This window comes from Apteryx mantelli, chromosome 2 (genome assembly GCF_036417845.1).
Source record: "Apteryx mantelli isolate bAptMan1 chromosome 2, bAptMan1.hap1, whole genome shotgun sequence".
In the NCBI taxonomy this organism is placed as follows: Eukaryota; Metazoa; Chordata; class Aves; order Apterygiformes; family Apterygidae; genus Apteryx; species Apteryx mantelli.
In genome coordinates this window covers 53,388,783-53,460,871 of record NC_089979.1, presented here as the reverse complement: position 1 = coordinate 53,460,871, position 72,089 = coordinate 53,388,783, and positions in this window count along the sequence as shown.

Sequence of the window (72,089 nt, the reverse complement as noted above, 5' to 3'; positions counted from 1 at the left end):
CTTTTATTCAGGAGGGGGAAAAATGCCTGTCCTACAAGCTTGTCCATGCCCTCTCCTAATGTTCTTTGACCTTTTTGATGTCTGTTTAGATTGTATGTATTTCCAACAAGGCAATGTTGCTGTTGGTAAGATGTTTGTATATTTTATGTAAAATATAATTCTATGCTTGAGATAAAATTCTGGCCTTATTTAAATCCATGGGAAGTTTTGACTTCTGTAAAGATTTTTACGGGAGCCTTTTCTTGTACTTAAAAAATTTTGAATTAGTGAAAGACTTTGAATGATGACATAAATGCTTATGTTGTGAAAAGAGTAAGTCAAGTCTTTAAATCTCACAGTCTTTCTGTTTCTCTACACACACACACATATAAACACAAGTATCATTTCAAACCTGCAAAAAGGAGGCTGATCCAACTACCAGAATACAGAATACCATCACAGAAGCATAACACATTTTTTCCCTTATACTAGTTTATTTCATGATCTGATGAATTCCTCATGACTGCAAATGTTAGACTGGGCTCATTTTGAGCGATTCTATTTCACAATATTTGAATCAGCACTGGGAGGAAGAAGATATGGCATTTATAACAAAGACCAGAGCTGAGAAAACTCTTTGAGAGTACAAACAAAGCTCTAAGGGATAATGATTGTTCCTCATAGAACTCTAAAAATGTCATCAGTTATAGCTCTTGTAAAATAAGGTACAGGCAAGGTAGGCTTGATCCTGTAATAAGGGTGAAAAGGAACTGATTGAAAGCAACATGACAGAAATTCCTTAATGGTTTGATTTTGGATGTAATGTTTTCCAAGAAATCTGTGATAAAGCCACTGAAAATCCATTAAGAGTAGCTTTTTATAAATTATTACATAAAAACAAGAAGGAGCATTGAGAGACCTAATTAGAGCATGAATAGTAATAGCAAAACAGTTTAGGTAACATCCTGTAATTGATGTTGACACTGAAATTAATGTTTCAGACATGATATGCTACTAGAGAATATTTCAGTCTTCCTAGAGATGTGCTGAAAGAAAATTAGGGAACACTGCCCACAGCTGATAGCAAAAACACTTAAAAACTCTGTAAAGCATTTGTTTGATTATGTTTTTTGTCTCCTAGACTTCTTTGCTCATGGAGCGTAGTTAAAGGCATTAAAGGCATAAAGGCAAAATGTTTAAGTATGTGATTAGTGATCTGACTGAATGAGCCTTCTTATATGTTTAAATTTATATCCATGCTTAAATTCTTTACTGGTTTCAAGCCATACAGCAAGTTAATGTAGCCAGGAAACCAATCCATTCAAACTATTGAATGTGTTGATTACTCTTTAATTTAGAATAAAGCTGACAGCTGATAGAATTCTTCTCAGTCTCTTCAGGCTGCAGATTGTTCAAGGAAACAATGCACAATTTCAGAATTTAGCTTGACATTGTAAAAGTTCACCTTGACAAACTGGGAGCCAATTAGACATGTGGGAATAGACAGTTGCATAAAGAGACGGGCCAAACTGGGTGGTTCTGAAAAGAGCAAACTCCATGAGTAGAATCTAAAAATGGTATGCTTCATGATGGTACAAAATCTAAGAAAAAATTTATTCACAGTGCACATCTTGGTGCAAAAGTAGATACATCCAAACTCAGAAGGGACTGTCTAATCTTGTCTAATTTTGGCCAAAAAATTGGTTAAAGAGTGACAAATTTTTGATAAAGCCAAATTGCAAGCTAAAACAGAATTACAGAATTACAAACTAAATGAAATGATCACTTGTATTAAAGCTGGCAGTATATCTGAGCAGAATACAAATCACACTACTAGTAAATCATATTCCTAATATTACAAAAATCAACAGATGAGTCTAATCATAAAATGATAGCACTGATGTATGAGGTCATTCTGCCTTCTGGAGCAAAACTTTGCACTTCTCCGTGTTCAAAGTCATGAGGTTCTGTTGGCTCTCAAGGTCCCTCTGTAGCTCTGCCATTTAGGATGTCAGCCACTCCTCCTAATTTAGTATTGCATTTTCTGGGCCCTCTGCTCTGTCTGGTCATCTGTGTCATCAATGAGTATATTGAATAACTCTCTGCCTTACATCACTGTCCCCTTGCCCTCAGAGCCAGCCACTTCATTATAGAAGGCAATCAGGCTGACCAAGCACGATTTGTCTTTGGTAAATCCAGGTTGTCTGTTCATGATTACCTTCTTGTCCTCTAAGCGTTTGGAAGTGGATCCCAAGAGGATGTGCCCCATGGCCTTTCCAGGGCTGGGGAAAGGCTGATCAGTCTACCGTTCTGTGCGTCCTCCTTGTTTTCTTATAGATGGGCACATTATCCTTTTCCTAATCATCAGAAACTTTACCCAATGACAATTTTTTTCAAAGATGATAGACAGCAGCCTCACAGTCACACCAGCCAGATCTTTCAGCACCCTTGATTTGATTTTGCTTGACTCCACAGATTTGAGTACATCCAACTTCCTAAAGCAGTCCCTAACCACATCACCCACCACTGTTGACTGTCCCTCTCCTTCCCAGAATGGACTAGTGCATGAGATGTTTGGGAGCAGGCTTGGCCTGTGAACGATGAAACAAAAAAGGCCTTAAATACTGTAGCCTTTTCTGTATCAGCCATCATGAACCTATTTTTACGTTCAGCTGGGCAATGGCTGTTCTGATGTTGTCCTTAAGTGTTGGAACAATGCTTTTATATCCTCCTTTGTTGCTTGTCCTTGTTTCTATTTCTTGTATGCTCTCTTTTTGGACCTTAATTCACTGAGAGGCTCTGTGCTCCGCCAAGTGGACCTTTCACTGAAATTCCCAGTCTGCCTGTGCAATGGGATAGTTTGATCCTGAGCTCTCCATAAGTTTTCTTTATAAAATCAACCCAACCCTCCAAGGCACCTATTCCCTTCATGGTCACTTTCCAGGGGATTCTGCTTAGTAATTTCTTAGCTAAGCCAGAGTTTGACCTCCAAAAGTCTAGAGTCCTAACTCTGCAGCTCATCTTCCCAGGCATCCTCTGGATGCTAAAGTTGATCATTTCATGGTCACTACAACCCAAACAATCATCTATACCCACATTTGCTACCAGTTCTTTGTCTGTGAGCAGCAGGTCAAGTACAGCATTAACAAATGCTGGTTCTGCCAGCATTTGCATTAAGAAATTGCTACCGATATAGTCTAGGAACTTCTTGGACAAAAAGTTTCAAATATTTTCTCCTTAAATTTAGCTGTGATTGGCCTTCCAAAGGTTATATCTTTCACTTTTTCTCATCATTCCTAAAATCTTCTTTTTTTTACATATAATGACACTTGTGATGTATTAGAGTGACAAACAACAAGTAGCAAACCCTGATTATAACTTTTTTCATTTTTTAGTTTGAAAAAGTCTTTCCAGTCTTGGAAGATCTGAGGACAACAGCAAAATTCTGGGAGTCAGTGAGCTTGCTGTTTTTTTTAAAAATTCCTGCTGTGTTTGTTTACAGACTTACTATTAAATATTATTTGTAAAGTTTAGATACTCAGGACAGCATTCAACACCAGTAATAAGTAAAGAAATTTCTTGCCATAGGGAGAATTAATCATAAAGAAACATACAGATAAAATAAGATGCCCTGGGAAAGCTTGAGGAAGGAGCTAATACAAAGGTTTATTTAGCTTTATTTTTCCTTTCCTGTTTTCCATTTTCTTAATCCCACTGTCAAAACTGAGATGGAAAGAAGCCATGTTGATTCTCAGGCTTGGTTTGTGATCATTGCAGTCACAGAAAACAGTGAGTTTTGGGATGTATCTGAAAAAAAGATGTACTGTACCTGTGAAAATGAAAGTAAGATAGGTAACAGACAAAAAACATGGGCAAGGAAATGGAAGAAGGAAATTAATGAGCTAGTAACAATAACATAGGTGAGATGGGGAAACTTTTTTTTAGTGTAATCATCAGATCATCTTTTGGGTACTGGCCTAAATAAATGCCAAGAAACAAAGCAGGCAGTGCAGGGCTAGACGGTGCAGTGGAATGACCTACTTACTGCAGATCCACGCTAGTGCTGGGTAAGCCAGTTCATCTATCTGACACAAGGCCTACAAGTCAATGTGCTAGGCTGGTGCTTTACCTAGGTGAATTATCCCATCTTTGAGCTAACCCACGCACTCAGAGTGCTATAAGCATATTTATTATGTGCTTCTGAAGCACTGAGTTGTGCCTACCCTCACATTTCTGAGGGTGCAGGTTGCTGCTGGAGAATGCTGTTTTGTGAAACAAATGTATTTGGCAAGAATGTACTGATTTTTGTCCATTAGTGTTGGGGAATTATTAAGTGATTTTGACATTTTGTTTCAACACACACAACAATGCTTTTATCACAACAATCAAATGTTGCTGTGCTTTCTTTGTGAAATTCAGGACAATAAGTAAAAGCATTGTCAATGCAATTTAGTTTGATGCCCCTACATTGAAATATTTTGGAAGTCAGGCTTCACAGTAATGTTTACATTTTCATTCTAATTTGACATGGAAAGGGATGTTTAAAATATCAGAATTTCATGAAATGTCAAATCTTTTTCTCCATTAGGTCTCATTCCAACCTTATCCAAGAAATTGAACCTGCACATTGAAGAGAAAGTGTGCAACAGCAGATTGAAAAGATGACCCGGCTATTTTCTATGGAGCTACTTTGGAATGAAGAAAACCATTCTGCCCTTTCTCCACTGAACATAGCCCTCTAGATGCTAGCATAAACAGATGGCACAGGTAGAGTAAATTCTACAGTGTTCTTGTGTAAATGGTGCACAGCTTGCAGTGCTTGGCAGATTTCTCTTTTTTTCACTTTTAAAGGTCGTCGTTACAAGTCAAAAAATTTATGATTCCATTGGAGAGGGTTCCTCTGGGTGTACCTGCTTAGAAAGAGAGGATGATTCAACTAGCAATTAATGCAAAAGAAACACTAAATTGCACTCCACCAGGGTTTAATGCAGAACCAGGACAGATGTGCCCCTCATTGTAAGCGTCTTCATTATTGAAATTGTCTTTATTGTCTCTTAGATTGGAAAGCTACTACAGTGTCCACTCAAAACAGATCAACAAGGACTTACAGTTGCTTCCACGCTACTTTCCTCTACTCTCTGTAGAAGAAGTTGCAGCCCTCTGAAATCATTAACCCATACCTTATAGGATAAAATAAGAGATGGCACCCACCTTCAGGCAGGAAAACCTGGCTCAACTGACCCAAAAAGCTTTCTATCAGTAGAAATGGTGGGATTTCAGCTGGCAAAAACTGGCTCTGTTACCTTGTTAAGACTCTGCTAGCTTTTATCAGCTGAAGATTTAGCTCTAACCAAGCACCTCAATGCTGTCAAGCATTTCTTAGCAGTCAGTTTCCATGCTAGCTATCCCTCCAAATACACGAAAATAGCTAAACAGAATTATTTTTATTTGTCAATAGAAGCATGAGAAAAAGAAATTCCCATGTATCTCAAGGTATGATATTTCCACTTTTCTTAGGAAGCTAAAATAGTTGTGTTTTTCTTGGCTTATTTTATTCCCAGTCTTGAAGAGTCTGGACATAATAATATCAAATCACAGAAGAAGGGCCAGAAGGTATTTATTTGTAGGGACATGCAACCTCTTTTTTCCTAAAAAAAAAAAACACCTCTGGGTTAAACCCAAGAAATGTAAGCACTCACCGCTATTTATCTGAATGGGGTTCACAGAGGGTTATTTCCAACCTGTCTCATATTTTCTACAATTTTTAGCTGTGTGAATAACTATACAACCCCCCCCCCGACCAAACAAAAAAGAGGAGTATTTCTCTTTTCCACTTGAAAAAAGAACAAAATTGTGTATATCCTTGGTATACATCCCCGGAGAGGCCATGTTCTGTAGCTGAAGCCAGGGAAGGATTATTCAAAATGAATATCACCAGTAACAACTTCCTCCACATCACAGCTAGCCATTTAACCAACAGCCATCCTAGGAGGTACCAAAACCACAGCCAGCTCATCACATAGCCAGCAATTATTTTCTTTCTTCTCCCCTTATTTACTCTTGCAGAGGACTCATTAAGCTGAGGAATGACAACATTTCTGTACTGAGCCTTTTTGATTACTTTCTTTCCCGACCTGAATTTATTTCTCATGACCTTTAGAACTATCAATTTAGATTTTTCCCTTTAGTCATTTGGGCTTATGCTTGATTGAAGCATCCTTGTAGCAATGTATATGCTAGTGCAGTGACCTGGTGTGGCCCCTACACTGGAAGAGTCCATTTCGAAAATCTGACACTGTAGAATTGTCTAATTCAAAATCCAGAACAGATATTTAGTTCTGGGGGATCTTTTTTTATATTTGCTTGCAAAGAGGGAAGTTTAATAAGGTGTTTTTGCCCTTCTTGTTATAACCTCTTGTTCCCCTACACGAACTATTTAAAGAAGGGGTAGACCCTTCAGCTGAGTGTAGCAGGGAGAAAGTGCAAAGGGGTTGTCAGACTTCAGTATGGAAACCTAAGCTTATTGATTTGAAGATAAAATGTCAGTGGCTTGTTAATTAAAACTCCCTGGAGAAGCCTACTTTTTTTTGTCTGTGTCTCTGGGTGATTGAGCTCATGAATACTTTCTTTGGATCTATTTTCTTTTTCCCACCCTAAAGAAAATTAACATATTTTATGGCACAAACCTGATCCAGATTTCAAAAAAATCTGTGGGTTTGACTCACTTCAGTCCTTTGTATTAATTTTGGCCTTCTTTTGGTTGGACTTGGTTATTTTTACCTGTATCTTCATATAACACTGTATTCCTCCGTATTTTTATTTAGTAAAGAATGTACCTGGGGCAAAACTGAAAAGTATGAAATGAATTAGTGATGCCATTACCAAATGATAATGCTAACATAACAGCCTATTATAATGTTGATCAATGACAACCTGTTAATAGTAAGGTATAAACACCATTTTTGTAAGAAAATGCGTTGTTGCAAAATGTGGATGCTTAAAATGTAGAGATCATTTTTATTTCACTGATAATTTTTCAGGATAATTTTCTGCCTAGCAAAGGTTACACTTATCATTTTTATATCTTATCAGCATGAAAAATATGTTCTTGCTTTTTTTCTTTAGAATTTATTATTATGTTGATGTGGCCTTATCTAAAGATTTGAGATCTTTGAGCTGGTAAGCATATTACAGTATTTTAAGAATGTTTTGGAAGTCTAAATTTGATAGTTTGCCTAATATTTAAAAATGACACATGGTCTAATCCTATTTGAGACCTGAACAGTAGACAGATCAATAAATACACAGTCACGTATCTTTGGTATTTCATTGTTCTTGGTACCACGATAAATTACACAACACCATAAAAACAACTTTAAATTTAATATAAAAATTCAATGAAAGGCAGGTTGAATGTAAGGAAAACAAGACAGTTTACATTTTTAGGCAAAAGGCTAATGTAATATTCAGAAAAAAATAGCTTTAGCTGCTATAGCCCACATGCGCCTATAAACAGGTACAAAGGCAAGAATGAAAGGCAATACTGCTTATTTACTACCTATGTGGCTTTTTTAGAATGTGGCTTTTAGATAGTAGTGCCCAGGAAATAGTTAGAGTGATAATTTTAGCTCCAAGGAATGTGTTTCCTGAATCCCTGAGCCACTGGACTGCTTGGGTGACGTGTGGCTCCTGACTGCTAAATTCCAGCTGTAGTGACATATTCCTCTACACAAATAACTGCCCCCTCATTTTTCTCTAAGCTGAAGTCACCAGTTTCATGCTGCATGTGGTTTCATGCTCCATTTTGTTCCATTTAAAGCAGCTGATTGAGTTCCACACTTCACAGTGCTCAGTGGGACATCTTAATTAAGGAAAGTCGTTCTCAAGGAGGACCAAAATCATTCAATGGAACAGCTTTTTTTCCCAGTATTCTGAAATCAGTCCTGAAATCTGGACTCATTGAAGTCAAAAGCTTTTTTTTTTTTTTTGCTGGCCTTCAGAGAATTGAGATTTTTAATCACAGTATTTAGAGCTGTCTGCTGTTATGTATTTCACACCTTATTACCCAACTGTAGTTTATTCTGAAAAGGGATCCTTTTACAGCACAAATCACACCTAAAATTGTATAGTATGATTAGCACCTCCTTCACTGGTCTGCTTTGCAAAGCTGACGAAGAAACATCCTAGCAGCTGGCTGGTAGATGAGAAACTTTGTTCCTCCTGCCCTGTGGATTCTCCTTTGCAGTAAATGCTACATCCTTGAAAAGAATGAATTCCGGGGCATACCTAAATCTAAATAGGCAATTTTAGAATATACTTGACAGATAAGCTTACTGGTTCACTGATAATTTTTTCCTACCACTATTTATGCATTTTATAACAGTAAGTCCTTGCATTAGATTGGAGAAACAGTCCTGGGAGCAAGCTCTGGATTCCCATGCTGAGCCAAGTCTCCAAACTGATAGCAGCCTCCTCAGCTGTTCTCTCCTCCCGGCCCTTGAATTTTGCAGAATGCGCTAGTTTTCAGTAGTAAGGCAGACTGCCTCCCCCCGAGCCAGCCTAGCTAAAGCTGGTCGGATATACAAGATAGGCTGACAGACAACTCATGCATGAAGGAGGTGATACAAGTGTGTCCAAACCAGTAGTGACTAGTTAAAGGATAGCAATTTGATGAAAGTCGATTAACGTGCTTTTGCTTTTCACGAGACTAGCTGTATTTAACAAATCTGTGACTGCAATTATTTTTAGATAAGATAACAAGTTCATTTATCAAAATAAATATGTTTTCATAATAGATACAAGACATGGAACGTGATCCAAAATTATTTTCAGAAGGCAAAGTAAGAAGGTATCATGTGAATAAGTAATGATAATAAGCATGGCAATATTGCTTATTTTACTCTATTTTGTTTCTCTTTTTACATAGTGCTAGCCAGATCTTCCCTCATTCAGAAATCTAATTATATGTTTGTTCATGCAACATTTTGCCCTTTAGAAGTTATTTTCTAGTCCAGTAGTAATAACTCATACTAGAGTGTTCTAATATTTAAGTGTGTGTATTTCTTATTGGACCACAGGGGCATCAGCAATTACAGCAATTTCAAGCATAGTCATTGTTCATTCCCTAAACACCTCACTAATCACATTTTTTACCTTTGGTTTCTAACCCTTTTTTTCCCCACAATATAAGTAATATTTCAGTGATGTTTCTCTGTACTTATCTATCTTATATGGCTTAGGTTGCTATAGTATCTGAGCTTTCCCTTTGGCAGTTCTGGTGTTCATGCTTCTTCTAAAGGATCAAAAATATCTATGGTTTCTTAATATAAGGTATTTGTCTAGTGTATAGTCCCTTTCCCAAATAAAATTCATTCAAGAAATATTGATGGGCTAACTTTTTATCGGTAAATTATCCTTGATTGTTTATCTGCATGGTACCATAACTTCCTGACAGTCAAATATCATCTGATTTTATGTAGCTTGCATAATACTACCATGCTGGAATAAAATCCTTTGTGTGTACTTTCACTGGTTTGACAGAAATGTGTTTGTCATGTGAGCTTTGGGTCACAGGGGTGCTTCTGGGTGCTCCTACAGTGCACTGACAGCATGCAGTAATAATGATGGGAATCATGGCTTGAATACCTCGCAGCTTTGGATGTGTTCATCACCCCACCTCTGTGAGTAGGGAGTTGCCATTGTTCATATTTGTTATGGAAAGGGAGAATAAATGACCTGTCCAAGGTCTCAGATGAAGCCTGTGGTAGAAATTAAGGAAATACATTCTAGTCCTTGCTTAGTGCTTTATCCACTGGAGCATCTTTCTCTTGTCAAGCGGACAAGTGTTCCAAATAAATGTGGTACCAATGCACTAAAGTTAAATGCAACTGTCTTGCACTACATGTATTATCTCTGTTTCTTGATGGGTAAGGGTTCTAGGCAAAATATCTTTCATGCAGCTCAGGCATGAAAACATTGCCAATCTACTATCGAGAAAGACTTTCCCCTATTACATTTAATGAAGGCTATCCGTGTCTTCCCACATTAAACTGAAGCCTTTCTTTTAGACACACGATGCTAGCTAGGAGTCCTATGAAGGTGCACTGAATATACTTGTAAGGGCTCTTTCACTTTGTTTTCTTTCCTTGCATCAGACAAAAGAATGAACAAGCTGGAGGTATTGGTCTGTTCTCTCTGGTTGCCTGCATTGAGTTTGGACAGCCCAGCTACTGAGAGCATGAAAAATGAAAGGTCTAAGGAAAACACAGGTTTATGTTCCTGCAACACCAAAAAATTTAAAATAAAGTCAGTAGCATTAGAAGTATCCTGTCTCAGCTTCACTAAGGAAATTGTGGATGGCATACAGGCAGTCTTATCTGAGCTGCAAACTTCTTCCTAGAAGTTCTGCTGGAGCTGAGAGTGAGGAGATAATCACTGCTTTCTATATGTGATACACTGCTGTGTATCACGTATTATGTTCTCTGAATCACATCTTGCCAAAGATTTCTGCTAAGCAAGTGACAATGTCACTGTCCATGTGAATGCTGGGTATCTTGGATAAATTGCACTAGGTGGTAGAAGATTTGAGAAACAGAGAGCACAGATTTACGGTCATTCAACCTCAGTGCATAGCAATGCGCTGTTGTTAGAGATTAGTATTACTAGAAGAGCATTTGAACATCATTCACAATCAAAGTGGTCTTGGCACATTTTAAGTTTTGTCTTCTGATTTTCCTTTTGTTTTTTTCCCAGTGATTTCCACATCTCTTCCTTTGAATTCCTGGCACACAGAGTGAAGTGGGAATGCAAGATGCCTAAAGGGCAAGATAGCGCTCTGCAACTACGCACCACTTTGAATGGTATGAAAGCAGGGTAATGAATGTTGCTGCAGGAGGAAACGGGGTGGTGTAAATGCTCTGATGATAGCATAATCAAGCCTGTGCATAGAGTATTTCATTAACAACAGCTGTCCCACTGTGGCAGAGTTCAAAGTTCATATTTGTTATTTTGATTTTGTGAAAGACACTGTGCTTTTGTCACCCATGGTTTACTGAAATGCTACTTGCAGGCATTCATGAAAGACAGAAATACACAGAAGCATGTGCTGGAAGAATCATGCATTTTTGTTACCTTTCCCATCTGTTACCTTAACAGAGGTGGACCATGTATTACAAACGTGCTTCAGAGCTAAACAACAACAAAATGCCAGTGGTATAGTTTCAATTTCAACATTTCCGTCAAATATTGGCCTGTCAGTTGAAAACTTAATATCTACTCAACAAGACCTAGCAGCTATCTGTAAATGTAGTCTGATATTAAAAAAGAGATTGAGAAGGCTGATAGCCCTCAGTTGCCTCTTTCTATTGTGCCCTGATGAAAGCCAGCACAGCAGGGAGAGGCAACTGTGTGATAGGCCGGGACTAGCTGTTCTGCTGGAAATGCCTTTGCTCAGCACTGATGATACAGCTGAAAGTCCCGTGCCCTCTTGGACACTGTCAGGTCTCATTATCACTCTACAGGGGACCCACTGAGCTTGCAGAGCTATATTTTGAGAAATTGAATTACCCACAATGCAGGTGTCCTGAAGCACTCTGCAAATTACTGCTCCGTGTTCAACAGGGGCCTCAGATAAGCCTCAGTTCAAACATGCCTTTCCACAGGGGCAGTCTGTGTTGGGGAACTACTGCCTGCATGTGTGCACACATACACACACACACACTCATACATGTTCACAGCTGTGGAGGGGGCAAGCTTTCTCCAGCCATAATAACTTTTGCAGGCAACTATAGAGAAGGATGACTTTATGAAGCTTTCCTGGCAGACACCTTCTAAAGTGTCGCTGGTAAAGAGGGATTGACATCCTTGCGAAAACGGTAACAGGTTGGTTTTTTGATCCCCAGAGATGCCTAAAACCTGCAAGATCTCAAGAGCTATCTGCTTACATCAACTGTCTACCTGTGCACTACCCTTAGGGTCTCAAGAAACAGAGCTGCTTCTTGAAATCTCCAGGAAATGGCATCCAGCAAACATTAGGATCACAAAAAACGAGTCTAGGGCAACCTTGCTATTCCCTTTTGCCTGGAAGTGCTACCAGGGAATGGAGTTCAGAAGCGCTGTGTCAGCCTTGTACTAGACCTGTGCACAGGGGCACATTGCTGTTATTATCCTGTTTACGAGCCTCATTTGTAGAGCAGTATGATGTTGAGCTATTCGCTATTATAAGATAGCGAAGAAAATTCCTGTCCAAAGAACTGAAGGTTGTTACAAGCACAGTGCAAAACTCAGGCAAAACCAGTGCATCTCTTGTCTTATGCTCTTTCAAAAGGTTTGCTGAAAACAAATTAACTTGCACTGGAAGAGACAGAGTCCTTTTTAGTAAATGCCTTTTCTGTGCCTGCTTTCAGCCAGCCTGCCTTTTGGCTGTAAAACTGATAAAAAATGATTTAAAAATATTGTTCTGGTGAGACAAAAACGTTGGCTGAGTTCCTGATTCTCACATTTTATTTCATATGACTTCACTTCCTGCTTTTTAATGGATTAACAGTCGTTATTAATCCATTAAAAAGCAGGAAAAGGGGGGACAGTGGGGGGCAGTTGTGAGGTGAATCCAAGCTGGAATTTCAGTGGATTATATGCATCAGTTCTAGGCAAACCTCTTGCTGCTCCTGCAGTAATCAATAAAAATGCTTATTGAAGACTGTGTTAACTTTAGTGCTATATCATAGTTTGGCTGGCTTGATGAAGAATGCAAAAGTAAAGCAGCTTTACCAAAATAGTTTCCATAGCAATCAATTTGAGTGTATCTTTCAAGTCCTTTAGTTCCTAAAAAATAATCCAAATACTTTTATTTACCGTACAGCATCAAGAGAAAATATTTGCTATCTTTTGTTGTTTGACTTTCTGCAGGAACCAAGTTTATATATCTGGAACCTTTGTTCCTAAATAATCGAGAGAAGGTATGTAAAGGCATAAGGATCTTGTACTATGCAATTGTTACAAATAACAAGAAGTCCAGGGCATTTTCTCTAGCTGCAGTTAAACCCCCAAAAGACAGAAATAGAATTATATTGCTTCACCACTAAATTATCATATAGCTTCTTTAATTATTACACTGATAACAGAGATGCACCATACAACCCAACAGTTCAACAGACCTTAAATTATTCACAGTTTGTCAGGTGCGGTTACTGCACAAAGAAAATGAGGAGAACAGAATATCGCAGAAAACAGATTCACTGCAGGGGCATAGACTGTAAAGGGAATGGCCTATGCTGCAAAACAAACCACAGTCCCATTGCAATATCATAACTTGCTCCTTGACTTTTTTTAATCAGTCCACTATATTCCTAGGCAACATGCTCTCTTGAGAGCTATAAATATGAAGGATAAAAAAAGGATATTTTACTGAGCTGTTTTGCCTTCAAGGTTTGCTTTTGATTAATGACATAGTTGCATTTCTTCAAAGGTTGCTATGTAAATAAGATTTGCCTTCTGACATGATGAAGTGGAGAAGGATTTAAATAATTTTAAAAATCTTTGTCATTGCTGACTTTTCACTGCTCTGCCTTTGTGGGAAATGTCCAACTGGAATCTTAGGAAGTACCTGGAGTGATCAATAGCAGCCAGGGACCTTGAAAAGTAATGAAGAAACCAGCAAAATATCTAGCTTTGAAATACTTAGAAAATTGATTGGACGCACTCATGGGACTGGAGTCATTAATAAGACAGGGAGACTTTTATCAGTCAGTCAGTCATTATGTTCTTGTAGAAGTTCAGTGTGTTATTTGCACTGGTATATATGTATTTGAAATATGTGAGGTTAGCTTTACTGACTTTATAAATAAAGCAACAGTTGTTAAACACACAATAAATGGTATTGAGTGAAAATTACCTGTAACACTACTGTTTTATTGGAAACTTGGGTATTCAGTTAAGAGGAATTTTTTTATTATATGAAGCAATCTTCTGATGCAAATTGTATGAGTATAATTTTCTCTCCCAGGGAACTGGGAGGGAAAAAAGTTTCATATATTTTCGCCTTAATTTTCCACACATTTAAATTTTTTTGAATAAATTTATTAAACTTGTTTATCTTTGAAAATTTTCATTGCACTCCAATCAGAAAAATTCCTTATTATCAGTTTCCTCATCCTTTATCCCATTCCACATCAATGGGTAAAAACATGTGAGAAGCCTCATTTCCCTCCTAATTTAAAAACTAAATCTTGTTTTATGAGGGAAAATATTTTTGCTCCATAATTTTGACCTGATCTAGTCTCTACTCTTTTTATACTTGTGTCAGTACAGCCAGGTTTTATTTGTTGTTCAAGGCTTGTTATCAGCAACTTTAAATCCTGTATTTCTATTCAATAAGTCCAGGTCATTTTTTATTCCAAAATGTACAGCTGTTGCACTGACAATTTACGATCATATGCAACAGAAAATTTCAAGACATGCTTAAAATCAAGAGAAATGTGTTATTTAATATATCTGGATTGTTACTGACTCAAGACTTCTCCTAAGCCTCCCCATTCCCTCATTGCTAGTGAACAATATTCTAAATGGTGCAGAAAGGCTGCTGTTGATCTAGATGTTTCACTATTTGGAGATATTGTTAATATTACAGAATTTCTTGCTGTTCGACCACTAAAGAATGAAATACACATAAAGTGGCCCAATTCTCCAAAATGCTATATGAAAATATAGAGTTCCACTCCATTCAATTTCTCTCTAAACCACAGATTTAGCTCGTTTCATATTAGCTCAGTGAGAGGTATGTTATAAATACATCGTCAGCTTTCTGGCGCTGTGCTTGTTATTAGAACAATGGAAAACATATGTTTTTCATCTGTAACACAGGTAATAGCCCATGTATTGTACCTCCAAAAGCTCCTACTGAAACTGTTCAGATTCTCAACACTGTTGAGCTGGTGTTAGATTAGCATGAAATACCACTTTTTGCTACAGTGTGAGCTAAACTGAGAGACTAAAAGTGAATGAGCCATATATTCTTCAGATTGGATTAAGCACCGTATTGATTGTTTTCTTCTTCTCTATGTCAGTGCTGTGCTTTCACACATATCTTTTAAATCCCAGATGTTCAGAAGCAAACACAAATAAGAAAAACTCTGAGTTAAACTCTGGGAGCCTTGCATCCCCCAGCATATATTGATGGAACAGGACTTTCCATTGCTGTATATCTCTGAGTGAACATTGTTTTTGATACCTTACCTCCTGGTGGGCTCCTGTAGGCCACTGAGCAGAAGCCTTTGCATTTACCAGCAGGACTCTGTCCCATAGTAACTGTGCTAATAAGAAATGACAGAAGAAGGAGCACAGCTTAGAGGAAGAGTCTCTTTCAGGGGCAAATATACTGGATTCTATTTTTAAGGATACATGTCATCCCCTCTTTTCCTGTTTTGTTGGCTTATCTGCTTTCCAGAGCTCAGGCCAAAGGCTGCAAGGCAGAAGGTTTGAGATGGCTTTAGTGCAGCTAATTAAGTTAGGTTTGCATTGGCCTCGGTATGGCTCCTTACTCTGTTTCAGGCTGGACTGATAAGCTTGGTGGGAGTCTGCATGGGAAATGGGGAAAGGTATCAAAAGCTGAGGTGGTGACATGGGCATTTGATTTCCTGACTGTCTGTGCTCAAATGAGCAAACTACATTAAAAAAAAGAAACACGTCTCCTGAGTTTGTGCCTCTTTCATAGCAGGTAGCTACAGGGTTGCACAGAGTTTTGGCTGCATACAGTAGTTAATCTCTCAATTATTTTTGAGAGAAAGTGTAGGTCTGTGATAGACATCTGTCAGCTTTATTCAAGATGGCTGCTACTGCAGATGACAGGTATTGTGAGATCTTACTGTTGTCATTACCCACACAAGATGACATGTCAGAGGCATCAGAGGGATGGCAGAGGAATGGCAGAGATAGGGAAGGGCTGGTGGGGGCAGGTAGATCACAGGGTTTGGAGGAATCCCTTTTATTTTTATGGAAAGAAGTTCCATGGATGTGGGCAATGAGCTGTGCCTATTCCCATGACCTCCACGGCAGCTGAGGAAAAGCCACGTGCCGGTTTTCAGAAGTGCCTGGGTCAGCTGGCTTGTGAGAGTGGAGTGAAACACCAGGGAGCCTTTACTTTTCTTTGATGGCAGAGGAACGTGCTAAAGACAGCTACCATTTTGAATTACAACTCTTTACGAGTAACAAATGAGAAACTAGCATGCTTGTAAGAACAAAAAGTTGACCACGGTATTTAATTTGATTCATTTAGTTTGGTAGAACTAAAATTAATAAGCTATAGATATAATCTATTAGACAGAAACAAGCAAATAATCTATAGTCTATATAGCAAGATAAACCAATTACAGTAGAAGCTAGTGTTGGACATTCAGTGGGATCATTGAAGGCAGTGCAAGAATATGAGCTGCAAATGTTAGAAAGAAATAAAAAGAAAAACTTCAATTTCCTCACTAGAAAAAGGAGAAGTTACAAAAGGTGCTTTTGCAAGCAATTAAAATCTTTCAGGTTCATCAGAGAGGGAAGGACAGGGGCACAGATCTGACAGTACTTGATGTTTCAGAGTGCTGAATGGAAAAATTTTTTTGTTTCTTGACTTTTGTTTCAAGATAGTCCAACAACATTGCCCGCACAGGCAACTTTCAATCCACTACAGGAAGTAATGGGTCAATAAAAACACTGATAAAGATACATCCAAGATGTCAGTGTTTTCTGCCTGGATCTGGGAAAGTGTGCTGACCCAGGACAATCCAGCAAGTGAATCTGCTGTCTGCCACATGTCACTGAATTACCAGAATCCTTCTAATTATGAAAGTCCTATCGGCATCTCTGACTATCAGAGCGGCTGAATCCCAGCTGGTCACCAAGTAGGAGTGTAGCTCCAGAAAAGGAACCAAGGTACCTTCAGGGACTGTAGGTTAGAATAAAATTAAATCTTTCCATTGCAAAGATTTCTGCATGTTATGAGTCCATTTGTGGTGTGATTGGTTGCATAACTAAATCACTTGATTTAATTAATAAAGAAACAGATGTTATAAGCAGTGCCAGCACAGACTTCTGCCTTAGTAGCAGTGGCTGAGGTTCAATCTACAAGTGCCACACCAGTGCCAGTGCTATACCGTGGTGACTGTAGTCACATTGGCCCAGTGCCAGTGAACCGAGAGCTGCCAGCAGCTAACCAAAAGGCACCAAAAGACTGAGTGATGACCACGCGAACTAGATTACCAGTGCCTCTTGGAAAGGTAGATATATGACATATGGATATCCTTTTTCACCAGCAGTAGATGAAAAGAAGAATTTATCTCATTATACTTTACAATTTTATTGTTTTCCTCAGCCAGCAATAGCACAAAATCTGTCCATTCTATCAGAACAGCAGTATGTTTATTTGGGGTTGGTGCATTATACTGCTCTGCATCTGAAGAATGTCACAAGGATTATTGTATTATTTTTAAATGGTTGGTCTTGGTTCTGTGTTGGAACTTATACCTATATACATATAAATAATGAATAAAATATAAGGCAGTTATATTCTCTAACAATGTGTTTTTCTGAAATGGTCCAGAACCAATATACTTTTTTTCAGGACAAACAACAACTGATGAATTTTAATTATATATCTTTTCTCAAGAATATTCACATGAGCAATATCAGGCTCTGGTCTTAGTTGTAGTTTTGGCAAGTATTATTTTATCGTGTTTCAGAAAAAATGTCTTTATCAATAAGTTTAAACATTATGAATAATTTCTAATTGCTGGGATTTTGTTTTTTTTTTCACTTGCTTTTTCTGTATTTTACTTTTGCTTTTTCTTTATATACTTCCTTTTCTCTCTATCTATATAGGCCTTTGTTCTTCTAGGGAAAATTCCCACCAGGGAACTTAGCTTTGGCATGTTTGCATTCCTTGAGTAGATACTCAGTTACTTTTAACAATGACAAACTGCATTGTTTGACCTTAAATTTGCTTGACCTCGGCATCTCTTCCACAGATATCCACAGTAGATATGTTTTTTCAGTGCCTAATCTAAAGTTTACCTCTCTACATTCCACCTTTTCTCTCTAAACTCTTTGCTGTAATTTTGAGTATCACAGTCATCTCGTACATGTTCAGCTGATGATTAGTAAGTGCTTCAGGGGTGTTCAGGCTATCGTTCCGGTTGCTGGACATAATTTGAAGAATTTTTTTCTGACAGGTGAGTTGCTCAAATTCTCTTCCTTGTTGCTGCAGTCTTATTTAGGGAAAGGTATATAAGCTTTGCTCCTTTACAGGTTTATCGTCTTTTCATCTTGTTTTTCTTCTCATAAAACTATTCCATTTCCTGAAAATGCAGCAGGAAGCAAAGGCTGGACACCGCTCAGGTCTCAGTTTATTTCCAGGCCATTTGTTATGAGAAAGCCATTCTGTTTGCATTTGATAGTCTTCTCTTTGGAAGTAACACTTTTGTTTTACTCTAGCCTTTGTTTCAGCACTTCTGTTTACTGCAGCATCAGATGCTGTGTCTGATTTGTCAGATGTCTTCCCATTGGAATTTAAAATTTGATCCAGTGACGTTTTCCAGCTTGACAAATGTCCATTGCTTTTTAACATTAAATTAAGGTTTTTCAAGAGTCTGTAGGAACTGCAAGGAAGCATGACATTGCTTTTCTGTTTTTATTTGACCTGCTCCCTCTTGGTTAGTGTCCCCCTGCTTGTGTAGTGTGAACATTAGGCTTCTGCGACTTCTGCTGAAGAGAGTGTTGATTTATGGCAGATGATTACTTTAGAGAATAATTTTTCAGAGAATTAGATTGGCACCACAAATGAATAATACTACAGAACCTGCAGGTATTAAAAAATTGCTTTAATTATTTGCAATAAACTTTCAGGATGCCCATTCACCACCTGCATTAATAGCATGAGATAGACTTCACTAGGCTGACAGACAGCAGGGAACTATTTCACAGGACTGTAAAACAGCCAATCCTTGGGCAAATTTGAGAAATTAATGTCTTTCTTCCAAATCTCTTGGGTATAATCAGATTGTCATAGCAAAAGATAAAATGAAATTTTCTCTGGTTGGCGAGAGCAATTCATATTTGATGTTCTTTGTCCCTTTTGAGCAACTACCCCAGACAGACAAAGTGGACATTTTGTATTCATTATTATTTCTAATCCCACTTGTCCTGGTTGCTCCTGGTTATTCCTGCTGCTTGCTGCTGCTCTTACCGAAGGACACAGGCTGTGCTGAATGCATGGGCCAGTGGTGCATGCTCTAACACCTAAGGAGCCAGGTAGGAAGGAGCATGGGGTGAACTGGGGGCTCACCCAGTGTACCCCCACTCCCTTTGGGGAGCTGCCAGGTGCTTCACTCTGGGAGTGGTTAAGAGTGATCAAGCGCTGGGGGAGGGGCCCAGAGAGACTGTGCGATCTCCATCATTGGACATATTCAAAATTCAGCAGGCCAAGGCCATGGGCAACCTCATCTAGATTTGAAGTTGGTCCTGCTTGGAGGAGGAGGAGGTTGGATTAGATGACCTCCAGAAGTCCTGTCCAGCCTATAACTCCCTCCCTCCCTGCCTTCTTCTCTCACTCTCTTTCTCTTTCTCTCTTTCTTTCTCTCTCTCTGTTTCTTTCTTCTCAATAGAAACAGAAACTGACACTTTCCCCCAGACATTGCAAAATTAATTAATGGGCAAAATCTACATTTATTGAAATGAGCAGTCAAAACTTTTGGCTAACTACAGCAGGACTGAACCATGTCTGCTCCTGAGTTTAAATGAAATGTTGATTCACTGGCAAAACAGAGCTGAAATTTGAGTTGCTTTTTGCATCAGAAGTCACACTTGTGACATTGTACCTTATGTTTATGAGAAAACAATGTTTTGGTACTGATGTGTAATTGGTAAAGGACAGCTGATGTAATTAAACCATGAAAAAGACATAAAAAATACAGCCAAAGGACATTATTTATAGGTCACCTCTCATTTGTAAAAAGGGTTCTTTTCAAGCAGATATGTAGAAGGAAAAAATCCAATCATCCTACCAATAAATCTTTGCCTTATTAGCTTTTCATCAGATATTTGTGAACCTGTATTTCACCTTTTAGTTTTGAAAAACACTATTTTTTCCTAGTCAGCCTGCTAGCCTAAGTTCCAAATAATTTCCATCATGAATTTTAATTTTTTTAGGAGGATGTTTTTGTGCTTGTCTTCAATATCCAGATTATTTTCTATGGAAAAGCACTGGAATTTTCTGGATTTCAGCAAACATATTCAGCACACATGTAACCAACACTTAGAATATTTTTCACCCAGGTTATATACAGTCTTGCCCTAGAGGAAATATAGCAGGTAACTTTATTACATCAATTTCTTGATTTAATAACATCTAGACTCATTTTTTTTAAATAAGGCTAATAATTCCTTGGGAAGTTGTATTGCCTCAGGTAAATTCATTAGATGGTCCTAGACAGGCTTTCATTTCTCAAAAGCCTCAAACTTCATTTACTTTATGCTCTAATAAAAGGAAAGATACATTCTAAAGCAGTTTTGTAATAGACTAACAATGGTTAAATATAATTTAACAGGAGGAATGCACTCTGATCACTCAGGTGATTTATTTTAAAGCTTTCTAAAAAATTTGATTTTAAGCAAATACAGAGGAAAGCCAATCAGCACTTGTAGGTGTAGAATGGTTGGAGAGGGCTAGTCTCTTTGACAAAGAGATTAATGGTGATCCAATTTCAGGGTCCCTCTCTCTCCATTTTAAAGATGGTGGTAGTACATTTTAGATACTAAGTAATACATGCATTTAATAGATAATTCATGATAATAAAGCCCTGCATCTGAGAAGAAATGCCAAGAGAAATGTCTGTGTTGCTGTTGCTGGCCATAGTAGTACAAATAGATTCACCTTTTATTGGAAAGCGGTTGGAATCAAATTAACCTCTGCTGTCTTAGAGAGCAAGCCTAAGTGCATCTGCTTGTCAGATGTTCAGAGGTGCCATTTCCTAGCAACTAGAAAATGCTAATTCATGACTTTGATTAAATTGTCTGGGCTAGACCAGACCTCAAAACTGCCTTTTTATGCTTTGGATTTATTTCTCTATTAAGAGGCAAAGGATGGGGGTTATTGCTGCAGTTCACATGGCAAACCAGTGTGGTGCTTCATGAAAGTGGAATTTAAGGAGGAAAAAGAGCATACAAATGCACTGACAACCAGGCAAAAAAGGAATGGTGAAAGGGATGTTAGTGATAGAATCAGTTTCTTGAAGAATTTGTGCTTTTATAATATAAGATAATGTGTAATGTATATCTTGAACTTATTTCTCTTAAAGTGTAAAACAAGAAGCACCTTTCTGTACATAGTAATACTTGCAAGTATAATAAATAATGTAAAATTAGTCAGCAGCAACCCCTAAATACATAAGTTGATCAAAATCACCAAGCAGCACTAAAAACACAAGTATATAAAATATCCAATTCACTAGCTTTGACCACAACATGTACTTCTTCAAAAGCCCTTCTAAAACAGTCTTACAGCACCACTGTTGTTCCATATAAGCTGGTTCTTCCAAAAGAAACAACCTATTTTAGACATTGGCGTGGCATGACGTGATGTAGTGCCATGTTCTGTTCTCAGGATGACAACCCAAGTCACTGTGACAGGACAGAGAGGAAGATCCTAGTGGGACTGCAGCAGTGGCGAAGGACCCAAAGGATCCAACATGGTGCTAGGGTTTGAAATGATAACACACACTGTTTTTCTATCATGAAAGTCTAAAGCACTGATGAAGCCTAAATGTCTAAAGACATTTAAAGGATCAAGGAGGTAAGCTTTTCAAAGGGGGTGTCAACATTATACTTATACAAGGAATTTGAGGAACACCAGTAGGAAAACACAGCTTGTTTCTAAGGGTGGCCTCCCTTATGCTGTTTCTTTTTTCTGTGAAGTAACTATTTGCTGTTAACATTAAAATAACTTCTATAGCTGCAAGTCACAGAGAAAGGATCATGAATATCAAGAAGAAGCGGGAGGAGCAGACAATCTCTTAAAAAACTAAGATCCTCTTTACATGCAAGTGTCTCTGATGATAACAGATTTTAAAAAGGGGGAAGGCTTTTCTTCCTCCCAGCAATTATGACCTTGGCAAAAGAGAAATATTTCCACTAGACTTTGGTGGGTTTTTCATGGTTGTATTCTCTGGTGTGTGCAGCTGCTTTCATTAACAATAAAGGAAATTACACAGTTGCAAGTGGGGGGAAGACGAGGAAATGTAGGATTTGTCCCCTTCAGCCATCTTTTGAAATGTTTCTAGCTTTGAAATTGTGTACATATCAGAGGCTGTTTGGCACATAAAAAAAAAGAAAATCACTATCTTCTTAAATTTCAGCTTGCGTCAGCAGCTTGGCAGAATTCAGGTATTGTTTTCTCTTGGTTTGAGTTATGGAATTGGAAAAGTCCTTTTTTAATTCTAAGCACTCAGAGATTTTAATTTTAAGGTGTTAATAAGCAATTTAAATAATGCATCATCTTTAGCAAAAATAATTATTCTGCTTTATCTTCATTTACATTCTAGTTGATCAGTCAATGACTTAGCACTACAGTAAATCTGTAGTAACATCCTCCTGAGACTACTTCCCTTCTTTGGCCAGTGTCAGTTTTCCTGGGAGATCCTGGGCAAAGCTGGGCAGTGCAAAGTGTAAAGCCTCATAGGGATCACTTACACTGCTATACCTTATATGAGGTTACTTGGAAGGATAGATGGCTCTGGCTATTTATCAGTGCACATCGAATCAATTGCCAAATGCACTCAGAATTTTTTATGGCTGATTTTAGTTTTGTGGAAGAGTAAAAGATAGAAATAAATGCAATGAATATGGCAAAGCTGCTAAGTGTTTAGGGAAGTTTTTGTATCTGAGAGGGATCTGTTAGGGAAGTTTTGTATCTTACTTTAAGACAACAGTACTCTTAGAAATTGAAAATCCCTACTCTACCAGAAGTGAATCCGTTAAACCAAGAAGTAGTCTGCCACAAACACAGAGCACTAAATCTGTAGTGAATTTACTACCCTGAGGCATCTCAACTGGCAGTAGATAGACATAATCTCTGCTGAGGGTTGCAGAAAACAAGACGAGTACATGAACATAAGTAAGATAGTAATATTCTAAATAAAATAAGTGTAACATTGTGCTCAAGCACCAAAGGAATGTCAAACAGGGAATATGTGAGCATGAGTATTCACCAGAAAAAGATTAGGCAGTTGCAAACCTTACAGCCTTAGACTTGTCTTCTTGTGCTTCAATCTTTTCTTCACCTTGAGTGTCATTCCCTTCTCCCTTGACTGTCATTGGTATTTTAATTTTGATCACTTGCTAGACCAAAATTGACTTTTGGCAGCTTTGCACCCATGTGTGCCAGTGTCCGTATTCCCACTAGTCTATAAATAAGCAAAATGTACAACTTCTGTAGCCTCTCTTAAACTGTGCCAGCATAGCTATACCTCTTGTCCGAATGTGAAGCAGAATATTGTCCCATAGCGGACTTTTCTCCTGTGCTTGTTTAGCCTTCTTAATTGTTCTCTCAGTTTTGGAGCTTGCTTAACTCTTGAAGTGCAATTTTTTTTCTCTCCACATAGCACAGAATCACAAAATCACAGAACATGAGGTTGGAAGGGAGCTCTGGAGATCATGTAGTCCAAATTCCATCTAGTCAAAACAGAGTTAACCAGAGCAGGTTGCCCAGGTCTGTGTCAGTTGGGTTTTGAATATCTCTAAGGATGGAGACTCCACAACTCCCTGGGCAACCTGTTCCAGTGTTTGACCACCCTTAAAATAAAAAAATTCCTGTATTTCTTTGTGCCCTTTGCCTCTTGTCCTGTTACTGGGCACCACTGAGGCGAGTCTGTCTTCATCTTCTTTACACCCTCCCAACAGGTATTTACATATCGATAAGATCCCCCTCCCCGCCGCCTCCCCCGAGCCTTCTCCAGGCTAAACAGGCCCAGATCTCTCAGATTCTCTTCATATGTCAGATACCCTTAGTTGTCTTCATGGCTCTTTGCTGGACTTGCTCCAGTATGTTCATGTCTCTCTTGTACTGGAGAGACCAGCACTGCACACACCAGTTCAGGTGTGGTCTCACCACTGCTGAACGGAGGGGAAGGGTCACCTCTCTTAACCTGCTGGCCTCCAGCTGGACTTTGTGCCACTGATCACAACCCTTTGGGTCCAGCAGCTCAGCCAGTTTTCAGTCCACCTCACTGTCCATTTATCTACCCTGTTCTTCATCAGTTTGTCTATGAGGATGTTATGGGAGACAGAGTCAAAAGCCTTACTAAAGCCAAGGTAAACAGCATCCACTGCTTTTCCTTCAACCACCAAGCCAGACATCTCATAGTAGAAGGCCATAAGGTCGGTCAGGCATGATCACATGATCTCCCCTTTGTAAATCCATGATAACTACTCCCAGTCACCTTCTTGCCCTTCATGTGTTTGGAAATGGTTTCCAGGATCATCTACTCTGTCACCTCTCCAGTGATCGAGATGAGGTGTACCAGCCTGTAGTTTTCTGGATCCTCCTTCTTGCCTTGATTGAAGGTAGGAGCGACATTTGCTTTCTTTCAGTCCTCAAGTACCTCCCCGGATTGCCATGAGCTTTCAAAGACAATTGCGTGTAGCCTAGCAATGACATTGACAGCTACCTCAGTGCTCGTGGGTGTAACCCATCAGATCTCATCCAGTCCCATGGACTTTTGTGTCTTCAGTTTGTTTAAATGTTCCCTAACATAATTGTTCTCCACTGAAGGTAAGCCTTCATTGCTCCAGACTGTCCCACTGGTCTCAGAGGCCTGGGATTCCTGAAGGCCAGTACTACCAATAAAGACCAAGGCAAAAAAGGCATTGAGTACCTTGGCTTTTTCCATGTCCTGTATCATCAGGCCCCTGCTCCATTCAGCATCAGGCCCACATTTTTCCTACTCTTCCTCCTGCTGCTGATATACCTGTAGAAGACTTTCTTGTTGTTCTTCACATCCCTTGCCAGATTCAGCTCGACATGGGCTTTGGCTTGCCTCATCAGACAAATCAGACTCAGTCTTTCTTCATTGTGGGCTCAGGCTTAGACTGAACCTTTGCTTTTACTTTAGCACTTTCATTGTTGTTATAATTAAAGATTTAACACCTTTAATTCTTTTCAGGCTGCTGCTTGGCTTAAAGAAATAAACTGCATACAGTATCTGAAGGTGCACTCTTGCTGAACTCCTCTGAATGCTGATTCTCTTCCAACTCATGACTATTTCATAACTGATAATGCTGGTATACGAGCCATGGGAAAACACCAGGGGCATAACTGTGCTTGTGAGCACTCTGAACTCTTATCTGTGTTCCTCATGGTCTGAGCAGTGTGCTTCTTTTGTCACTGTAAAATGTCACCAAGACAATCCTGGCCTTTCTTTTTGTTTTGCTACAACAAAATTTTATGCCATATTTCCATTTTTACTTTACATTACCCCTGGGCCCTCTATTCAAATGGATGTGTTAATTGTACAGGGAACTGATGCATGTGTACAGTGAAGCACATGATCCAGCCTGTTCCCAAGTAGAGGCCCTTGAAGATATTAGCATGGATTGCTGCTGAAAGAGGGAATAAATGCCTGTCTCATTTTTTTTTTCCTTAAAGTGTAGAGCTTATTAAATACGAACTCTTGCAAGTCAAAGAACCAGATGACATTGCAATGGAGGATGCAGAATCAAAGCTATGGAGAACTTGAATGATCTGCCCACCACCGTGTGAACCTGGGCAAAATGATAAACGCCAAGGAAAAAAATAAATATGCATTCAGGGCTCCTTGTGGAATATAATATATACAGTCTTGTTCATTTTAACTCTGGATGCAGCAGGTTTCACAACTCTTGCTTACACTGAGTAGCTTTTACAGGAGTAGGACCGTTTATTTAAAAGAGCTTCTCCATGTTTGTGCTCTTCTCGTCAGATGAAAACATATAGAATACTACTCTTTCTTTGTCTTGTTTATGTTGAGATGGGAGTTCCATGTTATAGTCATGGACAAGCCACATCATTAACTTCACCGAAAAGTCTAAAAGCTGTTACACTGCCAGCAGCTCCATGATGCTTTGGAATGTGAGCTGTGTGTACAGTACCCTTGCATGTTATCTGGAAATCCAGCCCTCCACCCTGCTCTCCACAAATGCGACTGCTTTTGTCTGAGCAGATCACGTGAGACTCTGGAGACTGTCAGATGGAGATGAGGAAGTCAGGTCTGCTGATGCAAAGTGAGATTTACTAGGTTACTAAGATTTTTAAGTTTTTAATCTTTGAGTGGACAGCAGGTATGAGCGTGCAGGGGTGGGTAAGTTGGCATATTTCCTCCTCTTTTTTTCTGCAGTAGTGCCAAGAGCTGTCTCATCCCAAGCTTAAGTGGAAAGCAGTGCGTGAGAGCCAAGATAGCTTTGCATGTGTCCAGTGGCACCCAATATGGCGACTTTTCATGGATGTATTGAGGAACAATTTCAAACCCCATCTGCATGGCAGGAGAATTTTTCTGGAAAACAGAGCTATGGAGTTCTGTTATGGAAAGGAAGGGACTAGATCTCCGGAGAAAGGCTCAGGATATTGCATGGTATGAGCATCACCTTGAAAGCACACACAGGTAGATGCAACACAGCTTAGAAGGTATAAAACAGCAAGGCGGAAAGAGTACTCTCAGCCTTGTGTCTTCTGTGAAGGAAGTTGACTGTTGCTCTTTGGATGTAGAGAGAAGCAGCTGAACTTTTCTTCACCCTCTTTCTCTTGCAGATACCAGACTATTTCCCCAAATGGAGTTCTAGGTGAGGATTGGCCCTAAAGCATTAGAAATTGTCAACATATTCACACAAGCTTAATATCTCTTTATATTCTGTGTTCAACAATGTATTCTGATTACAGGTGAACTCTAAAAATTTCTATTTAATTCACACTTTGCTGGTGAATTTCTGAATACCTTCTGGATTCTAATCCTTACTATTTCCAAAGTACTATGTCAATTCCTGCTAAGTTCTATGATACTGGTTAAAAGTGTAATTCAACAAAAGTGAAAAGCATTAGAAATAGTTGAAGACAGTTTAATGAGACTCACTGGTACTGCCATCAAGATTAAAGTTTCTTAGCAGCAACTGTAAAGAGTAGGCTGGCCTGATCAATCTCTAAATTGAGTTTAACCCCAAACCTCTCTAACCTTGACATAAATCCTAACAAATAATTCCGTATTTTTCCGTATATTTCCGAATAGTTCTGAATAATTCTCAGATGACATACAATCACCTACTTAAAATTCAACACAGCCACAAAATACTTATATTTATTAGTTCCATAACTAATCCAGTTTATATTAAAATCTCAAACAACAATTCTCTCTCTGGATATTTTCCAATTTAAATTTTTTTAATATTGAACAAAATCAGGCTTGCATAAGCCAAACAAAATAGCAATGATTTTTCTTCATGTTTGAAACAAACATTAATAAGTTAGGAAATCCGGAGGAATTTAAAGTTTTGTGAGCTTCACAAGCGCTTGGCAAATTTGCAAGACACCTGGAGCCTCATGATACTTTTTATTTCATGATGAAATAAAAGGGACTAGATCTTCAGAAAATAAAATCAGTGGAGCTATCTGGATGGCTGCTTGCTGATATATTTTCAAGGAGGATTCAGTGAAATCATTTTCTTCAATGTGTAAAGACTGAATTATGCAAAGAGTGGAGAAAACCATACATATTATTTTGTCTACTACAGTTTTTCCACATGGAAACATAAAGCAACCCAAATGACTAAGTGCAGAAAAATAGAGTGGTGGTCTGAATGCACTGGAAATAGCTGTGCTGTTGATAAAATATATGGTGAACTGCTTGAGGGTTAACTCTTCTTGTTTGGATACTGGGAAATATATTTTTTTTCTGCATCTTGAAGTATTTCACGTGTAATAAATGAGACTGTGGACAGATAGATGTTCATGGTGGGAATAACAGTGGCAGCTGAAGATCCTGTTGCCCCCTTTGCTGGCCCCCAGCACGCTCCCTGCGTCACCCCACTCTGCTGCAGTGATGTTGCTGGCCGGGGCAGGGAGTGTTTGAGCCATCCCTTCCCTCCATGCTTCAGGCACTCAGCCGGGTTGGCTGAAACAGCTGCAGAAAGGGTCTTTGCCTCCCTTTGTAGAGTTTCCAGCAAACATCTGCTGATCTCTCTCTGTTACACATCCTGCCTGAAAACAACGGCTCCCAACAAATTTAATTTAAAAAGCCTTCTTTTTATAACCCATGCTGGCCATATTTGTCCTGAGAGGCCAGAGCTTCTGTGCTGGATGTTTTTCCTTAAGAAGACCCTGGCCCTGGTCACACTTGCCATGCCTGCCTGCTTGCTTTGCTCGGGTACCGTGGGGCTGGCTGGTGAAGCCCCTGCCCTGCCCACTGTAGTACCCCTCAGTTCCCATCCCCCATCCTGTGTGGAGCAGCTGGTCCTTGTGGCACCCTGATGATCTGCAGGTTGTCCTGAAGCAGCGTTATTCAAAGCTGTGATGGACACCAACCGCTGTAAAATGTCTGACTGTGGAGGAACTGCTGCTGCTTACATCATTAAGTACAGGCTTGTGCTGCTTCTACCATGTCTGGGTACCCATGCCGCTGCTTGGCTCGAACCAGTGCTGTGCTCAGTTGATCCGAGCAGCATTCAGCTTCAGGATGTAGCTTTCCTGATGAGCTAAAGGAGAGAGCGGACAAGCAGCTACAGTCCCAAGTGTGATTTTGAGCTAAATCTGCCAAAGAGACATACCCCAAATATTTCTGATGGTTTAGTTGTTTGAAATGAGAGAACTGTCATAAAGTATGGTAAGGAGGGCATCAGACTGGAGTGACCAAGCCCTTACTTCACATACTGTGCTGGCATGTTCTGCTATCAACCACGAGAGATTCATATAGACAGAGGACATGAGCCTCTAAATTACGAGTATGAACCAGGATTGTCAAGGACATTCTGGATCACATTACCGTATTGCTGTTCTCTTCTTATGTTCCAGCTGAAGCCAGGGAGAAACCAATGGTAAAGAGCAAGGCACAAATTCTGCTTTGCGAACTACCTTTGCAATTGCACAGGTCAGAATGAATCCAGTCTCTTTGTGGCAACAACAGGCAGCTACCTAAAGGCTGCTCTAGCTTGCTTGAGGAGCTAGTGAAGAGGGGTTTTCTGCTCCTATCCCTTTTCCCTATCCCACTGGTACAATGCCAGTGACAAGGATAGGAACCACCAAAGAAGCCATAAAGTTGAACCTAATGGAGCTCTCCTCGGTGAGACACTCCCAAGAGACTGTCTGCAACAAGCTGAGATCCCACTTGTTTTAGCAGTGAGATGCAAAATTATTGGTACCTTCATAAAGATTCCCCTCATGTGGGTAATTATGTCCTGGGAGGTTCACTTTGGCCAATTAAATATGTTCTGCCATCTTTGATTGCAACCTTAATTGCTGGTCAGTCATGGGATTTCCTTGAATTGTGTCCAGCCTGAAAAAGCATTTGCCAGTGGGCAACCCAGCAATGCAGAGGATAAACTGGCAAAACCAAGACAATAGGATCTTTCCCTCCCCTCACTCTGTTTAGTGAAAAAATCCTATCTGGAAGATATCTACTATAAAGAGAAGCACTGTGACAAGAAGTGAAAATCAAGGCTATGACTGAATTGGCATTGAAGTTACCTAAGACAGATTTCTCCTAAGGCTGATGACTGTGAAGTCTTGAGTCACAGATCTACTGCTACTCCCACTGCTGGGAAACACTTGCTGGGAGCAAAGAAGTGAGTATTGTTAGAACAGCTGCTACTTCTGCTTTGCTAACAGAGCAGAAAAAAATCTGCTGTGCCAGTTGCTCTTTTGTCTTTCTTGCACTCCTGAAATGCCTTCTCATGTTATGGAGTATGGGCCAATTTTGCTTTCAGTGATACCTGCCTATCTCTAATTGTGATTACTGGGGAAGTCCATTCAACAAAGTGCAAATGACAGAATTTGACCAGCTGTTTACTATGAAGTCCCAAGAAACCTTGAATATCTCCAGAGCTGGTCAGGATAACAGCAGCATAATGTACCAGTCTGAGCATCTTTTGAAACCTTTCAGCATCCTGACACAGGCATTAATTTTCTAAGACTGGCACATTCCCAGCATTGTATTTCTTCATCTCCATTTAACTGATCAGACTATTCTTTGGAAGACGCTTCAGAATATCCACATATCTTCTGTCTGTTATTCTTTTACATATTTTATGACTTCCCTGAATGGATCTAGAGCAGCAGTCCTAACTGTTGAGACTCTGTCACTGGATGAATCTGGTCTGGGCTGAGCTAAGCTTATGCCATAACTTTCCTAGTGAGAACATGAGTCCAGTAAGAATGGAATCTTCACCGGTCACTGCAAAGAAGAAAATCAACAACTGACAAAGTCATAATCAGTTATTTACATAAATAAAGTACATTGCTATTCCTAATTAAATGCTTGTTGTGCAATTAAATCAAAGGTTAAAGACAGAGCTGACTAGAAAACCAGACAGATTCATGAGAAAATGTCTTTCCAAATGCTATGATCTGAAAGGTCAGGCTTTCCAAATGAGACATTTTGGAAATGTGGGAAAGCATCTTTCTCTCCATTTTTTACTGGTTTCCAGCTCTTTCGAGTTAGGAAACAAAATTTGTGGCAATGGAGGAATTTTCTCCTTTTACTTACAAAATAAACACATGCTCTTTTTAAAGATTTATAGATTTACCAACCATAAATGAAGCTACTCCTTCACCAGCATTCCATCTCGGCTGGCATAAATGGAAATTGTTGAATTGTCTGGGTATCATTTTGTGCTGGGGGATGTCTGAGTGATCTGTTTGGCAACTGGATCTTTTGCAACAATTGGCTCTAACTGCATGTGTGTTTAACATAAACATGTAAATACACCCAGAAAGAGGAAAAATATGTAATCTTAACAGACAGTGGCATGGCACTTAAAAAAAGTTTCTTTAGGCATTAGTTAATACGGTACTGTGTGAGGTCATATGTACACTAGAAAATAGCACTGCCAAAATCTGTCCTAGGATTTAGGCTCTTACTGTGTATCTTCATCACTTGGGATTGTGTTTGGCCAGTGAATCATATGAAGACAACCTGGAAAAAAAAAAGGAAAGCAAAAGCCCTGAGGTAGAATCAGCATGTCTTTTTTTACCTGTATTTAAGGCAAATGTGAGTGTAACTCATCCGAACTGGGGACATTGCTTTTGTTAAAGTGCTTACATTTTTTTCTCTTCAGTCTCCCTCCTCCCAAATGCACTGACAAATGCAATGCTTCCCACTGAACAAGTGCTAATACACTTAAAAGGAATATTTTGTGTTCTCATAATGTTTACTTCATATACTGTGGTGATCTTTTAAAAAGTGTTTGCAGTGAAATGGCTTTGTAATGTGTTACAGTTAAAATTCTGCTGATGGGCAATACTTTTATCTTATTATATTACTAATAGATGCTTACAAAATATGATTGCTTTTGTCCCTGGCTGCTTGAAACTGCCACATTCAATTGGGGAAAACTGTGTTTGCACTTAAGGTGTTACAGAGTGCATCAGGTGGAAGCTGGTCTCTGGCAAACGTGGGAGTTGTATCTTCTAGAGAGGGCAAGCAGTGGAGCCAGCACTACATTTAGCTGCTCTTTGGGGCGTGCAGGATTCTTCATCGTCCTACCTGTAATACTTCTTCTGTATATTGTCTTCCATGATTTGCAGCACATTGCAATATTGCTGGGGGGACAAGTACTACTGTTCCTGGAGTCGCACTGTACCTGGTCCTGTATAAGCTCTGCTCCAGCCAGCTGGGGAGATCTACAAACTCCCTCCAGCTCTGGGCAACAGCAGTATGTATTTTAGGTTATGGCTTTTTCTTCTGTATGTGGAATTAAACCTGCCTTCTTGCAAACATGGGAAGAAGAGTTCCCAAAATACTTTTAGATTTCACTTCTCAGGCAGTGGAATTTGAAACTGCATCTGAAACAATGACCACTACAAAACCTGGATCACAGGGGAGTCCCATGGAGATCTGTGGAAACAGATACTAGTAATACAGTGTGCCAGTGGTTCTGTGTCACTCAGACATGATTTTTTCAGGCAACAAGAAAGTCACCTTCTTCTGATTTAGCTCAGGTTTATGTGTGGATGTTTGCAAGCCTATGAGGGGAAAATTCAACTCTTGCTAGCAAATTTGTTAGCATGGATTGCAACAGATGAGGTACCACAACAGTATGGTCCCAGTAGGAGAGACTGGGGATAAATCTTAAATTAGATTTTAAGCACTTTATATGATTGAGCAAGCTTTGCTGTGAAAGCTATCATTGCGATCTAAGTTCAGACTGTGGACTGTACTACCTGCTTCTGTATCAAAACCTTTACTGCTTTTTAAAAGCAAAGTTCCTCTCATGGAGATTGAATGGGATGAGTGAATGATGTGGCTGTAAAAGACTGAGTGTTGTCTGGAAGTATTTTTCTTCTTTCCTGTCAGAGTAGAAGTTTTTGTTGGTAGATTGACACACTTTGCAATTTCATTTTAGTTTCTGAAGAGTCAGAGGAGCAGTGCACCACTTAGGAAGCTGTTATCCAGGAAATCCTCTCTGGAGCAATTCATAAGCAGTTGTATGTAAGTGTGATTAAATGGTATTGATCATGCTCATATTCTAAGTATAAGTAGAAGAGAAAAAGTAAAACTCTGTGTTAGCTGGACTAGAGATAGAAAGCTGTCTGTAAGTGTTTAAAATGACATACAATACTAAATATAGCTGTCTGCAGAGTAAATTTTGTGCGATACTTGTTCCTTCACAGGGACTGAGAAAACATCACCCAGGGTTGTAGTATATAATGTGTTCTAGGTCACACATATGTGAAGTCCTATATCAGCCTGAGCCGGATACAAGCAGGTGACCCAAACAAAGAAAAGTTCCCTGTGACCTTAAAGGCACAGAAAGGGAAAATACTGTGTATGAAGTGTTTTCTCTGCAAGACACAGCTTCAAAACCAAAAGAGGAACAAGGCTTAATGACAGGCAGTTGATACTGATGTGATTTGATTCATCTCTGGTGGGAGGATTGTTCATTTAAATCGGCTCATGTATTTATTAGGATTTAACATCTGAGAAAAGTCTATTCATCAATAGCATTGTGTTTGAATAATGATCTCCATTTTCAAAATTTGTATGATAAAATTTGTCAGTTGTCAAATGAATAAATCTAAATATAATTTTAAAAAAGAGAGATTGTGTGTGGCTAATGCCAGGTCAGTAACTCAATACCCTGTACAAAAATCCATATCTGTTCTAAACTACAGAATTTAGAGGAACAGATAGACATTTCTAGATTGGTACAGAGCTCACATAGCATAAAACCTAAAGGAATTTTCCAAGCTCTTGACAAAGGTTTCCCTCATTATGTAAATTTATGAGAAAGAAAAGGAAACCTGGATTAATTAAAAAATGATATGCTGACTTAAGTTCAGAAGTCAGGGCAAGTTTGCAGGCATATTGGAAATGCAGAAGGATCTTGTACATCTATGCATATCTAACTCACTGTTTGCAACCCCACTGAGTCTAGGACATGAACACACCTCACAGAAATCAGAGCTGTGAGCTAGCTGCAATTGAAATCATTGTTAGTTATTTTAGCAAAGGCTGCAGATCTTTAAGCCTGGGACCTTTCTTTCCCCTAGAGTTAGTTTTCTGTAGAGTGAGATTCAGGATAAAGTAGTAGGTTCTTCTTTAGTCTTTGATAAAAAAAAGTCTTATGTTTTCAAAGGTGATATATTTCATATCTAACCATCATCTGGACCCTTTGTGGCAGGTTATTTTGAAATACCTTCTGTTTTTCTAGCAACCTCCTCAAGCAGCAACCTCCTCAACCTCCTCAGTAGCAACCTGCTACTTAAGGGCCTTTACCTTTAATTAATCTCTCTCTGATAGCAATGGCAATCTATTCTTTTTGAACTTGATTCTTTTTCCTTCTTATTTTCTTCCCTCTAAAGCTGAAAGTGAGAGCTAGTACCCAAATTAACTATTTTTGCCCTGACAATAGGCATGGACTTTTAATGGGAACATTCATTTTGTTGCACTATGGTTATTCTCAGTCTCAATACATTCAGGTTCTCAAAAAAATTCTGTTAGACTCAATGTTCTTTGGGATTTCTATTCTGCTATTCTCTGGGTCTTCTTGTGGCCTTTTTTCCTATTCCTATACAGTTTTACTTTGCTTTCTCTAGCAAAGAATTTGCTTCGGCCTTAAATTGATGAGCTGACATAGCTTCCTGTTATGAATTTTCTAATGCTGTCATTACATGTTAGTTGATTGTAAGCATAATAGTTCAGTTTTACTTTAATAATAAAACTTTTTATTTTACTGATTCTTTTTTTTGGGGAACAAAAAATAGTACAGAGAGATGAGTACACTGTTCGAGTCTGTCAGTCCTGATCACTTTTGAATGCTCTTATATATTCCGGGAATTCTTTCAGTTTTGAAGTCTTACTACTTTGAAATCAGTGTTTCTTTTTATATCAAACAACAGCAAAATAGAGGACCTCAGCATATCTGTAACATCTTTTCTGGTTGCTTGTGGGCCTATCTGATTGCATCTTACCTTTATTTTAACTCCAAATCTGTATGAAAGTTAGTAAGCTAGATTACTTATGTATTCATCAACAGCTGTTGAGCTATATAATTCACATTTAACTTGCTGTTCTTTCCTCTTAGGAAAAATAAGGACTGTGAGTTGTAGACTCAATGACATGAGTGCTGCTTTTGGGAACAGAAAGGTGATTGATCACTGTGGTAATCAGGACAGAAATAAATTTATATTTTATAGTTGCTTCTTTTACCTACATTGTAATATTGGTTATTGTTTCTAAGAATAGTGTAACATGGTATGGACACTATTTCAGACTCATATGTGAAGAATTTGGGTCTCTAACAATGCAGTAATGTAAAATTAGCAAAAAAAAAAGTAGGTAAAATAGTCTAGGATTTCCTATGAAATACCCTGTAGTCAAACCAAGAGTACTCTTCTCTGGGCTCCTAACTTTTCTATTTACTCTCCATTGCATTTTGGAAACATAATGAGGTGAAAAGAGCGGTAACAGAATATGAACAATTAGCAAATAATCTGCACAATGTTATTTGAAAGAAATACAAACTTTTTTTTGTTCCTTATATTCATTTATAGTCAATTCAGCAAAATATTTGCTAACTTTTATTATGAACAAAACCTACTGGCTAGTTCGTGGCAGTAATCATGAGTATGCTAACCCTATAATTTCCCAGAGGTTTATAATTCTAGGCTCTGATCCTGCAATGTTACGGGTCAATGGAAGCTTTGACATTGCCTTTGTGACAATAGGATCAAGCACTGAGTGTACAAGATAAAATGACATGAGACTCTCCTACAGCTACTTTCCAATATCCAAAAATGGATTACATCCTTCATATCACTGCAAGACAGAAAATGGATTATTCATTTAGCAGTGTATCAGAAGACTGTGCAGATGAAATTTCAACGTCATTTTATTCGAAAAGGTTTCCTTTTCTCCCCTACAGTCATTCTCAAATGTTGGCTGAAAAAAGAAATTTAATTAGTTGAACTGTTGACCCCAAACACTTAAAAATAATGAAGAAAAGTAAATTATGTCTCCTTTTAAAAAGAAACAGATCTTTGCGTTCCCACATACTTATTCCCTATGGCAGGTATGCATAGGAAACTGCATGTAGTAAAATTGAAAGTTGACTCTGAAAGCCTCCAAGTATTCTGAATGTCAGGCATCAGCTGCTGTGTTGTGCCTTGACTCCTCTGCGGATAAAGGTTAAAAAAACCTGCATGGCCTATTGACTCAGACATGATAAATGAGTACAGTGTCACTTGACATTGGTTTCTTACTGGTATGAGGCCTCTAACTGCATGACTTGCACGTGTGACAGACCAAGGCAATGGAATTAAAATAAACAAGTATATCAAAGTTAGTTAGTTAGTAATAGCTTCATCCACTTCAGACTGTTAATCAAAATCTCTTGAGAGTCTGTCTACTGGCTGCTTTAACTCAACTGTATATGCTTCAGCCATTTTAGATCCTTTCTTTCCCATTAGGCCATCTAGCTGGCAATTATTTCAATATTCAACTCTCCACAAATTTGACAGCTGTTCTTTTAACAATGATGCAGTCGCTAAAAATGATGTTAATGTTAATAAATAAGCCTGGCCCCAGCTTTCACAGGGAACAGTTTATACGCAGAATTATCTTCTGTTTTCATTAGTTGTATATGACTACATTTCAGTACTGTGTAAATTAGATTTTCATTTTAAATTTTTCCAAAAAATCGTTAATAGTAATCATTAAGACATTTTATTAGTTCACGTGTAGTGTATTTCTCACAGTCTTCAACGGAGCCATACAGGTATATTTATGTCAGTAGAAGATCTTTCCGTACAAATGTTCTTTTGATTTGAAATATACACTGTTCTGCTAAAGCACATGTGGGAGAGCTAAGAAATCTCCACACCAGATCCAAAGAAAGCCTTGGTTCAAAATCAAACCAAGACTGCCTTGCATCCCTTCACCTACAGAAACAAGGCTCTTCAGCAATTGCAGAGCTAAACCTTTTGGCCTTATGATGATCTGACCACACTTCAATATTGTCTACTATTTTGAGATTCTTAAAATAGCTGTCTTAACACAGTAAATGAAAAAAACTTCCTGTAAGCAAAATGTATATTTTGTATCTCTTAAAAATAGATTGCCTTTTGTTAAATTTGAGAGGTTCTTTGCCTAACAATGTCTATTGTTAGAATTATAGAACCTACCTTGGGGCCTGTTTTTAAAACTCCTTAGCACATAAAAGAACTTGTAATGTACAATTGTACTTTAAAAGTAAATAGATCAGTGTAATTAAATTTATACTTTATCTTTGGAGATGAAATAGGCTGTCTTTCCAGTGCTCTGATTAATATAAGAATTTGACTTATTAAATATCCTCTGACTTAGGCTGGCTGCTTACTATTAAATGATAACCTGAAATATGTTGAGTTTTGGGCTGGACAAAGAATATTATTGCCTTGGTTCTGCATGAAAGTGGAAAAAATTGGGAAATTTGAGCCCAGTCCACACATACTTTCACAGACCTGTTTGTTAGAAGTTATATTCTTAAAGTGAGAAATCAGAGCTAGCTGTTCTGAGGTAGCTAATTTCTTGTGTCCATATTGGAATAAGCTTCATTGATGCAGGCAGATTTGGACTGAAACAGCTATTTCCGAACTGAAGGTGACTGTTTTACCAATTCATCTATACTAGCAGGGTTAAATCAGTATGATTTAACATTATACTACAAATTACATAATGACATACTACAACTCTTGTCTGTATGTAAGTATAGACAAGATCTGTATCTACACAACCCAACATTGCTGTCTGGCATTTTCTAATCACATATGAAACCCCTGAACAATTCATATATTTAAAGTAGCAGGAAATATGTCTGTTTCAAGTAAGGAGTTTTGACAACTGCTCATTAAAATATCCAGCTTATTTATTACTCCCTGCCATGGTCTTGACCACATATTTTACTGAATGATTCTTTTTTAGCTAATATTAGAGCAACAGAAATCATGAAGCATTCAGATGAACCCTGTTTTGTCCATTTTGCTGATCACAGTGATGACTTTGGCAAGCTGAAGGAGGAGACTTAATAAAAACTGATACGTAAATTCTTAGATGTTCTTCAGTTCTTGGGAAATCTAGAGAAGACTGTCCAATGCTAACAGCTGTGGAAAAGGCTAGTAAAAGCCTTTATGCTATTTTTTTCTATTTGACAAAACTGAAGGCTGGCGTGACTATTCTTGAAATGATAATGCAGTGACATCAGAAACTTCTATTACAGAAGCAAAGGAAACTATAATAAAATCAAATGTCCCTTTTATTTAAATATTAGTGACTTTATAAAAAACACAGGATGTTCAGGAATGAGTGTTATCACAGGCACTGTGGCCACAGACTTTCTGCTATGTTTTCCCCGCTTCCTCATTCTCCTTGAGACTCAGTAGTAGACTGGCAGCCTGAAGGCAAGAACACCTTGCAAATGACACCGTAGCAAGCACACTAACTCGTACAAGCACTCCCACTCACCAGCTGTGTAATCCATTGCAAGGAACAGTTAATGTATTAATAGATTGCTGGTGATGCAGAAACAGTGTTTTAGGGAGATCACTGCCAAAACCGCAGGGGATGCTGCCACAGTCGCTGGGCTAATCCTTTGCTAGTCTTGTTGAAGCGCATCTGCTTTCAAGTCTTGAGTCTCTGCAACCTCCCTCTGTAACCTCTGCTATATGAGCTTCCCCTGCTCCAAAGGATTTAGCTGCCTGCGGATCAAATATCTAGGGCCTAGCTATGATGTGGCACAACTGTGTAATCTTCACTAGAATTGCTGAGAAAGAGCTGTGAGAAAGTCTGCAGAGAGAAAAGGAAGGTGAAAAAGTTAGAGACAGAAGTAGGATTGTTGAGGTAGGATCATTAGTAGCTCAAGGATTCAAAAGGGAAAACACCAATATGAAAAGGTATGAAATCCTAAAGAGAAAAAAGGGAGGCTGATCAGGCTGGTCAAGAATCCTCAGATTGTCAGGTCCTGTCATGGTGGACATGGTGGAAGATGGCAATTGCTTTAAACTTTTAAGCTGCATGTATCCTGGCTAAAGTTTTGCCTGGCTAAAGCTGCCCAAGCAAGTGGACCCAAAAGAGAGTCTGTAACACCTCAACAAGCCCCTTTGTCAGACTAACCTTTTCTGCAGGGCTATTTAATGCCAGCTGTCCCTGCATTTTCAGCCTAGTCTGGGGGCTGTGCTTGGGGCTGAGTGACCTCAGTGCCTGGAGCTGTGTTTAGTCTGAGAAGAGGGGCTGGCAGAGAGCATGACTGCACTGCAGTCAAAGGCAGCAGAGTATCTCTGGGGGCACGGGCCCCACAGAGGGCTAATAGCCTCAAAAACCTACCTGTTTTATCAGGTGGGCTTCCTAGCCTTCACTTAGCTCCATGCAACTCCTGATAGCAGGCTAGTTTAAAACCAGCCCAGCCATTTCTAAACAAGCAGGAGTTATAAGATAATGGGGATATACAAAGACCTGACATGAACAAGCAACCCACTTCAAGCAAGGTACAATTCATTTAAAGGAAAAGCATTTAAAAGAAAATGGTTCAATAAACTGTCTGTAATTATGTCTAGCCTGTGTAGTGTATGTCTATCTTCCATATGGTGATCCCGCAGGTTCTCAGCGTCCTAGAGCACTTGCACAGCATCTGGGATGCAGGTGGCAGTTGCACACTCACCCACCCTTCTGTCTTGCCTGGTGTCAAGGAAAAGGTCTCTCAGTTGTACAGGACCCTTTTATAAGCTTTTCTCCCCTTCAGGAGTGCCAGTCACTTCTGAACTATTTAGTGACATCCGAATGGCAAAACATCTGTGTCACAGCTTGGAAGAAGGCTGTGCTTCTGCAAGTGCTCCTTCTCTACCCATTTGTTTAGATGACATTTATGCCAAGGTAAAAGGAGTTATCCTCACTTATTTTTTTCTGGCTACCCCCTATTAAGCCAGTCTGTACTTTCAGGAAAGACTAATAACTCCTTGTGCAGTAGCGTCACTTCCCTGGCTATATTGCATTCACTATTCATAAAATTGTTGCATATCAATGTTATTAGATTATAAAACAGCAGCTCCTTGTTCAGCACAGCCAAGTCCAGAGAAAAGACTCTACCTGCGTATATTGAGACAAATTCCTTCCTGTGAAATCACACTGGCTGTGCTTTATAATCCTAAACTGCCTGACCTTTGCAAATCAAAAGGAGCCAGGAGGTCAGAGCACACTCGGCAAACACTCCAGATGACTGCTCCATTTTCTGCAGGAGTCACAATTCAGCTGCCTCCTGGTTCGCAGGAAAGCGAAGGACACCCTCTTTTATCACCTTGTTAGAAGCTATCATTTGGCCGGAATTCAGGAGAGAGGCTTTTGTTTTGTACTGACCTATGAAATAAGTATACAAAAGAACAAAAATAAGAGTGGCTGCTGTAGTGAAACTTTTTTTAGTCAGGACAGCACAGCAGTATACGCGGAGAACTGTTAAATTTTGGTAACATGTTCCAAAATAGATTAAATCTAATGACATTATGGCTGGAACAAATTTAGGATCTTTTGAGGTAAGAGAAGAAAGTGGGGAGTGAGAATGACTCTGAGTCATAGATGAGTCCTGATCTCAGAGGATGTGCACAGGCAATACTTTGATTGATCTCAGCAGGACATCATTGCTTGCATAACAACTTCCGAATCAGGTCCATTTTGAGTGCTGAGTCAGCCTAGCTTCTAAAATTTAGTTATTTTATCTAGCAGCTAGTTTGGAAAGTGTGGGAAGATACCTTTATTGCTTGTAAACTTGGTCGCTTTGGAGGTTTTTTTTTTCTGGACTGATGCTTTAAGAGTGATAACTTGAATTAAATATACCCGAAAAAAATATTTTGCATAGGAAATGAAGACAGAAGAAGATGACTGTTCACTTAATTCCATTTCTCAGTGTTTGCAGAGACTCACAAGCCTCCTGGCATTGCAGGGGAGTTGATATTCCAAATAGCATTTCATGGCAAAGGTCACTTGCTAGGATTAGCTGAGCTTCTTTGCATTGGCAAATATTTTCTTTCAACTTTAAATCTAAAAGAACACGTATTTGTCTGAGGAAAGAAAATTATGTGGGCAAAAGTGTATATCTTGGTATATACCCTTTCCTTACAAAATCTTAAATCAGCTCAACAAATACCTAATGTTTCTTATTGGTCAGTATCTTTCCCTTGGTATTTTGGTAAGGTAGGCACTTGCATTATTTCTGTATGCAGATGCTGCCCTTGATTCTTTACCCAGAAATCATCATGAGCTGCAGAATGCATGGCTGTCAGAGGTTTATGTCTGTGGATCCTTCTTTTTGTTATGGCTTTATCCTACAGAGGATTCCAACTGAAAAGCTGCTATAAAGAATAGGTATGTTTGCTATTAATATACTTCCATATATATATATATATATATATATGTATATGTAAAAGGGAATTATGTTTTTTTTCTATTAATAGTTAATAAAAGCTTTAGATTGGAATAGGAGCTTCACAATGTAGAGGCTTTTGGTGTCTTAAGACTTGTCTTATAATACTCTTTTGTAATAAGGAAACGCACATGATTAATCCGTGAAATGCAGTTGGTGCCTTTACATCCATTAGAAAGGGGAGGCGTGTGTATTATCCCAGCTTCCTTCATGAATATTTACAACAGATTAGATCATTAGGCTTTGCAACTTACAAGCCATTGATTTGAATCAGATTTGCTACTGTGTTACAATGTTTAATTTATAATGGGCTGAAACAGCCAGTTTGTCCCCCCCACCCAAAAAAAGCAAAGGCTAACTATCGATTTGGGGATTTGAAATGCAGTAAGAGAATAATGCCAATATAAGAATAATTTTTCGTAGAAGATCATCTACATAAGAGGGAGATGGGAATGATGGATAACACACTTACTATGTGATATCAGCTGTCCCGTGCAGATAATATGCTTATAAAATCATTATGGTAGGGTCCTGTTAATGTCTTCACTCCGTGCCAACAATTTCAATCACTAGCAAATCCCTCTATTATTTGCTTCTGATCTTCTTAATTGCTCAAAGTGGTTGCGAACTTGTTCCATGGAGAACAGGTAAGAACTGTTCAGCCTGCTGGAGGACAGAGATGGACAAGACATAACAATGTTTGCACAGCAGTGGTTTTCTTTTCTTTAAGTTTGATCTTTACAACTGAAGTTCTATTGTAATCATGTTATGTTTGCCACTGGGAATGCATGGGAGGTCTTGTAATTTACTAAAATCATCTATCTCCAGAATCACTTATGTCGGGGCTGGGGTACATATTTCTACCTGTAAAATCTGCCTTATATTCACACATCCTTGCATGCATTGCATTTGATTTTTTTGCCCTAGAGGTCCAATTTTGAGTGAGTGCCAGTCAAATTAACCTACTGCCCAAAGGCCCAAGCCTTCTACAGACCCTTTTACATAGGCACCACTCTCATGTGGACCCTGCGTTATCTATATTAACATAAGCAGCAGAGTGAAGTGGAAGGAAAGGTGTAAAGTCCTACCAACCATTGAAGAAAGCTGCCATACAAATTGGGGCTACAGCCCCCTGTGTGTCTCAGCCTGTTGGGGAGCGGGATGCGAAGCCGAGCGGGGATGCTTGTTGCACCCGAAGGAAAGATGGCTCCCCGATTTGCAGCTTGGCAATAAGCATGCAGAAGGGGGTGGTAGGTAAAGGTGGAGACAGGATTAACACCTGCAGGTAGCCCTGCTGATCCCCAAGACAGAACCCAGTCAGGAAGGGAGGAGGAACTGTTGCACCTATTTTACTCTAACTTGTGCTTTTTTTTTTCTTTTTGCTTAGTTTTCTCCTGGATTCTAAAACTCTGTTCCCACCTATTCCATCTCTAGCTGTCTCATCCCTAGCTGTACCTTCCCTCCTTTTGGAGATGACGATTTTGTGTGAGCAGGGAACAAAGAAATTGCCTTTTAACATAGCTGGTTTACTTTAACAATGCACTCTGGCAGTCAGATGGAATAAGAGAAGAGTATAAGTAACAGAAAAATACCCAAGGCATGCAGGTAAGCACATTTTCCAGAGGGATGAATCAATACATTGCGAGTAGAAAGAGAAATGCACTGAAAGAGATGCCAGAGCATTTGAATGAAATCCACAGAAAAAATTAAAATAAACTTTACAAACAAGCAGTAGCTGGTCATTCAGATGACATCATTTTTATTTCAGAAGAAAAATAGATGAAATAAATACTTTATCAGTTTTAAGCAAAGTCCTTAGGAAGAGGGATGAAACTTTGCTCTGAGCTGGTAGTCTGCAGTGATGACAAATTTTCCCTTTTGCAGAGCATGAGATTGATGCTGACATGAAAGACCCTTCTGGTGCCAGACACGATCTTCATAAATTCTAAGAGGTATCCTCTGCTTTTAGAAAAGACTTTGTTTTCCCACGTACAGGAAGGACACCTTCCCCTAACACCTTCACTGCTGATTGGAAGAAGGAAACCACACAAGGGCTCAAAGGCAAATAGGATCCTCTCCACAGCAACTACTTTTTGTGGACATTCAGCCCCTTCAGAAATGTTATGATAGCCAAAATTACCTGTTTCTGTATCAAATATAGCAAATATCGCTGAACTGTTTATTTTGGTGCTACCTGATGATACATTTCTCTTTCCCTGGCACAGTCACCATGGGAACAAAATTTAGATAAATGCCTTCACTGTCTCACCCTCCTGGGAGCTGATGAATTTTCCTGAGGGTCATTTGGAAGCAAATCTAGCCTTCTGAGATCATGCATGGGTTATGATATACCTTGAAATATATTAAGGGATATGATAGACTATTTTGGCTCATCCTTTAAGTCTAGCAATGCTTTACTATTTTTAGGGATGTTCTGAGCAGAGCTTGAGAGACATTTTCTTCATAGCCATTAAGGGACTGTCTCTGCTGAAGAGGAATAGTAGAGAAGGAAGAGTATGTGTTCAAATCTTGCCATGCTTCCTGTAGCTGAGAAATTGGGGAGGGGAAGGAAGAAGTGCTTGAAGGAAGCGAAAGTACCAAGAGGTGCATATGAAAGAAAACCAGATAACTGCATTGCCAGAAAGCATGCAAACATGCTAGAAATAGTTCAGGACCAAACTGTCTTGCCCCAGAAGCCATGTAGGTACTTGGCTCTCTGACAAGATATGTGTACCCTGTTATAGTGTCTCTTCAGCAGAAAAGAGAGTTGATAGGACTTTGTAAACCCAGATTTTTATTGTTGCTTATTACTGCACAGTGACACTCTATTTTATGAAAAAATCATGTTCTATTTACTTGTCTTGCAGAACGGATGTGTACCTCCTGAATTAAGGTCCCCTCCCAAGATTCATAAAGGGCATTAACAAGTCATTTAAAACTCATACTGAAGTCAAGTACTGTTTACTCATGAACTGACACAAGCAGACCCAAAGCAGCACACTCTGACAGTAGTACACTGTTGCAGTGTGCTCTTAATGGCTTGCCTTAGTCATACAGCACCAAAGTGTTCTTCTGTAATTACCACTAAGTCAGCTGTTACAAAACCAGCATCCTTCTGCTCTATTCTAGCTCGCTGACTGTAATATTTCTCTTTTTATTTCACAAATAATCAAAGCGTAGCAAGTGAAAACACAATTAATACTCGTTTACTGACATCCAGCCTATTCATGAGGCACTATCAGAATCTTTTAAATCTTCCATCAGCATCCTGCAACTACTCAGATGACAGATAAATCTTCCTTTGTGCCATGTGAGAATTCATGTGCATAGAGAAGCGAATGTCCTCATGGGTCACACTTGCCATTGCAACTCACCCTGTTCTCTGTCTCTTAGTGTTACTTTTTAGAAGTTCTGCAATTCTGAAAGTGCAAGCAATGTGTGTCAGGCATGAATTCCCGAGGAAGAGCAGCTGTAAGACCATTACTGCTCTCTCCTTCCCACAGCAAGAGACCATTCAGGCCCTTGTTCCCGGAGGAAGCAGCAGCACAGACAGAGGGTTTAAGGGCAGCCACAGCAGTCTGTGTTCACATAGGTGTGTTGAGGGAGATGCACTTCCAAAGTACTCTGAGGATTTGAAGCATGGATTAGCTTTGAGTCCTCTCTGAAACCTTGTAGGCAGCAGAGTTCAGTTCAGCTACATTTCTGCTAGGAAGTGAAGTGGACTGGGGTCATCCTTTGCCCCTAAGGACAAGTGGCATGGAACAACCTCCATCTGCAGGAATAAGCCCTTTTCCCCATCCAAAATGGTGTGATCCATAGTGGTTATCTGGAACACCTTCTGGATCGTACTGTACCCTGCAATCACAGTTTCAAACAGCTCAGCACTCAAAGATGAGGAAGCCTCATTCCCGTCACCTATGGTGCCAGCCCTGAGGTCCAAAAGGATCCCGGTAGAAGAAGGCTGCTGGCAGTAAGGAAGCACAGATGTTTTTGACACAGCTTGGGAGGGTAGACATAGCTGTAGCATGAATTTTGATTTCATAATTGTTTAACTTTTGCATGTGATTCTTCTTCAGGGGCTTGTGAAACTATAGGGTGGCACAGGGGCTTGGCGAATAAAGAAAATGAAAAGACCAGATAAAAGTTAGTTTGTCTTCTTTGTGTTCATTTCATTCGAGCACAGGATCCGAAGGGACATCTGAAGGGTAAGCCTGGTCTTCCTGCATCTCAGGCTATCACGTGGTAGATGTTTGATCCAGGATTTGCTATCAAAGCACCAAATCCTCATTCACCACAGGATATAACACACTATAACAAACTACAGACTTTGTAAAAGGCACAGAGGGCCATACCTATGATGCGCCACAGAAAAGTGGGAGAGTGTCTATCACTGTCAATGGTCCCTGCAACTGAAAGAGATTTATGAGATGAAATTCCCAGGTGCTGAGAGGAAATTGATATTGCCTTGTGCTATCAGGGAAGGTAAGAAAATGCCAACAGTGCTTGTTATTCTGATATTGCTGCTCCCAAACCTGGTAATCAGCTAAGCTCTGACCATGTGGACCACCCAGGCATCTGGTAGAGGTTAATGTCATTAAAGGCATGTGGCTTACCTCTATGGCTTTCTGTCTTTTTCAGCTGTGGTCTTTCTCCAGTACTTCTAAGGAAAGTAAAGAAAACAAGTCTAGAAATCTTCTAAAATTTGCACAAATGGTAAGAAAAACCATAATTAAGCTCACCACTGTGAAAACGGACCTGTTTATGAGCACTCCAGGAACATCAATAGAGTGCCACTGGAAAACATTGTCTACAGAACACACAATATATATATTTTTTTCCTATTTCTTAGAACATTGATTTTGCTATAAATATATCTGCATGCAAATAATGAAATGGTGTGATGTCAAATATTTCGAAGTTTTCACCTCTCACTTAGCTGATCTGTGAAATTTCATGTAGCTCTGCCACCTCGATGCTATTAGTTTTCCAAAAATGAGTTAAAACATGATTCATAAAAGAGGAGAGATACTATTTGTTTCTATGCAGACACACTTTGCACGTCCTGTATTCCCAATGAAACCCCTTTCGACTCTCGTAGTTTTGCCTCAAACTCTCTATAGAAATTGAAACCTAGGTTCACTCAGCCTTATTATGATGCAGCAGCTCTCTTTAGCAGTCAGTCATTTACCTCAGCAGGATTAACTGTGATTTCACTGAATCCGTTATGTTCAGCTGACATGCCCTCCTTGATCTTTTGTGCATCTCTGCTTTTTTTTTTTTTTTTAAAAAAGAACCCTCCTACATGTCGCTGCTTTAAAAATTATTATGGAAGTCTCAGTGGGAAAGAGTTTGGGGTCACTGTTTGAAATAAACACATCAGTGTTTACTTACAAGGTAATAAAAGTCAGATGAGAAAGCAGAAAAGTCCTAAGTATTAGCGTTAAATGGTGAGAAAGTAATTTCTATCAGAAAGTCCTGCTTGCTTTTCAGCTTGTAGGAGGCTTATAAACAAAGTTGTTTACCCACGGTTGCTTGTTTTTGTTTTTTTCTGTCACTTGCAGATCTATGCACGATGACTATAAATCACATTGTCTTGGTCTAACTACAGGCTGTGCCCAAAGGGCAGCTCTGCCTCCCGACATGCTACCTGTCCAGCTCGCTCCCCTACAGCAGTACTACCAATCCTGTGGTTGAATGGTCAGTTGGGCCAGTTTCTTAATCTGACTAATAAACTAATATTGGGTTTTTACTTTTTCTTTTTAATGTGGGATAAATTTTTAGCCTGATAAGCTTTTGCAGAACACCTAATATAAGAAGTGCATAGCTAAATTTTTCTTTTGCTGTTCATGTATTGCCCCAAAACTTCATCAGCTCTGTAAATTTTACGTGCAAAGATCCTAGGACCTTAGGCACAGCTCCAAGTCTCCTTCATATCATCCTGGCAGTTAACCTCGTCCTCTCTCAAAGACAATTACCTTCACACCTACACTAAGGTCACATTACTCTAGGACCTTAATGCAAATGAAGTTCAGGCCCACAGCCTTATCCCTTAAAAACTTTCCATGCAGTTTATGATAGGTGTGCTTATGCTGCACAGTGCAGCACTATACAGACGCTTGCAAAGGCCTTGAATAAGCTAGCTCTGGTCCTTACAGTAATGGTCAGCCTTGTACTTTCCCTGGCTAATTAGTCCGGCTAGGAAGCAAGATTAATTGCCTCAGGCACCATGCCAGGCTAAAGCGGTTGTAACGCTTCCGTGTCCTGAGCTAATATACCAGCGTGACACAGCACTGTCTAGACATACCAGCCTGGGCAGAGCTAGTTCTGGTACCTCTGCATGATGTAAACACTCAGTTCCTGCTAGTCAAAATAGAGCGTTTTCAATGCAATAAGTTGGCCATAAAATAAGCAGCTGAGACTGCTCTGTCAGCTCTTCCCAGCGTTGTGCATCCTTTCCCAGCATAGCTGTGATGGCTGGTGTTCCCTTGTGACTGTTTTCCCCAGATATAACAGACAAGGTACCAGGATGAGATATCAAGCTGGGGAAAAAGCATCGGGAAACGTTCAATTTTTGGCTACTGCAGCTTAAACTAAATGCAAAGGAAATGAAGCCCTGCTTGTGGCTAGAGCTTCCAGATCAGATGAATTACTGGTATCATTTTTCCACAGATGGGGCTAGCAGAGACTTCGTTTAAATACTGAATTTGTGCTGGTTGTGCAATTTCTGCCTTTTACTGTTGTTGTGCTTCTGTTTTGAAGGCATTAGGTCCCGAGGAGTGCCCCTGGGAGAACTTCTGCTTTTGAAAAGGCTGTGGGAACATTGTTTTGGTCAAGCAAAGGGAGAAAATTATTCAAGCTTATTCAAGTCTTCCTCTTAACTTGTTCATAAAGTGATTTAAACTAAAATGGAGAACAGTAGCACTCTGAACTGTTGGTGCTAATGAATCCATCCTGCGGTCAGATGAAGATTTGTGAGCAGTGTGCATATGAGCTGTTTTGCAGAGGGTGCTGCCAAACGCAGATGAGAGAACTTGAAAAAACAATAGTTTCATCAAGGGCTACCTTGGGGGCATGTCAGTGTCTGTTGTCTTGCATAATTTATGAAGCCATGAAATCAAATCTGTCTTAGCTAAAAGGTAGTGGGAAAAGTTTTCATTTTTTGGAGTCCCTCATTGTTCCTTCAAACCTTGCATGACAAGAAAAAGCTGGATATCAGTTGTTTGCCTGTCATACAAAATGTGCATCTTATGTCTAACTTCTCACCGCTGTTTCATTATCCGAGGACAGCTAATAGTAAAGTCATTCCTATATGGAAAGTTATGTACATGGAAGGGCCCTTTGGTGTCAATTCACTCCTGAGATGTGGAAGATAAAGGACAGCCACCTCTGTTCTGCTTCTCCTTTCTTTGCAGCATGGCCTGTGTGTCATGATCACAGGAATCTGAGATGTTGGAAAGGGAAGGGGCATTGATGCATGATGCATTTTTAGAGGTTAGTTTACATTAAGCTGTTGAACTGGGCTTCGGGGAACTCTCCCTCATGGAAAATATGCCATGATTTTGCCCCAACTCTAAACTTACCTTTGCTGGTGACTCTAAGGTGGAAGAGGGGACTCAGGGATGGTTGTGTCTCTGAAAGGAGGCACTGTTTGCTGGGTTGCCAAGGTCAGAACACTGTCCTAGAAAGTTCTGAAAGGAGGCTAGCTTTTCCTAAGTAGTGAGATTCGGGGCTTGGGGGTTTAAGTGGCTTAGAGTTTTTTTTTTCTTTTTCTAGATTACAAAAAGTTAGCACTAGCTCAAGTGTTCTTAAAACAAGGAATAGAAACATGAGCTGAAACTCAAGAATGGGCAAAAAATCTCTATGAGGTTCTTTACTTCCCTTCTTTCCTTTCTCCTTTTCTTCCTCCCTCCCTCCTGTATATATGGGCAATGTCAGCATGATGGGTGCAAAACAAACCTGGTAGATAACCTCTGTAATGAAGATAAAAGAGTATAAAATAAAATGTTTCTGAGGCATGAATGCAATCAATTAGGCTGCATTTTATTTGCTAATTGCTTACATCACTTTGTTTCTCTTTTTTTTTTATTATTATCTAGACATACTAATTTTTTAGTAAAAAACATTCACCAAAGGGTTGTGTTGTTTGAAAATTATGCGACTTGCTGTGATGATTATAAGGTATTCAGCATCTGAAATGAGAGCTCTGTGTCATAAAACACCCTTCTTTGTGAGTCTGTATAAATGGTCTCTACAGGTGTAGGGTGCAGATGGAGAAATACTTACCAGAAAACAGCAGATCAAAGAGAGAAAAAGTACATGCTGGGAGGTAGCATGTGAAAGCCTCCTAAGAATTGCTATGCTCTGGAGACAAGTGTTCTCGTGGCTTCATCAGGGCTGAAAAACTCAGGATGTCAATAGTTGGCCAAATCTGCACAAGGCCACCAGCGCACACAAGCTTCAACAATGGCTTCTGTAACTTGGACCACATCCAAGAAGGATTTTATTTGCTCTGTGCAGAGAAAGAGTACAGGCTTATATATACACCTGATGAAACAAGGGACGTGAAGTATTTTCTGTCCCTTTGCTTCTGAGAAAACATCTGGGGCTGGCCTCCCAGCTGTTGCTCCAGCTGGGTAACTATGAGTGACAGTGCGAATGTTTGTGTGAACTATGTGAGGGAATATGTGAATGAACTGTGTGAATAGCTATATGATATTAATTATAACAGCCTGATTCTATTAATGGTAACAGCTTGGTTAATTAAAGGTGTTTTAATAAACATTGTTTGTGATGTGTCTCCCTTGACTTGATCCTCTATCAGGGAAAAGGGAACTTGACAAGTGTGTGCATTGGTTTGGGGTAAGCCCTGTGAAATAACAGTTCAGATATGGTAATTAAAGAGAAAAGTCGCAGAATCAACAGATGGTGCTTCTGAAACATCTAAAAAAATTCTTCTTCCTCCCTGAACTCCTGACTAATGTTGAAAGTCAATGTCAGGGACATGCACAGAAAAGGAGGGCATGCATCCCTCCTTCATGGGAATCAGGGCCTCCATGACTACCATGACTCTCTTACTATCTGCTACCCAAACATTTGTGAATGGGAGAAGATGGTTCACAGAAGGTTTAACAGCATACAAGAATGAAAATTCTGGGCAAAAATGATGGCTATTAATAGTTCCTCCCTCCTTCCTCCCTGCACCTCAAATGTGCCTTCCTTCCACAGCCTCCCTCAGCCAGCCCTGAAATATGTATTCGTATACATGGTTCTGTGCAATAAGAAGACCCTAATTTTGGCCAGAGGTCCCATGTGAGGTCAGTATCTGCTGCATTCACAGCAAGGCTTGCACGCTTCCAGTGTCTCTGTGTGACTCTCAAGTCCAGCTCCTGCATCTGCTGGAGGCCTACGCTGGAGTTCGGTGCCTACCCAGCCCCAGCCCTTTTGGGGGACAACTGACCCACTGCACTGGAATGAGCTTCCCTTTGCTTCTGGGTTAGACTGCAACAGCTGCTCACTTCGGTTTTGTATTTAGTGCTTCTGGAATAAGGTTTTCCCTCACTTTAGACAACAGTGCTAAAATCTGAACAATCTGAGAATATCTGATGGGGGGGGGTAACAAACTTCTTCCAAATGTGATTTCTGGGAGAAAAGTGGTCTTTTCAGTTTAAAAAAAAATTCTTTTATTAAAATTTACTTACCTCTATTTTCATTTGATTGATCACACTCAATACACTGTGAACTTCTGTCAAGCAATCAAATATTTGGCTAACTATTTAACAGACACCAGATTAATCTCTCGCTTGTAAGATAGCATTTAAAAATGTGATAGTGGTTTGTGTCACACATCTTGAACTCCTCTCAGGTCCCAGGTGCCGGAACCATGACATTCAAAGGATGTTTTCCTGATGAAATGTGTTAATACTTTACCATATGTAGCCACTCGTGATGAATTGCTTTGGCATTCACTGTAAGAACATTAACCAAGATGAACCCATTTGGTGTTAATGTCAGTGTAATATATAGCTCCCTGGAAATCCCCTTGGAGTTTAACATTCATTTAGAAAACACTTTTTCAAAAGAGTTTTCTACTAATGCTTTAATGTTTTAGAATTAGCAGACAAGCCATTTTGGATTATGTTTTTCAGTTCTGCCCAAATGATTTGTTGACTGGTTAACCTGCTTTTCAGTATCTAATCCTCAGTTCTAGAGGGAAAGGTTGTGAACTGCAGTCCTATAAAATACTCTAAAAGCATACACATGGATGGGAATAATGTAGTGCCTGTTAAACGGCTTTGAACTGCAACATACTTCACCTGGTTCATATATTCAGATGTCTGTCTTCCACATTACTTACAGCTTTGCTTGTATTACTGAGTCTTCTGAAATGAATCACATATACCCAAACAACAAAGAGATGATTATTCCTTTCTTGTTATTCAGTCAAATTTTTTGTCTATACCATCCTTTTTTGTTTAGCCAAGTGAAATAGTGTTATATTTCATTTAATTTATAAATTGGAAGGAACTTCTGGAAATGGGAAAATATCTCTCTGCGATCTCTCTTCCAGTCACCACTGTACTATATGGTCTAATACACAGTACATGGTATATGGTGCAGTCTGTGGTGCAGTAACAAATTGCTGTGTGAGGGTCACTGGAGTACTGTGAGGAGAGACGGTAGAGTTTTGTCCATATTAACCAGGTATTGGAGAAATAAAATTTGTATGGTAGAGTGTAAATCACATTTAGTTTAGTCCTGCTGGACTCCAGTAGCGACATGGTCATTCAGTGGTGACTGCTTGTTTATAATGATGTTTTGGGACTGAGCAAATAGCCAGATTTCAGCCCATTAGGTGTGTTCTATTCTTAATCAAACTTCATGTAATGCTAGGTCAACCGAATTTCATAAAAAATTCAAATTAATTTGGCAATATCTATTTTCCCTAAACCCATGTTGGTTGGTATTAATTATATTACCATACATTAATTCTCTATTAATTGAGTCCAGAATAACTGTTCTATTATTTAGCTTGTGATCAGCTTCAGGACAGATCATGTCCTTTGTCCTTTTTACAATGTTGTCACATTTTCTTTCTTGCAGCTTTCTGGGACATCCACCAAGTTCCAAGACTCCTTGAAAATTGACCTTACTGGCCCAGAGAGCTTGATCAGCTTTCTAAATAGAGGGTTTCAAGTTAACTATGCCCATCTCTCATAAAACTCTTCAGACTACCACAGTTTTACTATCTGTTTAACATTTGAGCATGTTCTTGTTGAAAAGGGATGCATTTCATTGTTATGATCTGGTACATTAGAGTCATCATCTTTTCCCTTCATACTTACAGAAGAGGAATATTTGCTGAACACTTCCATCTTTTCTGCATGATTATTGATTGGTTTTATCATTTCCTTCTACTAATGGATCTGTACTGCTTTCCCAGGGGCAATGAGCTCAGCTTCCCAAAGAACTCCAGTCCTGAATTTCTTTTTTTCTCAAATATGTTTGAAAGACCAAACAAAACAGCAAAAACAGATGCAGTGTCAAAGATCCCTAATTGGTCTTAATTCTAAGGGTCAGGCATGTCACCATGCATTCTTTGGCTTCTTTTATTGATTTTTCCATTTCCAAATTATAACATTATTGAAAAATTCCTCATCAGATCCACATCCTATACACATTTATTTTTATGGTTGCTTTCACTTTTCCTATAAAGCAAATTTTTTTGTTTTATTTATTTGTTTTCAACCAGTGTAACATTACTCCTGGCTTCTTGAATTAGATAAATGGGATTTTCTGAACATTGAGTAAAACATTCTTCAGCTTTTACTATCAAAATTTGAATTTTTCTATGTATATTATTTATATGAGCTGATTAGTCTCATAACTACTTTTAGCTTTGCAAACCTTATTTTTAAAGGAACAATTATATATGTTAGTGGTTGATACTTTAGTCTGTTTGCAATATAATAAATGTAGCCACTGATCTAACCAGTTCTCTGATGAATTCCTTTTTCTCTGTCATAATGAAGACCACAAAGTTGAATACAACTTCTCCTGAAGCAGAAATTTTTCATCCAGAATTTTTAGAAATCCAGAGAATGTTTTAGTATTGCAGTGTGAGATCTTCAGCATATGTCAAACAGAAATTGTCCAAAATAACACAATTATTTTATTTTACAGCATATTCAGGAGTGCTTAAACTGTGTTTTACTCACAGGATCAATACAGGTCAGAGTAAAGTGTTTATCACAGTACTCTTAGGAAGCGTCTACCCAACAAGTGTCTCACAAGCATCCCTCTGATGAAAGGTGAAGCACAACTGGGGTGCATCTGCACCTGCAGAAGATGAAAGGGTTGCTCTTATGCAAGGGGAGAATTTTTATTCCCTTTATGATTTTATAAAAATTTACAATAATGGATGCATTTTCATTTCACTGAAGACCTAATTTTGCCTGTCTCTTTTGAACAGTAATAGGGATTCCAAGTGCAGAATCAAGCAAATAGTGTAAATGCCCTGTAAACTATTTTCACAACTGTTTTCCATTCATTTTCCTCCAAACTTTGAGCAGGATTTTAAAACAAAATGCTAAAATATTCAAAAGGGAAAGATTCAGCTGCAAGATTTTTCATTCTGTTGCCTGAGATACATAAAAAATACCACTGAGTCAATGACTAGCACATTATGAATAGCAAAAATTCCCAACAAAATGTTGGAAAATAAATCCAAGACCACAAATTAATAATGAAATAAGCTTAATAATAATTTTCAGAGATAAAGATGTCCAATAAGTTAGTTTATTACCCAAGCATTAAAGAAAGGAAAAAATGCCATCTACTTCTCCATAACAATTCATTAGTTCTCAGCTGCACCCATAAATAAAAAGGAGAAAAATGAAAAGGCCTATGTACTCTGTCTTCTCTCTTTTTCTGAAGAAAGACTCAGGATAAGTTTATGGATGAAGATTATCAATGAATCTACATAGGAAGAGGTATAGAGAGCCCCAAAGTAACATTCTTTCTCTTCTTGAAGGTTACAGCAAGATAAACAACCTTCTTGTTGCAAATAATAAAATTTCATCTGCCTGATTATTTCACAATGGGATATAAATCCAAATTACTGTTGGATAGTCAAGAGAAAGAGAACAAATTCCTTCGATGTGCTGTCATTCAGCAATGTTATATTCCATGTGGAGACAGTGTGTGATATAATAATCTGGAACAGAGAACTGGGATGCCTACTTGGGATGACTTAGGATGTCTTTTCTTTGAAATTTCATTCTTTCACCCTTCCTCCCTTCAACCATTCTCTAAGAATCATGACAGACTGAACAATAATCCTTCTAGTCTTTGTCAGGAAATATGTACAACAGGAGCACAATCAGACAAAATTTGCTGAATTTGTTTCAGAGTGCACACAGCCAGTTGTGAACTTTCCAGATTCCTCAGCATAAAGCAAGGCCAAATTTTCATTCAAAGACATTCTGTTGAACGACACCAGCTGAGACTCTGCCCATAGCACTGCTGAAGTGACAGGCTGGCAAGGTGATGCCACTTTTACAATTCACAGAATTAATGTTTATGCAATATCCTCATGAGTTTTTTTTTTTTTTCCCTCTCTCTCCTACAAAGCCAATATAGGAGGAGAACTTTTAATTTTCTGTTGCTTATACATTTTAATCTTCCCCTCAGTCTTTGATCCCATTTCACAGAGACTTTCTAACTGGAACTGTTTCACTACTGTTGGTCCTTTGTTATCCAGCCTTGAAGACAAGTTTGTGTGTAACAGGGAAGGCTGAGACTGCCTACTGCTCCTTGGGCTGCCAGACCAGTCCTGGTGGCAAGGCACTTTGTGAAATCATGCACTCCATCCAACTTCTTCTTCACCTACTGCAGGACTCTTTCCCTCTCTTTCCAATAAGGCAGCTTGCTTAGGCTGCGACTGCTGCTTTCCACCCAGCTGTGAACCTGATCATGATGTTGTAACTCCAGGACCGAGCAAAGGCAGATGACTATGTGTGGCACTTGACCTTTAAGCTGTGGTTGACACCAAGACACGTGCCGTAAGCCCTCTCTCCTCTCATAGCCAAAATACAGTGAATTTGAACATATCTAATCTGAAGTGAATCTCTACTGATTCTCTGATCTCTAATACTACACAGATGAAGGGAAGGCATTATGCATGCATCCTTCACATTTCCAATCAGTTCTCAGGAGAGAAAGTCTACTCACACCCACACCCATATCAGATGGGACCAAAAAGGAAGAGAGAGAAAGTCAAGAGGAAGATCCAAGGCTGGAAAGAAGGAATGGCTCAAATGGCTCTGGGTCAAAATATTTAATGATTGCATTATGTTTATCAGTGATAGAAAGTTACTATTAGAACTTTACAAAGGTGCTGGCTTTGTGGGTCAAAATCTACCTCTATGCCCCTTGAGGCCCAGGCCCATGACAAAGGGGCTGCCACAACAACAGCAGCAATAATAAAGTTGGAAAAACAATGAGAGACATTCAGAGCTTTTTGAAACTCAACTCAACATTAGGTAGACTGTGTGAATCTGGATTCACCAGTACCATGTGAGCTGAATCAAAGTATATCAGTTGTATCAAACAGGATAAGATCTTTTCTGAGATTTTTCACATGTGAAGATGACACTTTTCCACCTTTGAAAATTGTCTTTTGTTTTGTGAAATAGTCCTAGTGAAAGCTATAAATGCCTTGCATCTTCTGCAACCTGTGAACATGAACTTTTTTTTCATTTTTAATGCAGTAATAACTTTTTTTTCACAGCTCTGTACCTGAATGCATTTGTAAGCCAGTGTGAGGTGGGGTGGCTGTTAAGCCAGATGACTTTGTGGCTGAGGATTTGGAGAACACTCATGAAAAAACATGTGTAGGGTGCATTCCAGGGTCAGAAAAACCACAAAATCTGATCTTATATTTAATATAAAAATATAAATTGCCCTTCTTATCACATGCTGTCACAAATGCTGAGACAAACTGTGAAGAGAGAGAGATTGGCAAGCCCTTATCTTGTGCTCAATTGAGATACAACTGAGATGATAATAGCTGCTGGGGGAAGCATGTAGAAGAACTAGCAGGAACTGTGATCAGCCCTCAGTGGAAGGTGTTTGGATGTTGATTAGAAAAAAGAGATGTGTTACCTCAGCATCTTGTTCCATGTTGTCGCGGTCTGCGGGAGTGACGGGAAAGAATCATACGCACTCACAGAATGCAGATTCAATTCCAACTTTATTCGGCAATTTGCCCATCTTATATATGTTTGTGCAGTCGTACACTTTGCTAGGCCAATCACCATGCAGATTATGTCACAGGTAGCCAATCATGGCACCGATCACGCACGCAGCGATCATGCCTTGTACCTTGCTACTTATTTAGCAAAGCTATCTTACCCTTACCTTGGTTCCCACTGGCTTCTGCTAGTTTATCTGTGCTTTCTCAGGATGTATCATTTCCAGCTGCACCAGTGTCCTTGGTGGACTACTTCAAAGCACGTAGCAGTGGCTATAGCCTGAGGCCTAAGGCTTCAGCAAATTTAGCTACTAATGCTAAGCAAGTTGTGCTAAGCGATTAATCCTAAACAGTGTTAGTTCCATGCTCTATATCTCATATAGATTATTGTTCTGAAGCACCGCAAGGGCCCCAACACTTCCCCCTCTTCTTTCAAATAATAGATCAACCATATTCTGTACCCGAGCTAGGATGCATTGTAGTATACAAGGCCCACAAATCAATAGGAACATACCCACGACACCTACGGTAATCAGCTGTTTTAATCCCGCCGCCAACCAGGGCCCAATTTTGTAAGGTGGCATATCTAATTGAATCTATGTCTGTTAATAAGGCGCTTAAAGCAGTACTAGTAGCATTTGCTTCTTTTGCAAGCCAGCATCCTAATCTGTTAAGCTGTGATAAAGCATGAGCAGTCCCTATTCCTGCAAAAATACTACTCAAGATACGTTCTGCTGGATTCCAAAATTCTACGTTACTATCGCAACCTGACGTAAAGCCATGGGTGGACTGCTTTGTTCGAGTGTGGACAGTTCCATTAAGTAAGAATTTTTTGGGATGAAACATTGTCAAAAGTCCAAAGATACATGGTCCCCCCACAGCTTTACCTGGTACGCCTTTCCAGGCTCTCTGACCACAAATTAAGAATATCTTAGCAGCCAACCCTATGGGTTGTGGTCCAGGTGTTATTTGACCTGAGGTGGTGTGATTACACCATACAGGTGTATTGGCATAAATGCCTGAGGGAGATTCATCAACGTCACCCTCTTTGGTAGGTGCCCTTGCAGTATAATTTAGATAAAAGCAGACTGCAGCCTGTGTAATTCCCAATAAGTCAAGTTCTTGTGGCTGCAGTGGCAAGGCAGGAAAATTGTGTACATTGTGCATATTGTTATACCACATGGAAATATTCCACTCCTGTGTCTCCATTCTGCATCGCGCCACCATTTGGGCTGAAGTGTACCTGGCGCACTACAATTTGTTAACACAGTATCATTGCAAAGAGACCCCATGCGCTGTATATCAAGAGGAAGTCCGGTCAAGCAAGTGTGGAAAGGGTCTGATGGCATCGTCATTGATAAACAAGGTGTCTGTATTGGTTACATTCGCAAGAGTCACCCAGATGTTGCCACGTTTCCAGGTGCCTGGTCCGACGGGTGTGCTTGTTGCTTCGAGGATGAGGCAACATAAGGTCATACACGTTGCGACGGCACCCATCGTAACCGAGTTCCTGTAGAAACACAAGCATTTCCCCTCCCCCAGGTTATCAGTTCCATTGGTCCCACCCATTGGCCGGAAACCAAGTCTTTGACCAAAACTGGGGGCTTTTGTATTGATCTTACGTCTGTGGCTTGCTGACGTTTGAAATTATTATGACCTGTTTCATCACAATTCAAAAAATTAAGGACATATAACGCTTTGTGTAGTCATTCTTGTGGGGTGAGCAGTGTCTCCCCCTTTTTTTTTTTTGTTTTTGTAGCATGTCTTTCAGGCTGCGGTGTGACTGCTTAACAATGGCTTGGCCGGTTGGGGAGCGGGGTATGCCTGTTACATGAGAGATGCCCCATGTATTGAGGAATTGACGTACACGGCCTGAGCAATAGGCTGGGCTGTTGTCCGTTTTGATGGTTGTTGGCACCCCCAAGACCGCAAAGCAGGCAAGCCAATGGCGAGTCACATCCCTAGCCTTTTCACCAGTGTGGGTGGTGGCCCACAAAAATCGAGAATGGGTATTGACTGTGACATGTACATATTTAAGATGACCAAATTCTAAAACATACGTAACGTCTGTTTGCCATAATTCATTAGCCTTTAAAACTCTAGGGTTCACCCCTTCCTTTGAAGGCATTGGGGCAAACTACTGACAGTCTGAACAAGACAAAAATAATGTCTCTGGCCTGCTGGATGGGTAGCTGAAACTGCCTCTTCAGCGAGCAGGCGTTTTGATGAAAGAAGGAGTGAGACAGTCTGGCTTGTTCTAGAAGGTTGGGTACCACCGCTGGCATGGCTGCAGCATCAGCGCGTCGATTTCCCTCAGTGATGGGTCCGGCCAGGTCCGTGTGTGAACGTACATGTAAAACATAAAAGTCATGCTTTCTGTGATTAATAAGAGTCCAAAGAGCATAAAGTTCTGCAAAGAGCAATGGATTGGAGACCTCACGGAGAAAGGAGGCCTCTAACCTTTGCACAAGGCCCGCGGCATAACAGGAATCAGTAACAACATTTACAGGTTCATTGGCACAAAGTTCAAAAGCCATACGGACAGCCACCATCTCCAGTACCTGTACCGACCCTCATTCCTGTGTACGTACTGTTGTTTTCCATTGTTGTGTGACAGGGTCCTGCCACATGATAGCAGCCCTTTTAGATCTGCCCGAAGCATCGGTGAAGACAGTTAAATCAGGAACCGGGACAGGGCGACAGCGACTAGGGGTAGGCTGCCAGCCTCTGCCCATAACCTGTGCCGAGGATAATGACTGGAAAGCTGTCCAGTGAAATCAGCAAGGGCTACTTGAAAACCCCAGTCTTCTGAAGCTAACCAGTTCAAGTTGTCTATAGTGGCTGGGATATAAATAACTTCAGGGTCACAGCCGTTCATGGTTTGCAGTCTCTCCCTGCCCTTAATGATAAGCTTAGCATACATTTCTGTAAGAGTCCATAAGGTTTTCGGTGGAGTATGTTACAGAAAAATCCATTCCAAAATGTGCAAGGGATCTGTGCTTTTTGTATCCCATCAAAATAATACTGCAAAAGGCTGGAAGCTGTTGGCAATCAGAGCTAAATAAAAAGGCAATGAGAAATCATGTCGCCAGCTCTGGCATTCCTCCAGAGCACGGGCACATAACTGGAGTGCTTTTCTCGCTTCAGGTGTCAAAGTTCGGGTGGAGGTTAGGGAGGTGTCCCCTTTGAGCTTTTCAAAAAGGGGGTGTAGCAGTTCCGTGGAAAGTCCTAGCACTGGTCAGAGCCAATTAATGGCTCCTAATATTTTTAGTAGGTCATTAAGCATGACAATATTGTTTAATTGCAGTTGGACTGGCTGCAATTACAACAAGAAGTGAAGGAAGAGAATTAGAGCCATTATCTCTGAGGGTCATAGTCAAAAGGTTGTAGCATTACTTTGGATTTGAGGTCGGTGGGCGGATCGAGCACCAGGATCTGCTCGTGCTTAGCCAGAGCCCCGCCGGCCGGCATCTCGCTCGCTCGCTACCGCGGGGGGGGAGGAGCGGGAGGGGGAGGCGGGGAGGCCGGGCGGCGGCTCGGTGCTGGTGCTGGCGCTGAGGGGCGGCCGCCGCGTCGCGCCCCCCCCCCCCCCCCCAGCGCGGTGCTGCCCCACAACGGGAACATCCTTTTTTTTTTTTCTTTTTTGTTCCCCCTTGCTCGTACATCTGAGCCGCCAGTGCAGCGGCAAGGGATTCGGTGCTGTGGTGTTTAGAGCCTACGTTTTGACAAGCCTGCACCATCTCTGCAATAGTGCAAGTTGCTCGGTTCTTAATCGCCTGCAAGGCTCTCGCACAGTCAGCATTCGCATTCTCAAAAGCAAGCTGCCTCAGCAACAGTGCCTGAGCCTCCTCATTCTCAATCTGCCGCTCAGTTGCTGCATATAACCAATCAACAAATGCAGGGTACGGTTCTGTAGGTCCCTGTAATACTTTTGCAAATGACAAGCTTGAATCAGCGTTTGCACCTGTCAGTCCACGCAAGGCTTGTAAAACGAACTCTGCAGTCCTCTCCTATGTTTCTCTATTATATTCCGTCTGGGTTGCTGGATCCGCATGCAGCCCCTCTCCAGCCAATTGGTTATAGCCTACTCCTTGTCCATTATTCAAGTTATCAACCGCCTGTACGGGACATTTGTCTCGAAAGTCCGAAAGCCACACAGCATACTGAGTGTTAGTCAAATCCATTTTCATTAACGCTTTCCAGTCACAGGGAGTCATCATATACGTAGTAGAAAGTGCTTCTAGGAATGTGATAGTATGAGTAGATTGAACTCCGCTTTCTTTTACCAATTTCTGCAGTTCCTGCCACTTATTCAAAAACACCAGCAAAGAGGTGGGCCCCAGAATCAGTTCGGCAAGGGCACAGATGTCGCTCGGCACCAAGTTTTGATATTTCACCAGGGCTCTCAGCTGCGCTTGCACTTGGTGGTTGTTTATCCCGTACTGCATTACCAACTGTTGCAGCTTTGTTACCACTTGCCAATCCAGAGGCTCCCACCTCGTCTGTCCCTGACTCGTGGTCACCACCGGGGCTACTATAGGGAAAAACTGCATGTCCCCAACCAGTTCAGCATTCTGAATGATCCCGCGCCACCTTTTTGCCGTGTCAAAGTCAGGGTCCCTAGGTGGCAGGGCTTTCTCCGGTGCTCTCGGTAAACGGTCCAAAATCGTTCGATTGTGTTAAAGGGTTTTTTTTCCAGGCTTGCAGATGCTGCTCCGCCTGCTCAAGGGACCACGTCCCTTTGAGTACGTTGGTAATCACCCAGTCTCTGGGGGCGATCTCTTGGTTCTCCTGGGATCCGCTGGCAGGATCCCCGGAGAACCGTTCCTCAACCGCTTTCAGGCCGTCCACAATGGCCTGATGCGCCTTCTTATACGCCTCCCCCACATGCGCCTTTTTCGACCCCCTATCCAACCTCCTCATTTCCTCCAACACATGTATTATTATTCAGGGAAGCCCACACTGTAGCTGTGGACAAATATGCCCCTTTTGTCTTTGCCTGGTAGGAACCGATTGTCATACTCAGATACTGACCTTATTCTTTCTTTTGCTACACTTATCTATGCTGCTGTAGTTTTGGGTGTCACTGAAAACACAGTGGCTTGTGTTCATTTGAATCAGGCTGCCACAGCAAGATTATTAGCTGCTTTCTCCAGAGCAAATTACCTATGCATCCCTTTATGAGACATATCTTTAAAAAAAAAGACTCATTAAATTCGAAAGTTCTTCAAGATTGATTTTTTGGGCTCTGCAGGTTGATACATGTCGCGACACAAGTGAACTTGATATATTAAATACTTAGGTAATTGCAAATGCAAGACATTACTTCATTTCAGGCTTTTGAAAATTTGCAATTGGGAAGGATAAATTACATCCATTCTGAGGATAAGATTTTGCAGTTTTGCAGACCAACATTTGCATTTTGCAGACCAAACCAGTTCTGATTTTTTATTACTAAATTTAAGATTATAAATTTAACAGGCAAAATGCTCTGACAAACAAGTGAACTTTTTTCCATTTACGGAGTTGCAGGTAAGATTGTTGTTACACAGTCTTCTCTACTGAATGAAATGATATCTCATTGCCATTACAGAGACATGGTGGGATAGCTCACATGACTGGAGTGCTGTCATGGATGGCTACGTGCTTTTTAGGAAAGACAGGCCAGGAAAGCGAGGTGGTGGAGTTGCTCTTTATGTGGGAGAGCAACTGGAATGTATTGAGCTGTGCCTAGGGGTGGATGAAGAGTGAGTTGAGAGCTTATGGGTAAGGATCAAAGGGCAGGCTAGCATGGGTGACACTGTTGCGGGTGTTTACTACAGGCCACCTGATCAGGAAGAGGAAGTCGATGAGGCCTTCTGCAGACAGCTGGAAGTAGCCTCACGATCCCAGGCCCTGGTTCTCATGGGGGACTTCAACCACCCTGATATCTGCTGGAAAGACAACACAGCTAGGCACAAACAGCCCCAGAGGCTTCTGCAGAGCATTGGTGACAACTTCTTGACACAGGTGGTGGAGGAGCCAACAAGGAGAGGTGTGCTGCTGGACCTTGAACTAACAAACAAAGAAGGACTGGTGGAAGATGTGAAGGTCGGGGGCAGCCTTGGCTGCAGTGACCATGAGATGGTGGAGTTCAGGATCCTGCAAGGAGGAGGCAGGGCACTAAGTAGGATTGCAACCCTGGACTTCAGGAGAGCAAACTTTGGCCTCTTCGGGGACCTACTTGGAGGAATCCCATGGGTTAGGGCCCTAGAAGGAAGGGGGGTTCAAGAGAGCTGGTTAATATTCAAACATCACTTCCTCCAGGCTCAAGAGCGGTGCATCCCTATGAGTAGGAAGTCAAGCAAAGGAGGCAGGAGACCTGCGTGGATGAGCAAGGAGCTCCTGGCAAAACTCAACCAGAAGAAGGAAGTATACAGAAAGTGGAAAGGGGGACAGGCCACTTGGGAGGAGTATAGGAACGTTGTCAGAGTATGCAGGGATGTGACGAGGAAGGCTAAGGCCCATTTGGAATTAAATCTGGCAAGAGATGTCAAGAACAACAAGAAGGGCTTCTTCAAATACATCAGGAGCAAGAGGAAGACTAGGGAAAATGTGGGCCCGCTGCTGAATGGGGTGGGTGCCCTGGTGACGAAGGATGCAGAGAAGGCGGACTTACTGAATGCCTTCTTTGCTTCAGTCTTTACTGCTCAGGCCAGCCCTCAGGAACCCCAGACCCTGGAGGCAAGAGAGAAAGTCTGGAGAAAGGAAGACCTTCCCTTGGACGAGGAGGATTGGGTTAGAGATCATTTAAGCAAACTTGACACCCACAAATCCATGGGCCCTGATGGGATGCACCCACGAGTGCTGAGGGAGCTGGCGGATGTTATTGCTAGGCCACTCTCCATCATCTTTGAAAGGTAATGGAGGACAGGAGAGGTGCCTGAGGACTGGAAGAAAGCCAGTGTCACCCCAGTCTTCAAAAAGGGCAAGAAGGAGGACCCAGGGAACTACAGGCCAGTCAGCCTCACCTGCATCCCTGGAAAGCTGATGGAGCAGCTCATCCTGGAAGCCATCTCTAGGCATGTGGAGGAAAAGAAGGTGATCAGGAGCAGTCAGCATGGCTTCACCAAGGAGAAATCCTGCTTAACCAATCTGATAGCCTTCTCTGATGGAATGACTGGCTGGGTAGATGAGGGGAGAGCAGTGGATGTTGCCTACCTTGACTTCAGCAAGGCTTTTGACACTGTCTCCCATAACATCCTCATAGACAAGCTCAGGAAGTGTGGGTTAGATGAGTGGACAGTGAGGTGGATTGAGAACTGGCTGAATGGTAGAGCTCAGAGTTGTGATCAGCAGCAAAGAGTCTAGTTGGAGGCCTGTAGCTAGCGGTGTCCCCCAGGGGTCAGTCCTGGGTCCAGTCTTGTTTAACTTCTTCATCAATGACCTGGATGAAGGGATAGAGTGCACCATCAGCAAGTTTGCCGACGATACAAAACTGGGAGGAGTTGCTGATACACCAGAGGGCTGTGCTGCCATTCAGAGAGACCTGGACAGGCTGGAGAGGTGGGCGGAGAGGAACCTCATGAAGTTCAACAAAGGCAAGTGCAGGGTCCTACACCTGGGGAGGAATAACCCCAGGCACCAGGACAGGTTGGGGGTTGACCTGCTGGAAAGCAGCTCTGCGGAGAAGGACCTGGGAGTGCTGGTGGACACCAAGTTAAGCACGAGCCAGCAATGTGCCCTTGTGGCCAAGAAGGCCAATGGTATCCTGGGGGGTGGGGTGGGGGAGGGGGGGTGCATCAGGAAGAGTGTTGTCAGCAGGTCGAGGGAGGTGATCCTCCCGCTCTACTCAGCCCTGGTGAGGCCACATCTGGAGTACTGCGTCCAGTTCTGGGCTCCCCAATACAAGAGGGATGTGGCACTACTGGAGCAAGTCCAGCGAAGGGCTACAAAGATGATTAGGGGACTGGAGCATCTCTGCTATGAGGAAAGGCTGAGAGAGCTGGGCCTGTTTAGCCTGGAGAAGAGAAGGCTGAGAGGAGATCTTATCAACGTGTACAAGTATCTGAAGGGAGGGTGTCAAGAGGATGGGACCAGACTCTTTTCAGTGGTGCCCAGCAACAGGACGCGAGGCAACGGGCACAAACTGAAACACAGACGCTTCCATCTGAACATGAGGAAAAACTTTTTCACTGTGAGGGTGACAGAGCACTGGAACAAGTTGCCCCAAGAGGTTGTGGAGTCTCCTTCTCTGGAGATATTCAAAACCTGCCTGGACATGATCCTGTGCAATGTGCTCTAGGTGACCCTGCTTGAGCAGGGGGGTTGGACTAGATGATCTCCAGAGGTCCCTTCCAACCTCAACCATTCTGCAATTCTGTGGATTCTGTGATATCGTTGTTGCATCTGGTCAAGTATAACAGGATGCAGCTTGGGGGGTGGAGGGAAGGGAGAGAGAGAGAAAAGACAAAGAAAAAAAGGAAAATACAGTGGCTAAACTGGAAGAAAAGACAAAAAAAAGATGCAAAAAGGTAATTGGGATGGGAAATGTTGCAGACAAAAGGAACTAGGGAAGGAAAAGATACATCTTTGTGGCAGTCAGAAACATCTCTTTGCAGCACACCTAGGCAAGTGAAAGACAAATGTGAAGCAGACAGATTATATATAACTCAGTGTTTAGTGTAGTAGTCCTCCCTGTACTGTAGTCATGCCTCCTGACCACATTGTGAGTATTCTGAAGAAGAGAAGTAGTAAGACTCTCAGTCATACATGGATTGCAATGGTGGGGGTCTTTATTCCCTGGAACACTTTGAAATGTTTTGATTTTCTGTGAAAGAAAAGAAAAACCCACAACCTCGAAAAGTTTTGCCAGCTTTTACTCCTCAGCTGGGTTTTCTCTCTTATGCTTGTGTTGTTTTACCCTGCCTACTATTACTTCAGTAGTTAAACCAATATGGAAAAGACAGCAATTATTTATTTTCCCTTTCAAGTTTTCCAAATGGAAAAGGTCAGTATTGACTGCATGTGAAAACATGATTGCTCTCAGTCAATATTTGAATCATCTCAGGATTTCCCTCTCTTCTTTTTGTCTGAATGGATGTCAGTCACGGCTTAAATTAAGGAGAGTTGGGAAAAACTGTAGAACTAAACAATTAGTTGAACAAATACAACCAGTAACCCTGGAAACACTTATGTTTATCAACGCCAGTAAGAAGAGCACAAGAAGTAAGGCCTTTTTGTGATGTAGCTGGTAGGGTGACACAACACTAGCAAACACAACACAAGCATCGAACAGTTATGACTTTTCTGCAGAGTGGCAGCATATACCTACACCGTGAAGGAAGAGAGAAAAGCCAGCCCTGGGAGTAAAAGTTGACAAAACTTTTCCAGGTTGAGTTTCTTCTCTTTTTTTTCCCGCAGAAAATCAGAACTTTTCAAAAAGTTCTAGGGAATAATCATATCACAGTGTCTTCCTATGTACATTTACATATTTTGTTTGAAATTTGCTGACTCTCTCCTTGCCATTCTTATTAGAAATATGGTATGTATGGAATTTTTAACATCAGTATTTTAAACTCCATTCCTTTTGTCTGTGTGACCTGGGTAATGTTTTCTCTTAAAATTCTTTTCACAATTGTATTCACAGTGAAGAAGATTCTTTTACCTGTTCTGAATAGCATTTTTCAGGCTATAGAAAAATCTGCTTGATGTGAGTAAATGTAGCAGTAAGACATTTTTCTTGTTCTGTTTTATTTTTTCAATAGGGAATGAATTTACCTTCACCCCTTCAATATAATTCAATTCATATTTAACTAAATATAAGTCACAGAACAATGAGGAAAATGTACAAAAGGAATTCATTTTTCAAAATATTCATACTTAGAGTAGGACTATAAAAATGCAGAAACTGTAAGTAGGAAACTGAATTTATAAAACAGGAAATTGTATGCACATATAATACCTCTTCACTTATATTATGGGAACAATTTAGGAAGAAATTTTAATAATTTTTAGATTTTTAACAAGGAACTTAAAATACATAAACCTTTGTAAAACATTTCTAACAGCCAGTTGTCATAAGAGAAAATAGCTTTCTGTCCTATATGCTTAATGTAAAGTGAAGAATGGAGGAATCTGGTACAAGTTATTTATAGACATACTATTTAAAGTATAGCAATATTTTAAATATAATTGAATATCATCCAATATATTGACATAACTGTATTATTGTTACATAATTTGAACATATACGTCTATATCCTCAGCTAAGAGAGACCACGATTCTCATTCTCCAAGCAATGAGAAAGCTTCAGGACTGGTATTTGTCGTCATGGGGACATTGTGTTGATGGTGGCCATCAGATCACCCCATTTCAGGGATGAAAGATGTATGAATTTCTTGGGAGAACTGAAGCCCTAAGCAATGCTAAATATGCAGGTGCATATGCCACTGAAGTACCTGAGATAGCTGACTTGTGCCTGCCTGTACCACCCCATGCAGTTTGGCCTGGCTGGTGTTGTTCATTGCTTTTCTCTCCATTCCTCCTCTTCCTTGCAGCCAGCCTCCTCTGCCATAGCCTCTGCACACATCCTCTCTGCTCCAGCAGTAGAGAGAGGAAGGATTTAAAACTGGATCATATTCTCTGCTTTTCCCTCCATAGGTACCCTCCCTATCATCCCAGCAAAGTGCTAGACCAACACTGTGTGTGGGGCTGGTGGGTCTGGGAGATCCGAGTGGGGAGGGAGGGAGAGAGGGTGTTATGCTGCGGTCAGCAGTCCCTTTTTCTCGATGGCTCTGTGGAAGAGACAGAGCTCCAACTTTACAGTATTGCACTGTATTGCAGAACTTGTGGAAAAGTTCTCCAAGGCAAGTACTTGTCCCCTCCCTCCCAAAAAAGGATAGGCTCTCTGAGAAAGAAAATCAGTGATGGAAGAGAGAGAAAGACAGGTTTACTTATCGATTGCTCCCCAAACTCCACCCACACCTTCTTTAAAAGACAGTCACCAGAGCCATGGCATTACAGAAAAGACCTGCTCCTTGGAGCTAAGGCATTACAGAAATCAGAAACGGAAGAGAAGTCTTTGGTCATTTAGTGCATATTCTCTCTAGGACAAAATTGTTCCCAGTAGAACATTTCCTTTTATTTTTCTATGATACTTTTGAATGTACTTACTATGACTAAAACTCTTGTCTGTTCTCACATCCAGGCAAGTGTGCATGAACTGGACCTAGCATGTGAACACAACTCTGTTTGCCTGATTCACAAAAAGCAAACAAGTCTGCCCTTAAAGATGTGCTTGGCAAAGAGAATTTTTAATAAGCACCCTGAAAGAGTGCTGTAAAAGAAAATTTATAAATAAAGTGTTTTTCATATAAATGTAAAAATATGTATAAAATGTCATTTGAAAGCTCAAATAAATAGAATGACAGAGAAGCCTTAAAAGAAAAATAGAAACTTTATCATTGTCTTTCCCATGACAAATTCAAACAAGAAGGAACTTGAAGCAATTTAAAAAGGAATATAGAGCTTTAAGTTTTTGTGTGAAATATGGCACAAGTAAGTTTCTTTTGTCCTCACAGCATCTAGAACATAGAAGACAGAAAATTTTATGTCCAGTCTTTTTTTCATGTCCACTGGTTTGATCCTTGTAGTGTAGGTAGTACACTCTTCATCCAGATCTAGCTTTTCTTTCTATCTATCATCTCAAGTGTTTTTCACTAGACATCAGAAGGCAAGCAATACTTTGAACTATTCAGACTTACAACAATTCATTTTTCCAGCTTTGCGTTTGCTTGTTTTGTATTTTTGGTTCTGATTAACCTGTTTGGAACTCTAAATTTTAGATTTCGGAGACACCTAGACGCATGATATCTCACTTTCTCAGCAATTCTGTAGATAAAAATGCTGTCTGCTGACCTTTCAGACAATGGAGAACTTATTCCAAAAGCATTCTCATATAGCTGCAAAGCAAAAATGAGCATATTCAGAATTACTTGTCATCACTATAGTCACCATTTTCATTGTAAGTCTGTGTGCAGGATCATCTTGAAGACATTTACTTAACTATAACACAGTCAGTGAAATATCAGGATTTCAATACAGATTTATTTTCTGGGCTACATCTAATACAGAACAAATGCTAAGTGAATGTTTGAGGTGCATCAGAGCATGAAAACAGCATTTTCTATTCCCAGAGCAAGGCTGAGAGTTAAATATCTTCCACAATCTGAGGCTTAAGACAGAAGGAAAGGCAAGGAAAAAGGCAAGGCAAAGCAAGGCAAGGGGAAAGGGAAGGAAAGGAAAAGAAGGAAAAAGGAAAGAAGGAAAAGAAGGAAGAAAAGAAGGAATGAAGGAAAGAAAGAAAAATTACATAAAGAAAGAAAAAAAGAAAGGAAGAAGGAAGGAGAAAAAGAAGAAAAGAAATGACAAGTCTTTTGCTAGGAAGAAACATCAGCTGGCCAGACTAGAAGATTTCTAGAAATAAAGAGTTCAAGAAGAAACACATAGCAGAGAGTGAAAATGGTGAAGCTAGATGAATGTATACAGCATAGGTAAACAGAACTCTGTTTCCATAGAGAGCATTGATAGTATCTGAAAAACTACCGCTTTTGAAGAAAGAAGTCAGATAGGTTTGAATCTTCTGTTAGACAGAATAATAGTATGAATAAACTAGACAGTCTTTGGCCTTTAGCATTTTGGTAGTCTCATGTTGCCTGGGTAAAAGATGCTGATAACAACTGCACCCTTTATCTAGGACAGTGACTTCTAACAGGCTAAAGGCTAATCCATCCCTTTGTGGGAAAGGTGTAGATTTATTTCACATAATTGCCAGTGGGAAAGGGATACTGCATCATCCTACAATGCTTGGACACAACCACCTTCGCAGCCCCTAAAAGGTTCACACCCAAGGGGTATAATCCTGGTCTGTGTGGTACTTGCCCAGTTTGGCCTTTGTAAAAAAACGTTATGTACTAATTCTTTAGGTAAAGGTTGCATTAAAAATGTGTTCTTTTGAAGAACTGGGCCTCGTGTGCAGCTGTCACAGGCCATGATATCATGTCCTTTTTCCATTTTCTGTAATACCTGTTTTACTGTACTAGACTTGATCTTAAGAGAGAGGGGGAGAGAGAGACTGCAGACCACAGTATACACTGCACAATGAGGTCTGTACGCAGGTCTAGACACTGCCTCTTAACTGCTAATGATATAGGTATCGCTGAAGAAATCAACTTCCCTGAAAAAAAACAGGTGTTTGAAAATGGTATCTAAATCAAATCAAATGCTCAAGTAGAAATACCTGATCAGAGCTGTTTCATACTAATGCAGAAACAATCAAAAGAAGCTGGTTATGTGACAAAGAACACTGAGTATTAGATGGGATAGAAGATTTCACTATTCCTCATTGCCATCAGATGAATCCATTTTTTTCAAGACACAAAGGGATGATAATAACAATGTTATTTCTTCATCTTTTATTTCTTGGCTGTGTTTCAAAGTAGTATTGACAGCTAAAAATAAGTTTAAAACTTGCTAAGAATTTATAGCAAAGAGAAGAAATAGAGAAAAAAGAAATATAATAGCTAGACTCAGTCAAAATCCTCACTAAGAGTATGCTTTACAAGCACAAGAGGGCATACAAGGAAACTATTTTTAATTAATTGTTTATGTACTAAAGTAAAGAATCAGGTGATTAACAAGAAGATTTGGAAACACAAATTGAGAAATGAGGAATATAAGAGGTATTACTGTTGATTGAAGCCTGCTGGAATGGAAATGCAATCAGAATATTTAGTTTAATGGCTACAACTTGTTGCAGAAGGAAAGGGTGGTTAAATTGGATGGAATTTTATCCTTTTCATCAAAGATACTGTTACCTTTCCCAGAGTCCTGGACAGTTCAGATCACAAGTCCCCAGATTTTTAAGGATTAATATTTTAACAAATAGAACAGCGTTAAGGGGCATCTGTTACCGACTATCTAACCCCTCAAGAGAAGAGAATGAATTGCTCTGTAAATGATCAAGTGTAATGTGTAGGAAAAAAAAATCTATATTCCATGCACTTCAACATACAGGGCATCTGCTGATTACAAAACACCCATAAATAGTAATTTTCTGACACAGAATGTTCTGCAGCCTGTATGAAGTAATCAAATATTGGATTCAAGTTGGTGGATGTTCTGGTAGGAAAAAAATTAATCACTTACCTAAAAGTTAGTGGCTGTCTAAGTGCTAGAGATGATAATCATGTGGTTATATTTATTTTATGCAAATAAATTATGGCACCCTACCACTTAAAAAGGAGTCAATACAAAATATAGTTAGTCACTGGCAGGGAAATCAGCTCCATCTCAGAGGTCCTCAGGGATGTGGCCTATGTCACTGGCTGCTCCCTATCACCTTTGGAACATCACAGCAACTGGGGGAGCTTCCTGGTGACTGGAGAAAGACAAATGTCACACTTGTCTTCAGGAAGAAAAAGAAAGAGGATCTGGGAAACTACAGGCTGGACAGCCTAAGCTCAGTCCCTGGGAAGATTATAGAGCAAATCCTCCTGGAAATCATGTCTCGGTGTATGAAGAACAAGACAGAGAACAAGTGCATGATTGGGAACAGATAACATGGATTTACCAAGGGGAGATCATGCCTATCCAACCTGATTGCCTTCTATGATGAGCTGGCTGGCTTGGTAGATGAGAGAGAACAGTAGTTGTTATTTTCTTTGACTTTAGTAAAGCTTTCAACATGGTCTTCCACTAAACATTCTTTATAGCCAAATTGGAGAAATATAGACTGGGAGCATGGACCGCAAAGTGGAGGCAAAACTGGCTAAGCCTCAGGCTCAGAGGGTTGTGATGAGAAGTGCCAAGTTCAGCTGGCAGACAGTTATGAGCGGCGTTCCTCAGAGGCTAGATGGTGGTTAATATTGTTTAAAGTCTTCATGAACAGCTTGGAGGATGGGGCAGGATGCATCCTCAGCAAATTCCCAGATGATACCAAATTACAGGAACATGTTGCAGAGCAGAGCTGACATTCAAAAGGGCCTTTTCAGGCTGGAGAAATGGGCTACTAGAAGTTCAGCAAAGCAAGTGTGAAGTCCTACACCAGTGCTGGAACAGCATAGAGGGTCAGAATGGCTAGAAAGTGGCTTTACAGAAAAGGACCTGATAGTCCTAATAGACAACAAGAGTTGTCTATTACAAGTGTTGGACAACATGAGTCAGCAGTGTGCCCTTGCAGCAGTGAAGGTTAAACACATATCAGGCTGAATTAGTAGGAGTGTAGCCAGCAGGTTGAGGTGAATAATTATTCCCCTCTGTTCAGCACCTGTGAGACCTCATCTGGAGTTGTATCCATTTTTGAGTTCTTTGGCCAAAAAGGTATTGCTGTATCAGAGTAAGTCCAGTGGAGGGCCATCAAGTTGGTTAGGAGACTGGAAAGCACGACGTACAAGGAAAGTCCAAGAGAAGTGGTTTATAAAATCTGAAGAAGATAACTCTAAGTGTCTTGAACAGCCTTGAATTGTCTTCAGTGGGGTCTGAAGAAGATGGGGTCAAATTCTTCTTAGAGGTGCGTTGCAAAAGGACGAGAGGCAGTGGACAGCAGTTGTAGTGAGGGAAATTTCAGTTAATTATTGGGGAAAAAAATCGCTATGAGGATGGTCAAACACTGGAACAAGTTTCTCAGAGAGGTTATGTAAAATTCGTCTTGAGCTATTCAGATCTCAA